The sequence below is a fragment of the Strix uralensis genome, chromosome 3, assembly GCF_047716275.1.
Source record: "Strix uralensis isolate ZFMK-TIS-50842 chromosome 3, bStrUra1, whole genome shotgun sequence".
NCBI lineage: Eukaryota > Metazoa > Chordata > Aves > Strigiformes > Strigidae > Strix > Strix uralensis.
Window position 1 is genome coordinate 81611226 of NC_133974.1, and position 70385 is coordinate 81681610.

Sequence of the window (70385 nt, forward strand, 5' to 3'; positions counted from 1 at the left end):
TATTAATAATATACCCCCGAACTCCGCCACAGCCCCCGGGACGGGGCGGGGGGGGGGGGGGGGGGCGATCACAGCCGCAGCCATTCGCCGGGCCGGGGGCAGGCCTGTCCTCTGGAGCGGGTCCCCTCCGAGAGCACCGCAAACGCCCCCGCCGCGGCGTCTAGCCCGGCCCTCCCAGCCCAGGGCTCCCCATCGACGCCCCAGGCGGGGGACGCGCAGGCCCAACGCCCTGTCGGGGGCCGCCACGGGCGGGCGACCCCCGGCGGGGAGACGGTACCGGCCGCCCCAGCGCCCGCCGCGGTGTGGGGCGTGTTCCGCGTTGCCGTGACGACGGCCCCGCCCCCGCCGCCAGCTCTCGCGATAGCAGGGGCGGGGCTGGCGGCCCGCGCCCCTCCCCGGGGCGGTGGGAGGGCTCGGTGGTGACGGCGGTGGGAGGTGCGCGCCGCGCGGCGCTGCGAGGGAGGCGGCGCGGAGGCCTCCCTGGCCCCCCCAGCACCCTCCTCCCCACCCGGCTGCTGCTGGGTCGGCTCGGCGCGGCGCCGCCGGTGCGCTCCTGGGGCGTGCAGGGGGAGCGGTGCGGCGCTCCGCTGTGCTCTGCAGGCTCCTGAGGGGCGGCCTCCGCGCCCGCCCGCCTCCCCTCGTCCGCCGCGCTGCCCCGGGGCCCGCCCGGGCCCGCCTCAGCCCGCCCCGGGGAGGGGCCTGTCCGCGGCGGCCCGGACGCGCTGCGCCGCCGCACGTCCGCGAAGCCCGCAGCTCTGCCTCGCCTCGGCCGCCGGAGCCCCGTGGCAGGTCGGAGGTGAGCCGCGCCCCGGCCCTCAGCCGGCGGGGTGACGCTGGGACCGCTGCCGTGCCGGGGGGGGCGGCCCGCCGCGCCGCCTGCTGTGCCGCCGGCGGGGCCCGGGGCGGGCGGCGGAGTCGCTCCGCGTCCCTCGGAGCGGCCGTTGCCTCCCGCCGCTGTCCCGCCCGCGGGGAGGGAGGGTGGGAGTAGCAGGGGCGGCTGAGGCGCTCGTGGCTCTGCCTGCCCGAGGTCTCCTGAAATCTCGCCCTCCGAGCGCTGTTCGGCGCCAGAACGCTTTCGTTTGTCCCCAGGTAACTTAACTGTTTTCTGCTCCGATGTGGAGCTCTTCCTGTTCCTCCGCTCGCGTATTTCATCACCTCTTCGATGTAAAAGTGGCAGAGGGTCAGGTCCCTGATACAGGGAGACAAAAGGCAGGAGACTGTTTTTTTCCGTCGCTGTTGAGGGTATTTTGTCAGTCTGGCAGGTTCTGTCAGTGTTGTGTTTCCTTCTTTTATGCTGTCTTTGCAGAATTGTGGCCTTGCAGTATAGAGGCCTCTGGGGCAGAAAACTTGGAACTACAGAAATGTTTGTACATTTTTTCCATAGAGCTGTTTAACTGTAAAACCTCTAAGGTTTAAGTGACATCTCAGTGGAAGTAACGCAGTTTGCTTTGATGCTAGCAGGGTACAAAACAACTTACTGGTAGCTTTTGTGTTTAAGGTAATTGTAGTGTCCTTATGGCAGGAATGAGGGGATGGAAATCTTCATCCAAAACATGAAAGTGTACGCTCGTGGCTCCTGTACTTGACTGTGATTTGCATGTCAAATTCAGTCAGCTGTATGCTTTGGAAGCCTTCGGCAAGGTTCGGAGCTTGCTGCTTTGTACGCACACACTTAAGTGCAACTGTTCAAATGACTAGAGTGCTGCAGGCACGCTCAGGCTGCCTGACTGGGAGCGGGAGGGTGTAAGAGCCTTCATCTTGCAGCAGTCCTTTCCATCTCCCCCTTGCCCCAGCAACTTCAGCCTTCTGTTTCGTAAGCAACTGTACGGTGAGAAAATCTTCAGGAAAGTAAATGAATTTTTTTCAGGGAAAATATGCCAAATTTAGTCCTAGAAACAATCCACACATCAGAATCATAAATTAATGTATTATCTCACTAGATAATTTGGTTTTATGTCAGAGTCCATTCCCAGTGCAAGTCAGAATGCATACTGCTTCACGCATTCATCCAGATGTGCGCATTGACTGTCCTCTGAAGTTGAGAGGAGGGAAGAACAAATAGGATGCTCTAAATACCTGATACAAAGTTAAGCTTCAGGCAGGCAAAAGCCTTCTTTTTAAACTGTTGTTTTAAACTGAGGCTAAAATTATTCTTGCGTTTTATCTCTTCAGGGTATCTGTCAAATCTGGTATGCATGCAGGTAGCACAAAACTAAAGGCTCTGTGTCAGTTCTGGATGAAAGAACACCCTCTTGGTTAATTTCTGTTTAACTTAAGAAATTCAAGCCATTTTAATCCTCCAGAGCTCTGAATCTTAGCAATGGTTTTTGTTACTATTAAAAATAAGAAAAGTTAATGAACGTACTTAATTGAAGTTGCTTAACTTTGCATGGACTTGAGGGCATTTATAAAAATTACCAAATTAAAAAAAAATCAATTCCTTCCAAGAAGGGAATATACTAAAATCTGAATTATGTTTTGTATTCACAAGGTAGTGCATGGGACACAGGAAGAGTCTGAATATAACTTAAGACCATGGCAGCACGCTGGAGAAGAATCCTGGTCATATTTGTGGCAGCTCAAGTACTATTTGTGGTAAATACCTTTGAGGAAGAGGAGGTACCCGAAGAATGGATTCTTCTTCATGTTGTTCAAGGTCAGATTGGAGCAGGAAACTACAGCTATTTGAGACTAAATCACGAGGGAAAGATAGTACTTCAGATGCAGAGTTTAAAAGGTGATGCGGACTTGTATGTATCTGACATGACGCTTCACCCCAGCTTTGACGAGTATGAGTTACAGTCTGTAACCTGCGGCCAAGATGTTGTCCACGTGCCTGCGCACTTCCGCCGCCCGGTGGGAATAGGGATTTACGGTCATCCCTCTCACCTGGAGAGTGAGTTTGAAATGAAAGTATACTACGATCGAACAGTTGTGCAGTATCCGTTTGGCGAGGCTTCCTACAACCCCGAGGAGATGGAGGCAAACCAGAAATACTCAGAGTCTGCAGAAGACGAATCTCAGGACAAGGAGTCTGTTTTCTGGACTATACTTATTGGAATCTTGAAATTAATACTTGAAATTCTTTTTTAAATTAATACACACTGGACTAAGTCACACTTCAGCCTGTGAAATTGAACATGGATGACTTGGTGTAATATTTAATACTCTTCGTTATGTTTCCTGAAGAAGTATTCAGGTTACTTTTCCTAAACCAGAAAGGAAGTGGGGGGAAAAAGCCATATTTAATTTTATAGTGTAAATCCTCCCTTATGTGTAAAATGAGCAGCGAGCACAGTATTTGCAGTGTTCTTCAAAGAACAGGGCTTAAAAATGAATGTACAGTTGGAATCTTGTTAAATTCACTTTAAGCAGGTGCTTAGGAAAATCAACTCCAATTCAGTATTTTCTATTGTTTTTTATAAAGAAAAGTGAAATCAACTGCTGCACTTCAGTGCCCCCTCTCAATTTAGAGCATACTTAAAAATAAAATCTACTTCTTTTCTGAGCAAGTATCTCCAGTAAACTAATTAGCAATGGGTTTGGAGTGTATTCAAGTTGAGGAGCCTAGGGTGAAGGAAGGAAAAACCGATCAATCACCTAAGGGGATAGACGATCTATATTTTGACTGCTTGTGCTCTATGTTATGTCAACCATCTGTCAAGCAGAGGGCTGTCCAGTCACTCATCACCTCTGCAGATCCATGACCTGAATCAAGTGCATGTTACTCCTTCGCTGCCACTGCAGGGAGAGTAAGCCTTCAGCTGTTGTTACTTGTCAGTATGACATTTTCATTCCTCATTAAAAGCAATGCAGCATATAATATCTTGAACTTGAGAGGTGTTTTCTTACACCTCCCTTTATAGCTTTTTGTGATTGATTTTTTTTTTTTTTTTAGTACATCTTTATGAATAAGTCATTAGCTTGCAAAGAAAACTTCTGCCGAAAGGAATTCACAGCATATTCTAAGAAGGTCAGGGCATGCCTACTCTTCCTTCAAAGTTAGTTTTTCCAGGAGTATTTTTTGCTTTGATTGAGACTTTCAAAATAACCAGCTGCTATGCAAATAGTGTATATTTAAATTGCTCTGTAATTTTCTTTTCACAGAGCTTACTGATGAGTGCACTGAAATAAACAAGTACATTACTATAATTTTATACAAATGGTGCATGTACAATTTAAATTTCATTACTGAAAGCCTTCTTGAGTGGGAATTTGGCTTCTCTATCTCTATCTAGACACCTGACAGGACATGATTAGTGACTTGTATCAGAAAAAAATCATTATATAGCCAAAATTAAAAGTTTATTTGGTAAAAAGGAAAAAAAAAAGTGGTATTGTTCATCTTAAGAGTGGTTGGTTAAATAGCACCAAAGTATCACTTTAATTTGTGCAGTTAAGTTTTGGACAGCAAGTTTTTTGGGGTTTTTAGCCCTCCTTGCTGTTTTTCCCCCTTCTTCCTCCTCTTCTGGGTACGGGAGGGTCTTTCTGACAACAATCACAAATCCAGCGACCTAAGAAAAGAAAGTTATCAATTATTGGGAAACTAACTTCGCTACTCACTCACCTAGTTAGGCAGCTTTCACCATTCTAATAGGTGCTCATCTATTTGCAGTACTTCCCTTAATGTAAACAACCAGTGCTCTTTAAAGTGTAAGCATCTTTTCTAAAAGGTATGGAAAGCAGCATATAAAATTCACCCTCTCTTGCAGACTCCTTACATGTAACAGCTGGCTACACTAACCCTTACGGACCTTAGGAAGTGCCAGCACTGCTAAGGAGGTGGTTATGGGAAGCGATGCTGGAGTTTGCAAGTTACATTTTCACGTGAATTATGACAGTTTGAGGTTATGGGCGGTTACTCGGAGCAGAAATGAACAGCTCTTCTGCCACAGGTGCAGGGTCCCGTTCCCCAGAGCAGTGTCCGTTATTTTGGTGCAGTCAGGCAGCACAGATTAAACTGCTGGCAGGGGTTCCATCACCAGACCTTTCACTAAAACTCATTTACTGAGGGAACAATAAAGAGTTGAGCAAAGAGGAGAAGCATTTAACTGCTTATATTACAACAGCTGGAATCATAAAGGCTTCTTTGGTAATTTAATAGGTTTGTAGGCATATAATCTATTTTGTTTAGATTCTGTCCTTAGGTCAGCCTGAAAGTTAAATCTGCCACAGAACCTGTACTAAAGTGACAGCTAGCACCAGCGCTTCCCCAAATGGGAATGAACAGTATCTCTGAAGTACTGTAATTAGAGGGAATACTGTCACTGCAGAACACGCAGCCTCTGAATACTTACTCATGAACTTGCTTAGCATGGATTTAGTATTACATGAAAAGCAACAGCACTACCAGTTATTTGCTTTACACTGCCATGAGTTGGCCAGGTGATACAAGTGACTAGGTAATTTAAAGGTGCAGGCTGCCTGACACTGAGGTACTTCACTTCCAGCTTTGACGTTTAAGAAAAAAATGGGAAGGTGTTTAAAAAGGTGTTTACAAATATTAAATTGAGCATACTTTTTAATTTAGAAACTGAAATAATAGCACAAACACTTTATTAATGTGAAAGCTATATTCCAGCAATATTCAGCAATACAGCCTCTTTACAAGTTTCTTTTATGAAAAGAGGTAATTATTCTCAGTATTCTATGGGTGTGGAAAAGAAAAACCACCTAGTTCTGAGTGAGCCTGTTCAGATTCTGTTGTAAAAGCCAATTATATTTCCTATACAGGAATTGCCAGGTTAAACTCTGCACAACCAAATACAGAGAAATAAAGCTTATTAAAAAAATGGGGTCCTACAGTGTGAATGCTTTCCTACTGTATTTCTTACTCCTACCCTTCACACTTGTTTTAAACTATTCTTTCAAAAGCAACGCATACATTAATTCTGACAGAGAAAGCCCAGGACTCAGAGGAGGTGGGAAGGGAACAATTAACTCTGATTTTATTACCTGAAGGGATAGCGTCAAGCCCCACACAAAAAGTGTGATAACCACGGTCACATACATCACAGAACATCATTTCTTCTTCATGGTGAGGCTGCCCACATATAATGCATGTTTTACACTCCATACATTGCCAAGGGTAAGTCTTAATCATAGCAACAAGCTCCGGGGTCATATCAAGGCAAGAAGGGTGGCCTAGATTAAAACCAATATTATTACTTTTATGTCTGAAATGAAGTTTAAAGTTAGACTGTTTGCTTTTACAGAAGCTGAAGCTTAGCTCACCTCCTGATGAGATCCCACAGTGCACTGAATGTGCTACTACATGTAACATTAAATAGAGATGGACTTAATGAAGGACAGAAAAGGCAACTGAGCTGTTGGTACACAAGTGTAGTACACTAAATATTTCCACAAAATGATCTGTCAGACAAACTCCCTTAGGAATCTGCCTAGTGTATGCAGATACTCACCACTGTTGTCACACTGGGAGCAACGTATAAGAGCTTCAGCTTTTCCTTTCTTGTTGGACTCCTTACCCTTCAGACAAATTCCACATATAGCATTTGGAATGACCTTTGGCTGGAAGGGTAGAAGAGGGCTATAAATTCATTCCAGAAGAATTTACAGGTTTAAAAGGAAATGGCATATATCTCCTTAACTCTTAAAATTAATGAACTATCTGTTTGTTATGATGTGTGAACCTTAAAACATATGACCATACCTGACAAGCAGCAGCACTGAAAGAAATTGTAGATTAACTGCATAAAATTTTGCATTTGACACATGTAGTGAGTTATACGTAAACCAAATTGGAGCAAAAGCGTGTATTTGCTTCTTCCTATGAGTTCATCACCTAATGTTCCCCTCAATGTAAATTAAATGTGACCCGACATTAAAAATGTCAGTATTTTTTCAATATACTTCTTTATGAATCTTCATGCAGATTTCCTGTTTATGTAAGAAATTAAATACAGTTTTCCATTTGCATGACATTTGTCCCTAATATAGAAAATCAATTACAAAAGCAAAAAACTTCATTTTTGTATCTTTAGTTTCAAAATATTTGGTTAGGTAGGCTGTACGTGGCTGTTTTACCATGCTTTCTTGTATCCAGTCACGATGGCTGTAAGAAATACATACCCTTGCATTTAACTACAGTTTTACATTCATCATCTTTCTAAGCGATCACCTGGAGTGTATCTGGGTCCATGAGATTCGTTTGAAAGGTAAGAGAGAAATAGCAGACTCTTACAGTGAGTAACATTTGTGTGTGTATGCTGTGTCCCAACCCAAGAGAGGCACCAACACAGTTTTATGCCAGCGAGGACCAAGGAAGAAGTAAGGCTTTAAGAACTTCAGAAACATATCAGTAGTTACATTGTTGAGCTTTGACCACTTCATAATGAAATTAGTGAGAAATGTGGTTTAAAATTAATATAGTACTCACTGATGTTAAATTGACCAGTGCAAGAGTTTTAAAAAAAATGTTGCTGCAAAGACGCAGCTAGTAACAGGAGTTCAAGGCATATCCTGTTTTCTAAGGAACTAAATGGCTTGTCAGGGAACAAGAAGAATCCCAATCAACTACCAACCCATGTGGCAAGAAGAATTAAGTTTAATTTTAAAAGTGAAAACAGAACTATATATATATATAAAAAAAAATTACCGAGACCTTGTGCAATACAACTTATCTTTAAGTTTGTCTACTTCCCCAGCCAGTTTTTTCTACCACCTAGCAAGATAATTAATAACTCATTTTTAGGGTAGTCAGGATGCATTGCTTAAAGTTTTCTCAAGTCTTCAATCTGCTTTTTAAGTTAAAATATGGCTACAGTCTGCTTCAAATTGTCTGGTCTAAAGAGTTTTATTTCAGAAAAGAAAACACCATACCGGATGTTTATAGGTAACTTCCTTCAAAAGATGACAGAGGCATTCATACAGACTTTTTTTTGCTTATTTATTTTAAAAAAGCAGAGTCAACCTGTTTTATACATAAATATAATAAAACAATAAGTCTAACATTCACAAACATCTCTACAAAATAATAAATATAATGAAAGCAAAACCACACATAAACTCTTTTACTGTTAACTATACTAGGTGTCCTACATGTATACCTTTATACCCTGCTCCTCCCAACAAAAGTGGCACATGCTTAAACCTCGTCAGTGTTGCAGCATTTACCCTTCCGTTGTTTAGGCTACATTCTAACCTTTTTTTTTTTTTTTATTGTGTTTTTATCTATTTCTAAGTAAACCAAGCCTTTCTAGAATAGCAAGTGCACTTTTCTAATCAGACTTCTAGTTTGTTATGGATTTGTGGTTTACTGCCTTTAATGTACAGCAGCATACTCCCTGGTCCTTCACCAAAACTAAAGTGAGCTGCTTCTCGGTGAGTGTATCTGCCTTAGGGTATGTGTGCGGTTAACACTCTGATACACATTAACTCTGAAGTTAGACATGGATATAGATGCATTTATTAACAATGCTTCCATCTAGTCTTATTTCACTAAATTGTGTTCATTAGAAATCGTGCATGCTGGGGGGATGAGAATCACAGCGTATTAATAATAAAGTTCCAACAGTATGGAAGTATTTTTACAAAAATGAAAAAAAAAAAAAAAAAAGAAAATGCAGGACTATTCACATTTCAAATCAGTTCAAGTTCTACCACCATAAATGGCTTTTAGAAATGCTATGAAAAAAGTCTATCAAATCCAAATGGGAAGTCACAATATCCCATCTGATTAGAGTAAATTTTGCTTTCTACATCCTCATCTTATTGGCATGAGGAATGGAGAGAAAATGAATGCAGGGTCAAAACGATGACTGCCTGCTCTGTAAGTCTGCACATCCATGCTGCTGTGCTGCAGCTCTCAAAGTAAGCATTCCAACTACACCATTTTTATCAGGTCCTATTCTGAATGCAAAGCAGCCCATTTCCATATAGTGATCTGAAACAGAAGTGTTGTAAAATATAGTTTCTCAATACATTTCAGTTTTATGTGCAAAAAAATCTCCTGTACTTTTAACAGTACCCTGTGTGTGCAACTGTAGTAGCCAGTCCTGCAGCAACAAAGAGTCGCTACTTGTAACATGACAAAGTGTAAAGCACGCTAACTGTTCTTTGTTAAAGAACTGACAATAAAAATGGCTCCATATAAAATACATTATTTCTTTTACTCAAAAATAACTCAGCGGAAATGTGTGAATCCTGTAATACTCATACTGTGGCTATAACTATACATTTGCATGTTGATGCCATAGCAATTATCCTTCAGTTTTAACTACATGTAACCAAAAGATTACTGTCCTACAAAAATAGTCAAATATTAGAGAACAATACAGAACAAAAGTATTACAAAGATTTGGAATTCACAGGGACAACATTTTAAATCAGTTAAGCCTTCAGCTCAAAGTGCCTTACCATTTAGGCACATATGGTATATCATTATCTGGTGTTTTTATAGACTAAAAACAAGAACCTTTCCATCTTACCAGTTAAAACCACTCGTGTTATTGGGTTTACTGAAAGCGTTTAAATGTTCCCACAAACAAGAAAGCCAATCCTCTCTCTCTCACCCTCCCAACACAACATCACCACCTGTGACTTATTAACGGCCTGATGGCTGATGCAGGCAGGGTACGCTGACATTGCAAAGATGTGGCACTGTAAGTTTACAGTAATACCTCGTAACTAACACAATCCATGATTTTGAACCAGTAAGTAATTGCTATGGGAATCCACTTTCAAAATGCAATGCTGTAGACTACCATTCTACAGTTAGAAGTTCAGAACTTTGCAGAAAGTTCTGCTCCATCAGTTCTCTCTCTATGCATTTCCAGGGCCATTCAATAGATTGGACTAAGCAAACACTCAGGCATCTCATAGCTAAGTTAAACTGTAAACCAGTGGCACACGATCTCTAAAGTCAAGTTAAACAAAGCTAAAAAAAAGATTTCAAGCTCCATCTTTGGATTTCATGTTCATGGGAATATTGGTATGCATTCTGTGCCTACAACAATTTGCAAAGTTACATATAAAAAAATATACATATGGTACCACAGTCTAAATCTCCATAGTTTGCATATTTCTTAGTAAGTTCCTGAAAACAGAAAATGCAACTGGAACCTGCTATCTGTTATGAACTTGTACAGATACTGTATGTAGAGAAAATTTATCAAAACTGTCCAATTCTTGCTGGAAATTAGCTTCTTAACATAAGTTATAGTTTATCTACTATTAACTTGGTAAATACAGGTAGTAAGTATTTATGAATATAAAATGCAAGCCATCAACAGCTCACTTTTGCTGAGACATTTTCTCAGTATGTACGATCTAGTCACTGACAAAAGTCTTCCTTTTTCCATAACCTCTCTTCACAAGCATTCCTGATTGCTAAATACTAAGCCCTATCTGAATGTAGTGTTTTCCCTCTTTATGGGTCTGCTCCTGCTCCCACGTAAGTCAATGTAAAATTCTCATTCTTTTCAGTGGAATGGGACTAGGCAATAATGTGCTTTAGAAGTGTACATTATATTCAGATCCTCTGTCAGTATGCAGAATAACACCACATAAATAATGCATGTCAATTCCCATTTCTTCTGAAATGTATTTTAATCTTAATCTTATTTTTACCTTAATTTTTGAAATTATTATACAGTAATACTGAAGATTTGGGTCTTCAGTTTGCCAATCACTGCTTGACTGCTGCAATGTCTTAACATCCTCACCAAGTTTTTAGCTTGAATAAAAGCATATTGCCCACAAACATTTCTACATAGTATGAACTACATAAAAAGCTTTTTTCCATATACTGTTAAAGTGGTTACGTAGTGTTGCCTGTACAACTGCAGTAAGCTTCTTGCCTTCCATCCTATACATCATAACATTTCAGGATGAAAGGCTGCATTTAAAATGAACGTCATAACAATATGTTCCGCCACACAGCTGTACTTTACAGCACTGATCTCTTGGTATGCTGCCATACTAAATAGTAGAAAAAAAATAATGGATTCTGAAAGCTAATTTTGAACTGGCAGTTCTGACTGCTATGTTAAGGCAGATAGAAAGATGTAGAGTTCCAGTGATAAATCCACAATGGATTTTTCTGGTGTTACTGCCTGGAAATCTGAGAAGTTAACAGAAACAGAGGCCACTGTATAGGCTAGGGTAAAGGAAAGCCCCACATGAAATAAAAGCAAAAAGGAAGTAAGGAAGCAAACAGATGGAGCACGCAACAGGAGAGCAGCTAGTGAAGTACAGCAAGCAGAAGTTCCATATTATTGAAAAACCAAGTATTTCAGGGAGAGGCTGGTCAGTAAAGTTCAGTCAGGGGCTTTTTTCTTCTACCTTGTACCCAGGAACTGATTTGGATAATACAGAACGTTTGGAAGCATCTTTTCTTGGAGTAGCACTTTTGTCTCTTGTTTTTTGTCTTCCCTGAAAAGAATCCTCCTGGTTGTCTGTGGCGCAATCACCTTCAGATACATTGCCAGATGAATTGTCCTATAATAAAAATACCATAGCTATATTTTTTATTTTTTGGATAGACAGACAAGTCTTTCCTATGCCCCTTAGAGCCAGCTAAGGTAAGAGAAGGATACATCCTTCCTCCTGCAAAAGCATGGGGTACATCACAATCTAGAACACCTTTGCTCATAACCTTCATTATCTTTTTTTTCTCATGCTAGGAGACTGGCATCAACAATTGCAGTCATGTTTTCCAGTTGGTCTTGATACCAGAGTGGGGAGCACAACAGCATAATTCTTTGAACCGTTTTCCTTTAAAAGTCAGCAAGAAATTCACTATATGCAACTATAAAGATGTTGTTTACAAAGTAGAGGGCCAGCAAAAAGTTAAAGTGCCCTTGCCACGCATTTAAAGTCTCCTACCAGATAGTACTGCCTTGAATTAAACATGTGAAGGTTTTTTTCTGCCACCCTCATCTACTGTTTTCACCAGGAGCAATCTAAATATTTAATTTGGATTGCAGCAGAATGCCATCAAAGGCAAAACACACTTCAATATTTAATACAGAACCAAGCAACAGAATTTATGCTGCAGTTAAAGTTGGGGGGGTTTTTTGACGAATGAGGAGGCAAGAAAGAGGGAAGAGGTTCAAAGAGGCTGAGAGATCAACATAAGCATAATTAAGAACAGCAGCACAAGATTTTCCTCAGGAAAGTGTTAATAAAGGCCTCCAGAAACTCCAGAAGAAAGCAATATGATTAATCACATTTATTACAATAAAAACCAAAAGGCCAAATAACAATGATGCCCTACAGTAAAAGGCACTCTGTACAAACATAACAGTAATCAGCCTACGGTCCAGAGCCTGAAATCAAAACAGACAAAACAAACAGGGCAAAGGGAGGAGTATAACACAAAAGCAAAGCAAACTATGCAGCAACAAGAAATGGTATGTTTCACCGCTATTTTAGGGGAAGGGTTATTTAGGACAGGCCCATTAAAACACTACAGAACAGGAAAACTGCTACCTGACTCCAACAATGGGGAGGGTGAAAAAGGAAAAAGCATAAAGCATATTGTAGGACTCACCAGGGAGATCTGACAAATGGTAGGTAGTCCAAAACTAAGGGAAAGAGGCCTGACAACTGTCCAACTCTGTGTTCAACAGTTATTTTTCCCCCAACAACATGCCCCAATGAGCAGCAAAGAATCCCTGCTCCCATAGCCAAACCCACTGCACAGGAATCTCATTTTAAATTTTCCCTACGCTTTTTCCAACACAATGACATTTTCCCTTCTGCATTCTGTCATCAAAGACTTCTGAACTTCTGTGAAAAATAAAAGGATAGTCTGCTTGGTCCAGTTACTTTACCATTACGGGGAATGGAAGTCAGTGGACTGGGAAGAAATGATTAAAAACCAACTGTAAAAAAGCTGGAGCGTGATTAAATGGAAACTGAGTTGACATTTAGCACACTAAATTTATATGATTTCTTTTTCTCCAAAAAAATGCAAGCAGAAAGGGTGTACTAACAGTTAATTCTCCCTTGTTAGCCTACAAGCTGACCCCGTCCTTTTGTCTTCAGTTATGAGTATCTTATGAATATTCAAACAAATGTTTAGGTGTCAAAATTTAGCATTACATATATCCACCATCTAGCATGTTTGTCAACTGAACTAGAAACTGTTAAATGCACCTGTGATTTTACATACTATTTCTCTTAAAATTAGGGTTAAATTTCTGGAAAGTGGTTGTCACCATACTAGCTACACCAATATACCAGTGGTTCAGTTGCACTCAGACAGCTCATCTGAAGCTCAGCTGCTCTTGAGCACTTAAAACACTATCAAGGTAGGTATGTGAAAGTTTCCCTTAACTTTCAGTAACAGTTAACTGTGTTTTCATAGAGTGAACATAACCATCTTTTTAAAGATGTATTGTAAAGCAAAAAAAACCCAGTGCTTTTTCCCTTCTCTTCAAATTGGAATAAAGTAACTGTTTCTGTATTGAATACTTCCTGTTCTATGTCACAAGAATAAAAAGTTATCAGGCTATCAATACCTTTGCTTTAGTGACAGATTCTGTGGGACTTAAATAGCAAAATATGCTGTGACCTGAACTACAATGTTCCTTCCCCTCAGAAATGCTAGCAACTTCCCCTTGGGGAAAAGGACATAATGAAGAGCTGTGGTTGGGAAGATTCTTCAAGATTTCTTTAAAAAGAAGGAAGAACAGGCCTGAAATTTCAAATATTTGATTGTTTTACTTTAAAAATGGATCAAAATGGAAAGCTGAAGAGCAGTGTTATAAAATTAAAGAGAAACACTAAAAAAGGGAGTACACTTTATGATTCTCCTTCATTTTGCAAATGTTAAAGATTCTCTTAAGAAACTACTGAAACTAACAAAAGTGAAGGGAAAGAATTTTTTTGTTGAAGAATATTTTCAATTTGTCTCACCGAATTGCCTTTGGTTTTCCGTTTTTCATCACCTCGCCCTTCATCTGCATCATCTGAATCTCCATCACTGTCTAACGCAGGCAGCTCTGGATCCAAAGGAGGTTCATAAAGAGCTGTGTTTAATGGCAAGTAACGAAGTTCATCTGGAGAGTATCTAAAGTTAACAAATAAATAAAATTAATTCGTATGTACTTTATGCATAAATATTAAGTCACACAGCATACAAGGACTTCAATGAGGAAAAAGCAAAAGCTCCCTTTTTTTCAGGCAGGCACATAAAAACATGCAGTTCTGAAAACATAGGAAACATATTTATTTCTCCTCCCAAATTTGATACCAGCTAGTAATTGTCTTCTTTGTATAGCAAGTATTTGTGGAACACAGGAGGAGTGTATTTGCAATGTTCCAAACCTACATCATCATAAAAGATACAGAACCCTGAAAAATTTTTAGCCAATCCACACTACTATGCGCAGCAGCCTATACGCTTTGTTTATAAATGTACAGTGCCCCACATAGCTTGTGCACAATAATTCTAACCCAGGGCACACAAACAGTTAAGAGTCCAAAGCAAAGTAAGTAAAGAATCTAGCTCTATGTCTGAGTTCCTTGATTACTGAAGGAGAACAAAAAATGCATATTAAAATATAATTTCAGAAGAATGTGAAGATCTAATCACATTGCTTATAGACAGATGCAGCTGAACATGTGAGATCTACCCTTTTTTTCCTAAACCTTAAATACTAAGAACAAAGTGAAAGTCCTCTTACTGTTAACGACAAGCATTGTAAGGAATAGAATATTACTTTGATGCATATTTGAAAGGTTGTGTCCTTCATTAAGAAGAATCAGCTTCACTTGCAGCTTATAAGTGCAAAATAAACAAGATATCTAGCATTTTAAATTCAATTAATGTAATAAAATTCAAGTCATTCAAGAACGTCCTGTAACATGCAAATTTGCGGTGGGCTGTATGCACACACACTGGAATGAGCAAGGCATATGCAGATAAAGGCCTTCTCTAAAGAAAACTGTGCATGTATAGGATGAGTACCATCTCTGTTGTACAGATGATAAGGCTTAGGCAACAATTTTCAAATCAGTATGTATTTGTCAAATGGGAGCATGTCACTGGTAATAAGTCTTAAATGCGTATAGACAGTCAAGTACACATTTTTCACGAAATATAAAGATCCAACTAGCAATATCTTTCTCACTTACAAATCCAACATTAAACTTAACCCACAAGACCAATCCATTTTTTTTTTTAAATTAAAAGCTTTCTAAAAATTTAACAAAGGACAGTTAGAATGTCACAGAGAAAACATGTGATCACAAGCCAGCATTACAACACTGTGATATAGCAACATTAATCTTAGCACACATGCAGAGGCAGATGATAAGTAAACACATGAGGGTGGCAGGAGTGGAATCAATGTCTCCTTTTACCACAGTAAATATCTGAGCAGGCCAAATCTCAGGCACAGCAGTACATCAGTAAAGACAATACTCTTGCAGCCAGTACTGTTTTGTTGACAAAAGCTGTCGTGCTATGCATCGATTAGACTAGCAAGTGTCTCAAACATAAAATGATTTCAAAATACACTGAAATGTTTTCCATCTGTTAGAAGCAGAAAAGTAGATCAGTGCAACAGAATCAGCAGTTGCGATGCTTTTAAAATACCTTTTGTAGTACTCCTGGAACTGGCCGGGTATGAGAGCCACTGGATAAGGACTAACCTTTGTTCTCTCTGTAGGTAAGATTTTGTATTTTCCTTGAGGCACCTGGATAATCTGTATTGTTTAATACAAAACAATGCCATTTTTGTTTCACGTACAAACTTTTGATCCTTCCTCACCATCTACCCTCCCAAATATTTTTTAACTAGCCAGTTTTATTAGGTTGGAACAGCCACCTGAGTTCTCCCCTGAGTAATCCAAATAATTAAGACAGTAAGAGATCCCACTCACAAAATAGTATTATCAATTAAGTCGAATCACTAAACATCCAGTGAACTGAATATTAGGTAAGACTACTTCTAACAGTATATTATGTAACATAATTGAAAAATTAAAACCTAACAATCGAAACAGTAAACGTTAACTTTTGTGACTGGCATCTTTAGCATGAATTATTATTGTTGGTTCATACTGGTGGAAGGTAGCAAGAACATGTCCATGTAATTCTGAAACCAGACTGAACTATAAAAAAATTCCCATTTAATAATACAAATATATGGAAAGGAGAAACTTGCACAGAAGCCCTCTTTCCCTTAGAAAGAAATAAAACTAATTATGTACTACCTTGACTCTAACATGCATCAATACCAGAAAAATGTAAACTCTCCACTCTATGACAAACTCTGTCATGTAATAATTTGCATAGAGAAAATTTTTGCTTTCCCGTCTTTGCACAAGCAGAACAGTCCTGCTCCAAAATGCCGGGGGGTTTTTTGCCTTTTTTTTTTTTTTAAAATCAGGCACAGAAACATGAAATATATCTAATACAAAAATAATGTAACACCTAACAAAAACAAGGGCACCACACTGACAGGCAGCACTCTTTTAGAGGATAATTTACTTTTTTACTCTAGTTACTGCTCACGCAAAATTTTGGAGGTATTCCAAAAGAGAATCAGGCATTTATGTGAACAGATACAACAGCAACAGAAGCTTCTTAACCTAAATCCCTCTTAGTTTTATGCTACTACCAGCAGATTAAAGACATTAGAATGAAGTAGCACTGCAATTTTTAAAGCTTCCTAAGACAAGTATTTTCAAGTTAAAATAAGTTTTCACATTAAAGATATTTGATATTATTATTTTTACCAGTATTACTCATTTAACAGCAAAACTGTTTAAGTCCCTACATGACTGAAACAAGACTAATCAAAACTCTTGACAATAAAATAGTTAAAATGGTACCAAAGCCAACTTTACTAAAACAAGCAAGGAGCTACCTATTGACATTGATAAGAAATTTAAATCTGCCTACATGTGTCTGTAGATCGAAATAGGCTCTTCTTTCTTCCATCCGCTCTCGGTTTAAATTGCTGTTGAATTCTGCAGCTTTCTTGGCAGCCTTTTTTATATATTCTGGAACTTTACTTGCTTCTACTTTTTGTGTGTTCTGCTGCTGCATTTGCTGGAACAAAAACAATTTTATTAATTCACATACATTTCACTATAGTTTGAGAACAGCCTTTTCTTATACTCCACAGAGTTACAGATCTCGTTCACTTATATGCTAGTTACTTACAGAGTACTCTTTATAATGATCTGTTATTCGCTGACGTTCTTTCTCTTGCAGTATAACGGAATACTCAGCATGTTTGGCAGGGTATTCTTTAATCATAAGATCAATTACTTCATCACTACGCAAAGCTGTTAGACCTAAAATAGATAAAAGCAATAATGATGCTATCTGGCAAAATTAACTGTAGGTTGTTTATATCCCACAATGATCAACTCAAGTTTTTGAGCAGCTAAAGACAACAACCTGCTGTGCACAATGCTTCTCTCTCAAGTAGAAGTGAACTTGTGCTGTTTAGCTTGCAAGGCTGATTAGGAGTTTGCTTCTACCCAAGGAGGCAAGGCTCATTTCTTCCTTACAGCTACAGACCCCTTCAAATTAACTCAGCCACCTACGAAACTCCCCTGTGAGGCAGAACCTTTGTTCTAAACGGGACCTGGTGAACCGTCGGTTTCAGTTTCCAATATTGGTGAAGTGTTAGTTTCATTAACTTGCAGAAACTTAACTGAAATTACGAAGTTTACATAGCCTCTCTATACAAATCAAGAAAGAATCACTGTGATGGCAATTCAGAGCAGCAAACTGCACACAGACTCCTGGCTCATAATTAAAGCATTTGAAGTTCAGAAGTCAGACTGCCTCTGTTTGCAGCTACAATGCAGAACTCCTCCTTTAAAGGTTTCAACACAACTAATCTCCAAACATTGACAAGAGAATGGAGGTTGATTTATGCTACTACCACTGATAATAAATATAACCTCAAAAAACAGCGATAGTTAACTCAGCACACATCTCTACTGGATATATGAAGCAGAATATAGCATTTTGCTTCTATTGATAAGAATTAGGTACTGTCCTCTCCCACATATTTAAGTTTAAAAAAAAATAATCAAGAGTGCTGACAGGTGAGAAATAAAAGTGGTATAAAAAATTGTTAGCATATAAAATGACATTACATTTGCACAGACCCACGATGTACAGAAAAAAATGCAACAGGAATCATTTAATCTCCAACATGTTCCAAGTCACATGTATTAGCAGAGGAAGAAAACAAATACTTCAAGCTCTTTCAATACAAGTCACATCAATGACATCATTCCATTTCAAGTACATTAAAGTGCTCTAGTACACACCCCTCTAACTTCTAAAACGTTAAACTGTGTCAGATACACTAACGTTTGCCGAGTTCCAACTAACTTGCACAACAAGACTGATGTACATTTTAATTTGAAAAATTATGTTCTCTTTTCTAGAGGAAGAAGGTTCTAAAAGTTAATTTACAACATAGAAGGGATTTTGCTAAGTAATTAGAAAAGATCAAAATTTTTTTTTTTTTAACAACAAATCTGGAATACTCATACCTCACCGTTAATTTACACAAATTAATAACAAACTGGTTTTCATTTCAGAACGTATGTTTTTAGTTGAGAGTGATGCAATTCTCTATCAAACTGAATCACATTTTCAGTGTGTCATATTTTTAATACTGTAACAAGGAATCTAACAATTTGTCTCCTTACCTAGTGTGCACTGAGTCTCTGTGATAACATTTAGTTCTCTGAGGTAGAGTTTCTCCTTGTGAGATAGATCTCGTCTTTCTAAATCTCCAAAGAAAACAAAAAAGAGCAATAAAAATGTGTGCAGTTACTCAAACTCCCCCATAAACAGTGTCAAAGTATTCTGACAATTTTATTTCCAGGTAGTGAGAGTCTGTATTATTTTACTATTCTTACAAACATGGTAATTTTATAAATTAATTTTAATATAGACTGTAGGGACATGGTCAGTTTTTCTGAGTATTCTGCCTGTAGTTATGATTTACAGAAATACTGAAGAAACTTGACATATGAGCTCAGATGCAGAAAGCACTATTAAGCACTTTTTTCTTTTAATATGCCTTTTAAAAATAAATTCTGTGACAGAAGAACCAGATTTGACAATTCTGAATAATGAAGGCTCAAATCCTAGAACCTCCCCAACTCATTTTTTAAAATTCTTCCACAGCGTAGAAATGTGGCCCCAATTCAGGGACAAAGAATATAGAAATATATCTATATAGTAAGAAATCACCAACAAAATACTTAAAAATAAAATTGAGGTCAATTTTCAAAAGGTACTTGCTGATCTAACCCCCAAATCAGACTTGTTTACAGATTTTCAGTAGCAATAACACAAAGTCTTAAGTTACTTTTAAAATCATAGGATACATTTTTAATACGCCAGTAACAAAAATAAAGTACAACATACATAATTCAGGCCTGCCTTTTCCAGAGTCTTTTTTTAATCAGTTGGCTCATGCTATAGTCAAAGAGACGCAGATTACATCCAAACTGTACGAAGACAAAGATTTTTAGAAGAAAAATTTTAAAAATAAATACCTGGATATTTTCTTTTAAAGGAAGTCACACCCAAATATTCACTGACTTGCTCCTGAAGCATATAGTACTCTCCTGTTTCATCCGGCGGCCACTTGTATTCTATCAAGTTTTCAGCAGGAAAATAGCTGTATCTAAGAACAATGTTAGAACAAATGAAAGAATCCCGAAGAGGGATACTTACATTTCTAGAAATTCAAATTCCTATTTATATGTCAATGAACAACATTTATGAAGTTGGACAAGCACTTTACAAGACTGCATCCTGTTAACCCATTTCAGAGTCACCTTGTTACACTCCACTTCACACATATTTCTTCAAACCAGCATTAATCAATATGAACATGAACATGAAGAAAGGGATATCCATGATAGCGGGCAGGACACCAGGAAAAGCAGGTACTACAGTGTCAGAATTAATTCAAACAATATGTAATGTTTTAAAAACATGTAAGCTGTGCTTCTGATTGTAAATTAGTTGCAGCACATTTTGTGTCATTTTAAAATAAAATGTCTTAAAATGTGCTGAGAGAAAATGACAGCTAGATACTCATGGGACATTGCCTCAATTTAGAAAGATACGTGAAGAATACACAAGCAAAGAAAAAAGACCTAATACTTAAGCATATCAAACAATACAGTAAGACTAGCAATGAGAAAGTGGGAACTGTAAAAAATGGTATTACCCAAGGTCTTGACTAGAAGTTTCACAGCTCCTAGAGCTGTCCCCTGAGCCCATACGTCGTCTTTTGGATGGCTGGCTGCCGTCATTGGAGTTTTCTTCTGTGTCATCCTGAAATGAAGATGAATGTTTTAAAAATTAAGAGTATTCAGCAGATAACATAAAACATCAAAAAATATTGCAAGGCAATCCACAATTTAAACGTACCTGAACTACTGAGCTATTTAATAACACTCTTCACAAAAACTCATAGGACAGTTTACGTAGCAAGTAACTCTTTGCTATAAACTAGCTGCATGACACACAGTGGCACAGGGCGCGAACTGGGTCATTTCTCACCTGTTGCATAGGTGGAGCACTGAACAGACAGAGCTGTGGCTCTGACCACCAAGTTCATCATTCTTGATGTAAACTACCTATGGCATCGGCAGGGCTAGACAGCTGCAGACACAGCAAACTTCCCTCACTGGTGACAGTCAGGGACAAGACTAATTCACTTAATCAGCCTAGCTCTCAAAAGCAAAAGCAAGGGCAGAGCAAAAACACCAAGCCCTTGCTGAGAGCTGATGCTTATAAAATCAAGGAAAGCATTACCAAAAGCAACACAGGAGTTTACAGACATAGTTAAAATAAAAGTAATGGTATACAGTTTACAAAAATATACAATTACAGCAAGTAAGAAAGACTTGTCTTTTGTGGGGAAAAAAATAATTAAAAGAAAAAAAAACTGAAGTTGTATTGCAACAGATACAGAAGAGAACAAAGCTATTACAAGGGAACATTTACAAGTTAATTGACAGGTGTCACTATTCAGATTTCGTGAGATGTATATAAAGAAAGGGAATAAAGGGTGAAGAGGAAGGAAAAAAAAACAGCGCCATAAAATCTAGCACACCAGCGATTCAGTTGGATTTTTGTGTTTTTCACTGCTTTGTTGTCCAGTAATGCTATACAACTCTTACCTACTCATGAACAACTCTCAAAGCAATTAGTGACCACCCTTGCATGATTATAGAGAAACAGAAGGCAGAAGTGTTCAAGTGAATCGCCTACTGTCACCAGTAGTAGAGCCAAGAATAAGACAGCTCTGTAAGTAATCGAAACTCTGGAGTAGTATGAAAGAATCGCGTTTCATAACTTTTGTGAAAAGTTTAAGAAAGAATAATTAACCTGTCAGAAATAAATGGATCAAGCCCAACTATATTTATTAAATAATTACAAGAACTACCTGAACTAATGCCTTTCATTCTAGTATGTTTTACATACCATATCACTTGAAATACCATTAAAAAAGATTCCAACAAATGAGAATACATTACTTGTGTTATATAACATTTCACAGCACTATAATCAAGACAGGCCACAGGGAAAAAGCATTTGTCTCCTGTATTTTTGGTTTATTTCATGTTTCTCACAATTCTCTACACTTTTTTTGTTCTTTCTTGTAGAGTCACAAGAACAATATCTATCATACAGTAACAAAAACTGAAGAGCAAATTTAATGAAACTGTGCTTTCTTAATGCAGCTATGCTTAAAGAATCAGGTAAAGCAGCATCTCCGCTAGCATTACTAGTAATACTACTTCCTAGTATTGCTGAGAATACCCTGTATAAACTCAATTAGATAAAACAAATAGCAGTCCCCAATCAAAACATCACACTATTTTGTAACACAACTATGTCTCATCACTACTTCATCCCTACTTCCCACACGGAACATTAATGCACTCCAAACCTTTTCAACTACTAGACAAAAACATAAACAGAGCCAAAGCCAAGCTACCGAGAGACTTCAAAACATTTTAAAAAGATAGATCTCAACCTGATAGTTAAGAGAGAAGTGCCTCACATCAGTTTCTCCTTTTGAGATTTTCTTTTATTATAAAAAAATCCAGTACTGTTAAAAAATATGAGCACCTATACCACAGCAGAAATGAATGTCCCCCATTTCCATCTTTGCGTTCTTATTTGCTGAAAACTTCAGCAAATTCAATCACAGAGGCTCACAGCCTAAAATGCTCCAGGAAATGAGAGCATGTTGCAGAGAGCTTTGCAGAAAAAAGTGAAAACATTTGCAGGGCAATTTAAGACATGCTGTAGTTCAACCACTGTTACTGTACCAAAAATGATAATCAGGGACAGTCTTGTGGCTTTCTTTACATGGAAAGTCAAACATTGCCAAAACCAGTCCCTTCTTCCCTTGAAAACGCACGTTTCTGTAAAACGCTTGCTAGTCCTTACAAAGTAAGGTTACATTACGAATTCCTGGTACGTCTATCAATTATAAGATCTACGTAACGATCCTTTATTATGTAATCGGAAAGCCTAAATTACCAAGATGTCTTTCAAAAAGTAACTGCCAATCTGCATCCGAGCGTGGGTGCCGAACCCGCAGCACGCACCCGGTGCCACCAGCCCGGGCAGCGCGGGGGACGCGCGGGCACAGCCCGGCCGGCCTTGGCGCAGCAGCCTGCCGCTCCCGCCAAACTTTGCCGGAACGAGCCGCCGCACCGCTCCCGGGAAGGCGCCTCACGACTTTCAGGAAGGAGGACGGCCCCCGGGCACCCAGCGGGGCCTCGCTCCCCCTCCTCTCCCAGCTCCGCACCCGAAGTTCGGCGCGGGGCGCCGGAGGGCGCCAACTCCCCGCCAAGAGGCCGCCCGCCGCCGCCCGGCTCCCCCGGGGGGGTGGGGTGGGGTCACGGCGCCCACGCCGGGGGGGGGGGGGGGGGCCGGGCGAGGCCTCCCGCTGAGGCGGCTGTTGCGCCGCAGCCCCAGGCCGCCGCGCTGGGCCCGCAGCCCCACGGCCGCCGCCCGCTCTCACCTTCAAGGATTGGGCGCCGGGCGTGGCCGGGTCGCTGTCGCAGAGGCGCGGGGACAGGACGGCCGCCATGACGGCCGCGGGGGCCGCCGCCGCCGGCTGGGCGAGGAGAAGCGCCGCCGCGCGACCCGGCCTCGCGCCGCGCCCGGCTCCGCCCCCCCTCCCCCTGCGGGGGGTGGCAACGGCCCCTACCGGCCAGCTCGCGCACGAGCGCGGCAGCTCGCGCAGCTCCTGCTCCGCCCCCCTCCGGGCAGCCCGCGGCGACCCCGGCCCGCGCCGCCGGACCGGCACCCGGCCCGCCCCGCCAACGCCGCCGCGCGGGCCCGGCGCCGGCGCCCCGCCGCCACCGCTGCTGCTGCTGCCGCCGCCGCCTCCGCCGCGCCCTCCTCCTCCTCCCCCTGCCGCCGCCGCTCGGGCGGCCGCGCGGCCCGGCCGCGAGCGCGGAGCCGAGCCGCCTCGGTAGCGCTTGGGCAGCAGCGCGGGGCGGAGGGGCAGCATCCCCCCGCGGAGGTTGGCGCCGAGCGCCGCCGCCGCCGCCCGGCGCGGGAGCTGGCACCCAGCAGGGCTGGGCTGCTCCGCCGCCAGGCTCCCGTCTCCGGGAACGTCAGCCGGGGACGAGCTACGTTTGTGAACCATCAGCCCCCGCAGGAGGGGGGTACGGGGGGCGGGGGGCGCACTCGGAGGAGCCGGCACGAGCGCGCTCGCCCCTCCGAGGAGGGCGCTGGAAGCCGGCCCCGCCGCTGCGCCGAAGCGCCCAGACCGCTGCGCGCCGGGAGCCGCCGCCGCCGCGTCCCGCTCGCTCCCGCCGCGTCCCGCTCCCGCCGTTAGGGCCGGGCGAAGGCGGAGCGCGGCCCTCCCCGCCAGGAGAGACCCTCGTCCCGCCGCCGCCGGGCCCGGGGCGGCGCGCGCGCCCGCACGCGCGCCGCCGGGCCCCACGGCCGCGCGCTGCCCCCGCGCCGGAGAACAAAGCGCGAAGCCGCGCCCCGGCGGGGGGGGGGGGGGGAAGGAGGAGGCCCGGCCGCCGCCCGGGCCGCGGGCTTTGCCCGGACGCGGCTCCCAACGGTCCGCGGACCGAGCAGCCGCCGGGGCGTTGGGTAGCAGCACCCACCCCACCGGCCGCGTGCTCGCACACGTTCATTGTCAGCTGTGAACAATACCGCGGGCGTGGCGAAGGCATCAGCGCTCCCTTCCCACACACGGCAGTTCCCACAGCAGATGTCCACGCGCTTCACGCCTCAGCCAGAGCCCTATTTTTCAAGATACACCATTGCTGTCCTTGCCTCAGTAGCCTCGTTACCGACCCCATCGTCCTCCTGCGTCAGAGGCCACCCGCCTGAAATGCTGACCCTCGCCCAAGGCCGGGCTTGGCCACCAGCTGGAATGCAGTTGGCATTTAACAGGAGTGTAAGGCCCAGGGAAGCTCATGACTGAACTCACACTTCAGTCAAGGCCCACGACTGGAAATTTGCAGAGATTCCTAAGAGCGCAAAGCACGGCTTCCCACCTGGCCAGGTTGCTACATGGACTGGCATTTTATCAAAGATACAACTAGGAAAAACCGAACACCACCTTTTCTTACAAAGCACGATACCTGCAATTTATTGTAAACATTCATTAACAACTCTAGGCATGCAACAGACAAGAACATTCAAAATTTTGCAAAGTTTGGCCTTACACCAGCTGCTTCAACTTCCACAGCAGAGCGTTACGACAGATGAAGCCCATATGTACTCAACCATACACATTTCAAAAGCGTTTTTTTGGGTTTGGGTTTTTTTTAACAGAGAAAAATGAGCAAAGTTATCTCAACTATACGTGCCAGGACAAAAATTAGTACTAAAATAATGACATTCTGAAAATTTTAAAATATACCACGTACTGTGATGCACAAAACCAGGTGTGGCTTTGAGAGTATTAATCGTAATAACAAGCCATTACCAAAGCCAGTGCAATAAATGTTTCAGTTTCGTATTTAGCTGAAACCCAAGTGTCTCTTTGAGCATCCCAGACCCATCTGCTGGCAACCTAAAGGAAAGAAAAGAAAAAGCCATTTGTGAATCTATAAACAACACAGTTTGTATAATTTTTCTTAAAAGAACACACAGCATTATATAAATACTGATATAATTGCACTACGAGAATTACAAGTAGTAACATCTGCAAAATTACAGTGAAAATGAACAAGCCGTGTTCAATGTTAAAATACGTGTTCTTGCTCCCGCCCCATCAGGTCCAAAACCTCAATTCTCTGTCATAGTCACTTGTTGGCACTTTAGCGTATTGTAACAGCACCCCTTCAAAAGCAAGGTGAATAGACATCACTTTGGGGAGGCAACTAAGTAGTCACGTCCCCTGCCCCTCCACCTCCAGCTTATTCCAGTCTACTTGTGAGCATTACCAGGCTCTCAGCTTTTTTGGTAAGACTGTTTTCAAAGATAAAATGTGTGAATTGACTGCTGGAATAAATGTACCTCAGGAGAAAAAAGTCCATTTCAGTCATCCATTCTAACCTACGGCCCCACAGCCAAAGTACAACCTCAGAGGCAGCGGACTGGGAGATAGCACGAGAAAAGCAGGTGGATGCAGGCCCCTCAGAGTGGCTTCATTTCTGAAGCCAACAACCTTCAAACACTGTTTCACATAACCCACTAAAAACAGGTATGGTTTCGTCAGGTTTTAAGAGCTGATGATCAACAGTCCTAAACAGAAGTGCTCTCTGACACTCGGCAAGATACCTAAAAGTGTTCTGAATGCCAACGGCAGGTTGCATTACATGTAAATTTATATACAACACAGGAAAGTCTAGAATACTTTTCTTTGGGATGTGACAAGTTCAGCTCACTAATGTTAATTTGTAGTCCCAGGAGCATGGTCGGTGGCAGCTACAGTTGAAACGGTTTCCATCCCTTTCCCTGCCACCCATTCCTTCCCATGTCACCCCACACTATAACTGCACAGTATTTAGCGCCAAATGTGACAACCCGACTGGAGATCAAAATACACTGGAAAAAGAAAATTCACTTCAGTGCACAGCACACAGTGGAAATAACTGGTTGACAGGGAAGAGCAGCATGGGCTGCTTACTCGTTATTGACCTCAAAAAGATGACAGCCTTCACAGGGTTAAGTAGAATCACAGCAGTACCTTAAACTGTCACCTGGCATTCTACTCCCCATAAAGAACCTAAAGGCTTCAAGACCACCTCAAAGTAGTTAAGCTGATGAATGCAGAGGAACGCCTTGGAGACAACATACAGTTCTAAAAATTATTTTCCATTTACAAAAGATATTATGAATAATTTGTTTGCTCACATTTATTGCCTGACCTGCCTTTTCCACAATTAGTACTGATACCACGTACTTATAACGGTCAAAGTCCAATTCCTTCACAGCCTTTAATATTTCTTCAGAGATTGAAGCACACAAGGAGGGACTGGAAACTCCATCATATTTGTCTTGCTGAAGTTTATTCTATCAAAAACAATTTTGAGAGATCTTAGTTTTCATCCTGGTAGTCTTTTGCCAAAAGTTAAACAGTCATTTTCATCACAAGAACATTAGAAGAACCAATGAGTAGAACAGTCAATATAGATGATGCTCTCAAACACCAAAGGCTGCTCTATTTTTACTCTAAAATGTTTTATCTGTATTTTGAAAGTGACAAACATGTCCAGCCAATCTCCATTTAACAAACAGGCGTGTATTCTCATTCATTTGGGCTCAGTTCACTGGAAAATAGTGCTACAAACACCTGCTCCAAATATCCAAGGCACGTCTTCCAGGCAGCAGAATTACAAGAGTTGGTTGTAACTATTCAAGGTATCACTAACGGCTACATATTATCTCAACAGATTATTTTCCTTCATTTTTGCCTAATTTTTGTATATGGCAGTCAGACTGTCAAGAACACCATGTATATTTTATGCAGGTTATGTGATGTTAGTAGAACTAACTGAAGGAGTACTTTGCGAAACAGAGCACACTCGCATTACATTTGTGCGCCAAAACCTGAAGTCTGCAAAAATTTATCATGTTTAGTTTATGCAACCTACCCTGTTCACTGTTCAATTAATAAAGTCTTTGCAAGACAAGCTACTTTTGCAATAAAATTAGACAATTAATTGTAAAAAATACTATACCATTAGTATCGCTTGAGCTCTGTCTCTTACTAAATAATCCCGAAATTTATTATGTGACTCTAGTCTGTATGTATTGGCATATCTTATCTTCGCCCTATTAGCTTTGAATGCCAGTTGCTTAGCTTTCACCGAATCAGTAAAATACTCTTCTTCCACTGGAGCCATACCTAAAGCTTCGTAATTTGATTGAGTCCTTTTTCCTTTCATCTGTGCAAAATAATAAAAAGTAGTTCAAATCGCAGGTCAGTATTTTAGCATTTAACAGTCTCTAAATAATACTTTAGAGCGTACAGTTAAGAGGAAAAAAACAATTAGTATAGGAACATGTTACGAAAAAAGCAGAAAAGCTAGAAAATCGGTATCTTTCCTTGCGGCTGTTTTGACACTACCGCTTTGACTGAAAAAGAGAACAGTTGTTAACTTCCACTCAATTTTAATTTCTTTTCCACCGAAATCCAAATGAAATGATTCTGTGATTCTATGATGATTCTAAGTTCGCATTCAAACTCAGTCAGACACACCATATTAGCACTCTGAATCCACTCCATTTTCCAAGTAAAAACACACCGATATTAACACATGCCCAAGATTGTTAACCACAACTTCAAGCTTTTCATTCAAACAGCCTACACAAACCCAAAATATATGCTTGGTTCATTTACTATGTAATTTTACTTGTCCCCATTCCTTGTGAAGCTACTAAACAAATGCCTTATGTATTAATGACTTAATTTGCTCGTTAATAAAAAAAGAAAAAATACGCTCCAATCTGCAAGCTTTGTACTTTTGCTTGGAACTTAAAAATAGGGTAGTAATTCTTATTGGTCATCAGAACTTCGAAGATCCAAGTTTTCTCCCCCTCCAGCTTGTGTGCTATCATTCTCTTCAACACACATCACAAAATTTGGCCCTCTGTGAATGCAAGCAGCAAGTCTGATGATGCACATAAAAATGTCACCTGCTGTCCTCCATAGCTGACTTACAATAGAACTGTAAAATGATAACGAAACAATATGGAAAAGCACATGGAACCCATGAGATCATAACAAATGCTACAGACAGTGGTCTTCCATTCCAGCTACCTCCTAACAAACCACTTTGAGGTTTTGCTGACTCTTCAGTCCCTTGCTCCGCTTCCTGACTACAGCTAGAACTTAGGTGAGAGAAAATCATCAGTTCCTTCTCAGAAGGGCACAAAGGTGATATAACACCACAGTGCAAGGCTTACACTAAAAAGTATAGAAAAAGATAATACACTTCAGAGATAATACAAAAGTCTAATGAGAATTATTTGGAAAGATGTGCCACTCAGGCACTCACAAATCTTTCAGTCAGAGGAGTTTGAGAATAAGGGAAGCAATGCAGTTTCTTCTCTATGAAATCACTTACATGTTGGCCCTGTCAACACTGCGGATGTTACCTGCACCTCTCCTCTGGTTCCTTACTGTTAGATAATTCTGTTAAAAAACAGGGATGTTGGTAGCCCTAGTGCAAGTTGGTAGCAGGTGTTTGCTGATACCATGTCAACAATGCAAACTCTAAATAATACTTAAACACACTGAAAACGCAAGGAGCAAACACATTTGCACTTAGGCTGTGGACACTCACTATCATCTAACTGAAACTCAGATCTATAACGACTATAGCCCCTACCTCCTCATCCCAGGTCTCCTAACAGAATAAAACCCACCTCAAGTCTGCCAGCTGAGCTGCTCAAATGAGCATCCCAGTCCATGTCTGTGGAAATGAACCTGTGAAAAATGTCACAATCCAGAGAGCAATTCTTTGCTAACACGGTTCAACGCGAGTCACAACACCTTCAGCCTGTACCATTACATATGGAAGAAAATTCACATCTATAGCATGACTTCTAACAATGCTATTACTTACAAGTTTAACTAGTGTTATTAGTGACAGAAGTTTTCATAATCATTTCCTCATGTGAAAGAAGCCATTTACTAACCTTACTGATATCTCTACACAAACAGCTAATAAATAAACCTACTTCGGTATTTCACAATACGAATACTGTGATTCCAAGTTTTAGCACAATGTTGCAATTATGTTTCTGTATAACATTTGCATCCTTTGTAAAAGAATCTCTCAAAAATTCAAGAGCTGACTTTGCATTTGACTATACAAAAGCCCGTTCTTATGTTACTGAACTCTACTACATTGGCTTAACCTTGGACACATGGAAGCAAGTATGCTGAGAGAAGAACACTTCAGCTATTTGGAAGAAACACTGTTTGTTAATACATTTGTTTTAACAGCCAATAGTTGCTTTAAAGAAACAGTTCTTGTTTATTTCTTCAAAAGAGGGCACACCTCCTAACTTAGAGGAGTTACAGTAGCACCTCAAGTTGGAAAGACTGCACCCCCAAAGGGAGGAGCACCCTTGCCTTCTTTTTACCTTCCCAAGGCTTTAACAACTTTGCCTCCCAGTGCCTAAGGTGGCACACCAGCCGCAAGGTGGATGTCAAAGTGACACCTGACCAAGTAGCAAGAGGACGAGCTGCCCCAAACCGGATGCAAAACAGATGGGAACAGCGTTTCCGATACATGTTTTCACAAGATGACACTCACCGTTTAATCACACACCGAGGCCCACGTCCTTCTGCACGCTACACTGCCCTCCCTAAGGACCTGAGCCCCATCGCTCCCTCCTTCCCCCACCAGCTGAAACGCTGCAGTCCCAGCCCGGCACCCCCTCAGCTCTCGGGTGAGGGCCACGCCCGTTGCCGCCGCCCTCACGCCCGTTGCCTCCCCGCGCCGCCGGCCCCGGCCGCCCAACCACCCCCGGGGCTGCCGTCCCGCCCAGGCGGCTGCTCACGGTCTCTTTATCACGCTTTCCTCCCTCCGGGGGGGCGGCGGCAGCGGGCTTCGACATCTTAGAGCGCCACTTTCCCCAAGGGCAGGGGCGGGCGCAGCCGCCTCTTCTCGTCTCTCCTCCCGCTCCCGGCGACAGGCCGCGGGGAGAAGCCGCCTTCGCGCTCGGCGGCGTGGAGCAGCCCCGTGCCAGGGCGGGGCTCTTCCCGCGCGAGCCAGGCGTGACGCCACACGCTAGCGCAGCGTCGTGACGTGAGCGGGCGGGCCCGGAGGTAACGGAGGTAACGGCCGCAGGGCGCCATGGCGGGGTGGGGCGGCGGCCTCCGTGAACGACAGCGGGGGATCGGGGGCTTTGGGCCGGGGCTTGCTGCCGCCCTCGCTTCCCGCGTGGTTGCGGGGCCCCGGGGAAATGCGGGTGCTGCGGCCGGAGGGCGGCGGGGCGGGGCTGCCGTGCCAGGGCGGCGCAGCGATGTCCCCCGGGGAAACCCAGGTCTTGGTCACGTTACAGTCCCGGAGAGCTCCAGCGACCTGCCCATGACCTGCCGGGTGTGCTTCAGGCGATAAGGGGCGGCTGTGGTAGTTCAAGGTCTGCACGGGCCTCCTATCTCTGACAGTGAAACGTGGGGGGCCTCAAAATAAGGTGAAGGACTGAATTATATGTTTAATGAGCATTTTAGATTTTTTTTTTTAATAGCAGATAGGATACTCCTGATGGCAGCTGATACCTGCTGTACCTGCTCTGTGCTGTTACCCATATAAAGATGTCTCTCCTCACAGCCCTGAATTCAGAAATTATGTACTGTATTCCACTACCTAATTAATGAGGAAAAAAACGTTTTTAATTTGAACTTTAATGGAATCTTTTTATAGTTGCTGTGATACTTCATTTTCAAACAGTTTGTCTGTCTTCTGTTTGATTAATGAGGAACCATGACTTTTTTTACTAAATCAGCAGCATTTTCCTTCTTGATAACATGAGCAGGTCTATCTTGGCAAATTCTTTAAGTTAAATGTGTGCTTCTGAATCAGTCCATCATTCTGTTTAGACTAATGTTCAAATAACATTTATGCTTAAATTGTTCTACCATTACTACCAGTTCATACAAAATTTACACGTGCCTTCCGCCTTCCCGCCTCCCCCGCTCTCCGCAATGATTTGCTGGTCATAAGGGCTGAAGCCCTTGGTTTCCCTTGAAGTAGCATCAGGTTCCCTGCAAACTCAGAGATTAGACAGAACAGTTACATATAAACTGGGATATTTTGCTTCAGTCTCTCTTGGCATCAGTTCAGTAGATATAACCATTCAGAAATATACCATCCTGGCATTATGCAACTAGAGCAATTCTTCCCCAAAGAAGTTGGGGAAGTTTTCCAGAAAGTGGTTCTGCTCTAGAGGGTTCCTTTCATAATATGCATAGATGAAAGTTGCATGGCAAACCTCACCAACTTCTTTACAGGTGCTGCATTCTATTTGTATATCTGTGCTTGTGGGTATGCTTTAATAATAATTTTCTTTGTTCTCATGTACTTTCTTAATGCAAGGACTCTTTTTTGTGTGTGTGTGTTCTAGATGGCGTTCTCACGCTCTGTCACTACTTGTCTTTCTCCACCTGTGCATTACGTGATTTGCAAACTTGGATTTGAGAAGAAAGACGCCTATGATATTAATAATATTTTATCTGAAAATGGTGAAGTATGTTGGCAAGCTCTTACAGAGCATGTGTGTTACCTTGAATCAGGTTGGTGTTTAACTCCTATAGTAGTGATACATTTAAGACTGATGCAGAATCTCAGTACAGTTCATAGCAAGTGCAACTTAGTTATAACATTTTATTACAATACAGCGTTAGCTTTGCTGCAGATTAGAGTATGTCCAGTTCATATGTGCAAGGAGCTTTAAATTTTTCATCTACGTTTGGTATTTGGTTATTGCTGGCTCCTATGATTCACGTAACTATGCTATATAAGTAGCTGCTCCTTTGCTTCCTCATTCATCTTGGTTCCCACCTTCTTGTGCCTGTACATATGGGGTTCAGTTCTGCTTCTCTCTTACCTCGTCATTGCTTTCTTCTATGTTGTTTATATCCCTTTTGCAGGAAATTTAAAACACTGGGGCTATCAGTATTCCTACTGTTGCTTCTGTTTTTGTTTCCCCAACTTTAGCACGTACAGAAGTACTGTTTGGTTTCCCTTCTGTATGTAGAACAGATTATAATTGTTTTTTAACCAAAACGAAGTATTTATGCCCAGATGAACTTGTTGAATCATCATGCAAGCTCTGTTATTAATTTCCAGAGATCTTAAAAATTATACATGTTTCTGCCTCAAGCAATATCTTTCAGTAAATGAGAAGAATTTATTTTCCTATAAAAGTGTTCCACCAAAGAGGAGCAGTGATACCACTCTGTAAGGTACCACATCCATCTGCATTCTTTAAAGGGTGTAAATTGTGCAGCTTGACTGATCCCTCTGAGCCTGCACTAACTGTTGCATTTAGGGTGAGAATAAATTTGGTAAGAGATAAATCCCCTTGTGTTCTAGCTGGTCCTCAGAGATTAGAGGGACTAGGGGCGGCTGGACTTATCCCTCAATAGGTATGCCAGTTGGGGCTGTAACTATCGGTCTGACCCGGACGCCCGAACAGCCCGTATGCTGTAGGTCCGGTTGCGTTCAAAACAAGCCGTCAGGTTCACAAATAGTGCGGATTAGTGGCCGTCACTATAGGCTTGACCCAGCCCAAACAGCCCATACACTGTAAGTCTGGTTACATTCAAGAGAAGCAGATTCATGAATAGTACAGTTTATTTTCATGCAACATCTACAGATTCTTTAAGATTACCTACGATACATGCACAAACTGCAGGTTGGCTATATAGCACTACACAAAAGAAAAAGGATTGCAATCACACACACGCAGTTCCTGGGTATACACTCGGTGTAGCTGAGGAAATCTTACCAAAAGGCGTCCCTTCTGGGGGGGGTGTGGGGGTGTGAGAGCCCAAACCCGTCAATCTGTCCCTCCGATTTGGCGTCGGATTATCGTCCCTCCAAGTTAGGTACAAACTTGGGGTACTATTTTTCTTAGTAGGTATGAGTGAGTGGGTGGGACTGTAGTCAAGTAATTATTTTTTGAGTAATGACATAATTCATTTTGTGGTGCCAAGGGGTACAGCTGGTTTTTGTGGGAAAAAAGAGGGAGGACGGGAAGCAAGGTCAACTTGGTGCGAGGGGTGCAGCTGGGTTGTGTGAGAAAAAAGGGAGGATGAGGCACAGCGTTGGAAGGTTGTACAAAAAATTATATTTTGAGAGAAACAAGTAGAACTTTCTTGAAGTGAAAGAATGGGACTGTGCGGCCTGCACCCTGCTTCGCATTCCTCCTTGGCGCCACATCAAACACAAATCACTGGACCTTCATCCCGTCCTGTGTTTATTCTGGGGACTCTATGTCAAGGAAAATGTATGTTTTTGCAGATTTCTCACTGTTTTGCCTTCCTCACACTTCCAACACCTAACACTAACTTCCAGCTTGATTATGTGGAATTTGCATACTCTAGTAGGTTCTTCCCATTTCAACAAACCCAGAACATAATAATCCTCTTGACTTCCATATTTTCTTGCATTAGAGTGTTGGCGGTTTTTTTATTTGGAGAAGGTACTTGATCTTATCTGGTTTCACACTGCACTTTTCTATATCTTATCTGTGTGGTCTTTTGGACAATAAACTGTAGTGTATTAGGTGTGCTAAAATAGTCTGGATAAAATTCTCTGTGCTAAATATGTACACAAGCTGTAGCAGGTTTTACTCCTTGTGAGTTTTAAAATATTGGACCTTCAGGAAGTTTGGTATTCTAATCACCTTCTGTTTTTTGGTTTAAGATCAAAGTGTGGATTATATCAAAAGCATACAATCATTAGGACCTGTGTGTGAATCTGTTAATTTGCACTTCAAATCTCTGACCAAGGAGAAATTTGTAATTCAGTATGCATTATGGTTCCACTGGACAAACTGCACAGAGGTATGGAAATGTCTGTTGACAATTTGTATTTTGGCACATGAACCCTTTGTGGAAGTTTAATGTAAGGACACACAAGAGATATCAATGAACCAAAATGCTTAGAATTTGTAACTAATTGTCCCTATCTGATACATAGTTGCTTCTAATTTTCCTGACTTTGTAATTAGACTTTATATAAGTTATCACAAAGAGAACATGAGGTGCTTTGGGCCTCTTCTGACCTAAGATGGTAGGATTTTGTTTTTCTAATACTCTGTGCTTAATATCAAGTAAGTTATTGTTGATAATTTTTATAGATATAAGGCCCTAGATACATTGCAACTAAAAATACAAGAGGTGCTCTAGGGCAGTTTCTTTCCAGGCATCTGGATGTCATGGTTTTCTTTCTACATTTGCATAGTGACCATCACAGAGGAATATTTAGGTTTCTCAGTGCTTTTGACAATTTGATTCTTCCTTCTGAATATTTAAGACAACATTCTTCCTCTTCCCCATCATACAGTTATTTCTTGAAGTATTTGATGTTCTACAACATACACAAACTACAGAAGTTGCTCTTGGCTTAATGAAACTAACGTCATGCTTGGAGCGAGCCTTGGGTGATGTAAGTGCCAGCATGAAGAGTCTATTGCAGATTTGGTTTTGTAAGATGGGAATGAGCTCTTGGATTTAATTACATGTTGTAAAAGTGAGATTACCCTGTAGTGTAGTAGTACACTAATAGCCCAGCTGCATTTTGAGTTGGACAGATGTTATCTTCTGGATCCAGCTGTGCAAATGGAACCATCATCTGGGGTTTCTTCACCTGTGCTGGTAGACTTGCTTGTGTGAGTGCTGTTACTAACCAGTTTCATTAAAAAAATAACAGTTTGCTTAATCAGTGTACATATAGTAGGTCGTTGTTACTCTGATTTATTTAACTGAAACATGGAGCAGCATACCTTCCACAGAAGATCTGATGAGGTAGCGTCTGTGAGGAGAGGCAGGAGCATACAGCTGGAAATGCGTGACTAGATAACTTCTTTCCTCAGAGCTGTTTGCAGAGTGTACATCTGTTTAAATGCTTCGACACAAGTCTTGTGCTGCAAAAACATCTAGAAGTCAGCTTAAATTCTTGACCTAACTGATCAGCTGGATAGATCTGGCATCCATATTGTGGTCCTGAACATTTGTCTTGTTAACATATTCCCTCTTTCCTTTACCCTATAGTAGTTAGTAAAGGTATGCACTCTTGGTCGGTTTAAAGAGTAATACTGCAGGAGTTCCATGACCATCATGAGGCAAGGATATGAGATATGACTTAGACTTAGGAATGCTGACTGTATTAAGGAACTTGTATTTTGGATCCTTTTTGATGGAATGTGAATTAAGCTATGGTTCAACATTTGGTGATGGCACTGTATAAGTTTATTCAATCAATCTTCACAGCCGTGTTTGCTGGTGTTCTATATGTTATGTGAGTGCAAATATTTGAAGGTCTAGTAGCAAGCCAGATTGATGAACTGGTCCAGGTACCTTTCCACCTTTTACCCCTACCCCCATTTTTGTTTTTCATCTGGATCAGTTCCTTGATCTGCTTCACTGCATGACTACACAAACAGGTGCCACCACTACTTATGGGTATGTGCAGGTTAGGGGGAAGGGAGCAACAGCTGTTTTAAGAGGCTTTGCTGCTGGGGTATATTGTCCACAGATAAGATAAAATAGGTGGGTGTTAAATCTCTATGAGGAGCACTGGAGAAGGAAATGCCAGAGAAAGAACAACGGGCTAATTCACACATAGACAAACCAGTTTACCCAAGTATGGGGGGTGGTAAATTCTGAAGTAATGAAAAATTACCAAAACTGGAAAAAACCCGACAGGGAGGATACAAAGAATGGAAGGCTTCATAGTGGTGGAGAGTAAAGATGCTGAGATTGCCCAACTAGGATATAATCTAGTTTAAGGAACAGCCAGAATCAGAAGACAAACCACAAGTCTCCTTCCTTTGACAATGACAGGCCCTATAGACTTCTAGGGTAAGAATGAAGTATGGTGTCCTGCGTAGAGTTTATTCCCTTAATTATGAGTTCTTGTTGTGCTTTACTTTTTTTTTTTCTTCCTTTTTTGAAAAGAAGAGCAGTAAGTGTACAGACAATGTGAAAAGCTTAACTATGGGAACATTAAGTAGGATATCCACTCTTTCCTGATCTGTGCCATAAATTTTAATTTGTCGTGAAATTATGGAATTTAAAGCCTTTTTAAGGATTTGGTGGGTTTTGTTCGATTAGTGTTTTTACAATAATGAAAATGCTTACTGGATGAAATAGTCAAGTTGTATGTTTGAAATAGAAAGAAGTATACTGAATTACTTATGTTATCCGGTTTGCTTTTTTTTAATAGGTATATTTACTGATCGGTAAAGATTGCCCTTTCCTTTTAAGAGACTTGCTTGCTTCTGAGCAGCTTGCAGTTATCTTTGGACAAGCTGTAGTAAGTGCATAGTTTTGAAATAAGTAACAAATACTGAGCTGGTTTTCTTCTTACTAAATGGCACGTTTCCAAGCGTAGCCTTTGCTTGCACTGGAGAAGAGTTTGCAAATTTTGTAATATATTGGAAAAACTTTCATTTTATACACGTTACAGTCTGGGGGATATATGCCAAAACCAGTGAATATTGTAAATGGAAATATATTTAAAGGCAAGCTCATAAGTTCTTGTTTGCTTTTCTACATGAAAAACCTACATACGTAAAATTCCACATATCTGTCAAGGGGGTGAGCAAGCTGCAGACTTGTCTGCTTCTTTCTGAATTGTACTACTTGAAAATAGACATCCTGCACTGGCTGTTTCTGATGAGCTGTCTTCCCCTTCACCACCACTGTAGTAAGATGTTTTATAATGTTACCAACACTAGAATTTTTCAAAACAGAGGAAACTAATTCATTCATCCCCATGTGCAAAAGAATAATAATAACAAAATTCTGATGACATTTACACTCTTGTGTAAACAAAGTAGGTGGTCTTTCTCATACAGTTTTACAAACATAAATTCTTTGTTAGGACAGAATATTGGATGTGAACTGTAGAAGCTTGTATTGTTAGCCAGTCCAGTAGTGTTATAAGGATTATTTCTTGAATTTTGATGGCATGTGGAATACTTCAGTTCTTACAGTTAAAAAATAAAAACAAAGTTTCCCTTTTTGTGGGATAGTGATCTGGAAATACAGCTTTGAATACCAATTCTGTATTTTATGTTAATTTCTATTAAATTATGGTGGATTTATACTAAAAGAAGTAAGAGCTAAGCTTGATCTCATTTGTTTGCCTGTCATAGTTTTGTTCTTCCCATATTATGCTCTATAGCATGTACAAGTAAACTGAAAGCTTTCCTTTCAGAGAATACTGGGAATTGCAAATAATGAGTTACTGTTACTGTGACAAGCTGTGGCCAGTCATCTTGACAGTTAGACGTTGTAGTTTCTGAATAACTTCTGAAATTTTCTTAGGGAAAGATTCAAGGTAATAAATAATAGATTTTTTCATGCAGTAATCACTTTATTTATTAATTAGATGGATGTACTGAGGGTATTCATTGGATCTCCGTATGGTCTGAATCTTCGTAATGTGTTGTGGCATGGGTTTGCATCCCCACAAGAAATTCCTGCAAAGTAAGTTACCAAAAAGAATCTCATTTTCTTACCAGTCAGACTTGAGAGTGCTTGAAAAGCCATTAGTAAAACTTACAGCTCTTATTGAAAAAAATTTAAAAAAAAAAATGTCCAAAGGTCTCTGGCATTATCCTGACAGTTTTCCTCTGCTGCTGCTTCTTTTGGAAAGGGATTTCCATAGAATACTTGAGCCACTATAAAAGTCATCAGTTTTAGGACCAGTGCATTTTTTAGTAGCAGGAAAAGCAAGAAAGCTTATTGTTTTGAAACCTGGTTCCTTGTCTGTCAGGGCAGTCAGGAATTACACGTAACAAAAGGCAGAGGAATGGGGTAGAGGAGGGGCAACAGCAGCCAGTGTAGAATACACTGACACTTTTTTCCTAATTCTGCATTGTTTTTTCATGTTTGTGAGTGCAATTAATTATGAAGTGCCCCTATTCAAAAGAGATGGGGAGCGTAGGTTTTGGATGTTCTTTGAAAGAGCAAAAAAGCCCTTTGTCCCCAACCCACAGAAGTTGATTCTTTGCAAAAGATTTAGTTGTATAAGCTTTTCTAATATATGTTGGTATTCTCCCTAGATATTGTGCTATGCTGCTTTTTTTAACTGCAGGATTGGGTCAGTTGTTACAGATGTATCTTCTGCAAACTAAATGCATTTTAGTACATCGACCTTATGTGATCTTCGTTAGCTCTGAGGAGCTTGATGTATTTCCAGGCAAGTATTAGCAAGTTTTTATTATGCTATATTTGCTATTGTTTCATTGTCCAGAAGTGCTGTTGAAAATAATGCATTTTCCACAGTTCTAACATTGAATCATAACTAAGGTACCTGTATACGCTGTCATTAGATGAATCAGTCATGCTTATAGGGCAACTTTTTAATATGTAGGCAGTTCCACTGTCTATTGAACCTAAAAATACTGCATTCTAAAATAATTGTAACATTGAAACATCTAACATTACTGCTTCTAAAAGACTGCAACTGTATGTCCCAGTTTTTTGATGATGAGAGTTCATTTAATGCAACAGTCATCTTGTTTTCCTTTAGAAAATCTAATTCTTTCCAGAATCAGTGGGTTCCAGCTGTAAGTGTCCCAGCAGAAGTGCCCTGCATCTTGAAACAGTGAAGGATGGTGACACATCTTCAGTATACTGATGCTTTTCTCAGGGAAGGACCTGAAGTGTCAGATTAAAATTTTCTAATCTCCCTGGCTACAGACCTCATTTGGTTTATTCCTACTATTTTTAAAGCAAAAACAGCATATGGGGAATCTTGGTGTCAGTGGTGGTCGTGGTCAGTTTGTGCTATGTGATCAGTTTGCTGGTGGAACATCTGTGCACGGAACTGAGACAGGGCTTTTGGGAAACAACTCAAGCTGATAGCATTCCAGTCATGTAGTGTAAACCCTATAGCTGTTGATTTGCTTAGAAAAAACACCTACTGCAATCAAGTTGCACTTGCCATTTTAAGCCTGGGTAAGATATTTATAATGTGAATTCATAAGTGTGAGTTTCATTATATGGTAGCATTGAAGTATGAAGTGTTAATTTATTATGCTAAATGTCAGTGTGGAAAATTGATAAATAAGAACAATGTGCTTATGTTCAAGTGTTCATACTGCCGCACTGATTCTTACTGAATTAAAATGATTAATATACATTACGCTGTTTTAAAGTATTTGAAGTAGGTGGAGAACAACTCAACAGAGAAGCTGGGTCCAGTTGCTGTGTAGGCTTTTAGTCTCAGTAAAAAGCAGCCATGACTTTTAAACTGGTTTTACTGTGTAATTTTATATTATCACTAAAATCGCATTCTTACAAACTCAATTTCTGATCTTACATATGACTACCATTGTATTTGCATAGTTAAAATAAATTGGATAACTTTTAAGTCTCCCTTTACAAATGCTGAAATAATCTTATATTTTCAGTGAAATATTAAGAATGATTTAGTAAATTGTAGATTGTATGTAGTTTATCAATGGGTTTTTTTGCTAACTTGCAGATCTTAGTCATGAAACACTTGCCATAGCTGAAGAGCTAGTAAAACTGTCCAGTTTTGTATTACAAACAATGATACCATTTTGGATGGCTGCTTTAACAGCATTCAAGCAAAGCAGGTAACTGTTGATCATTTTTTAATTGTTTTTTTTAATAGAATATAAAAAGAATATATTCTATATTTATAGAATAATAGCAGCATTTGTAGATTCCAAAGCTTTTTGCTATATCTGTTGCTTAGCAACATATAGTTATGCATTGTTATGGTGGTCTCTCAGAAAGTTTGTGGACTTACTACTTTATTTTGTGCCAACTAGGATTATAAACTATGTTTTGAAACCTAAAAGAGCTATTGCAGATGTAGCCAAAATGGAGAGTTTTACAAAGCAAGTGGAAACAAATCTTCAGATGTTAACATTTTTAGTTTAAAAAAAGTACAGTGTTTTGTTTTCCTCTCCCATGCTCCACCTTTTTGTATGTTATTCTCATCTCTAAGCTGGTTTGAATTCTGTGATCAGCTTCTGTTGGGCACAGGTAGTCACTTATTTTTTGTTTATAAAGTGCATTACAAAAGAATTTTGGTCTGGGTTGTTTAGCCAGAGAGTGTAACTCTGAGATGGCTCGAATTTCCATCTGAATTATATTTATAAGGGGAGAAAACCCCTTTGGATATCTTTGTTATTTTTTCAGGTATGCTGACTGTGTGATTCTCTTACTTCCTCAGCTGGAAGTTGGACTTAGATTGCTCTTCACTACAACTAATAAATGTCCAAATCGATTGCTAACAGCTGAGGTAAAATTTCTGTCTAAAGTCAGTTATGATTTACTGCTAACAATATTTGTAGAATAGTTATTCTAGAAGCATAGTTTCTAAACATTTACGGATTATCCCCCAAAATTTTCGATCAATTGTAGAACATTGTTTACAAATCTCCAGTAGAGTTTCATGAATGCCTTATTTTTTTTGTAAAGAAGTCTGCCAGTAAAAGAGGTCTGAAAGTACTTGAACATTAGTGTTCAGGAACAGTAGTTTAGGATGGAAAGTAGATCATGTTATATTTATTTTAAAAAACTTGAGACAAAATGCCAAAGTTCCTTTTTTCATTTATAAGGGTTTGTGGTTATTTTGCTATTCATGCACCTCTAGTATGTCATGCAAATGAATAAATACAAATTTGGTATGTGTCTAGTTAATTGTTTTAATTTGAAAATCAAATAATATTGTCCTTTGTTCTAGCCTTCTGCTCTCTACACCACTTTTGATGAGGTACTTGTGATCTTTTTATTTTTTTTAAATATATATCAATGTCAGAATTTAAACACATGCATGTTTCCCATCACTAGAGACCAGAAAGCGCTTTCTTGTGTTGGGTAAGACATTGTTTCTAATTTTTTTCCAAATAGAAGATGATGAACAGTAAACATTTTAAATTTGGAATCCCCCATAAAATATAAAAATTAATACAAATTTTAATAAACAGACTTTAATTTATTTGAAATGTTTTTATCTTGAAATTCTTCATCTCACAGAAACATTCTGTCATTTTCCTAGATTCAGTTATTCAAAATAAATACAAATAAACATTGTAGACAGAAATCCTCAATTTTTGCAACTCTCTTCTTAATCTGAATTAACTCAAATTGTCTGTCAGTAATAATTAGGCACCTTGATTCTTGAGTGGCAGAAGTAATTGCTTAAAGTTAGGGAAACTAATTACTTCTGTTGGTATTTTGTCTTTGATTGTTTGACTTTCAATAATAAGTTTCCATTCAAGTTACTTTTTTCTAGATGCTAGCAAAACATTTGGATAATGAAGAAGTCAACCAGCTTCCTGCAGTCCTTGAGGAACCTGCAATGGTAAGTGTTTTGTGGGGTTTTTTTCCTTGTTTTTGCTTTGTTTTCTTTTGTTTGTTTTTAAATTTAGTAATATATTTATGATCATGCCTAATACTCACTTATTTCACATAGTTTATCTCCAGCAGCTGTGAAACTTGAACCAGAAGCTTGTTACCCTTTTTCATTTTGAAGGATACAAAGCAGTACCTGACAAGTTATATTGGGTTAGGATATAAGACTGTCTTTCTTTCTGAAATACAGAAGTCTCAGGGATATTTGTCTTCAGACTTCTGAAGATCAGCTGAGTGGAGCAAAAGAAAAACTGATGCCTCAGACAGGGAAAATTAAAACTTATTTCTGATAACTTCTGGGATGCATCTTATACTACCTGAGCAGATGGCACAAAAACATAGCTGCAAACCTACCAACAGCACGTCCTGCATCTTGCCACCCAAACAGATAATGAACAGGAAAACTGGAGGTGTTGAATTTAGAGGCCTTTTGAGACTGTAGGGGACACCTGAGTTGATTATCCTGTTGCCAGAGGCAGTGGGGCTGTGGACAACTTGGGACACAAAGCTGAAGGAAATCTGTTGTTACCTCTCACAAAATAGCACGTATGTTAGTTTTTCGTTTCCTCAGAAGGTACCAAGATGGATGAGTTGCCCTTTTTTTTTTTTGCTATGAACATAGTTTGCATTGTTTTTTCTGACCATGTAAATGCCCCTTTCCTATAGACATGATCACATACTTATCTTTCAGAAGTATTCTATACACTGAATATATTCTATTCTATGTGAATACATATTGCTTCTACTCTATGTGAATACACACAGAATTCTATACACTTGGTGTATGTTTCCACAGGAATTTCTTTGGGATTTCTTGAACCACCAGGAGGGTCCACGTATAAGAGATCGTTTAAGCCATGGAGAGATCAATCTAGAAGCATTTCCTAGAGAAGTAGCTAATCCGATAGTTGCATTTGCAATTACTCTTCTCTGCAGATTCTCAGATGAGGACGTGTTTGCTTTTAAGGTAGGGATCAATATTATGCTCTCAGAAGATTTTTTCAGTTGTTTTGGATGCTAAATCTGATTTTAGAGAGTCTTATGACTGAATCTTTTTTGACAGCAGATTTTTGTGGAAATGAAGTATTCCTCCAAGTAAAAAATTGTGAAAGTATTTTTCTTCTAGTTTTGTAGTGAATAAGTGAAATTAATTTTATTTGTCAAATTGTGTCGATACCTAGCCTGTTTATCTGCTGAATTATCTGAAAGGTATGTAGAACAGCTGTAGCTCAGCCACTGAGGTATGTAATATTTGAGATTTTCTTTCTCTGAGACACTATAAATAATGTTGGCTCACTAATGGAGGTGTGATTTGTGTCTGCACTCTACACTGTAAATTTGTGAACACTTTCTGTCTAGCAATACATGTTTATAATTAGCAATTATTATATTTGCTGCCCCCAATTTCCTGTTAATATTTGGGATTACTTCTTTCAGTATCATACAGCAACCTGTGAGATAAATCTTCCATTTTTTAGTTGCAGCTCTTTTTAATTTCTCAAGATACATTGCATGCTGCTGCATTAAGAGAATACTTGGTTGCTTTTCTGTCAGCTGCTGTCAGGTTTCATAGTTAAAATGTGTCAAAGAAATTAAGCTTTAAACACTCACTGTGCTGATTACTGCTTTCAGCCCTCAGACATTTGGAAATCTTTATTGACTTCAGTACTATAGGTGGCTTGCATAAAATTAAGTCTAGGTCTGCATATGATTAGGACAGTTTAAAGAAACTGTTGTGTATTGTCTATGATTTTGTAAATCAGGAACACATGGTCATAAAACCACTGATGAACTGTGCAAGTTGCTACCGTTCTCAATTTCATCCAATTTCCCGACTCAAGAAACAGGTAGGTACTTCCAGCTGTGAAAGCATTTTGGTCCTTAAAATTGTGAATCCTTAAAATTGGGCTAATTGTTGTCTTCATGCTTCAACTGTCCTAAAAAGTTAAAATCTGACATATTTTAATGAGCTTTTTAGTTTTATCTTTCAGAATTTACTGGAATTTACAGATGATAAAATGAAATGTAATTAAGCACACTTCTGTTGATGCAGTTGGTGCTGTGTTTGTGCTCTAGATCACTGAATAGCCTTATCCTTACCTGGATGTTTGCTGTTCTGTAGTTTTCTTAATCTCCTTGTGCTTTCTTATGTCAGGAACACTCTGGTCATGTTTCTAGGAATCTTAGATTAGGCTATAACTAAGGTTTTTATTGTATGAAAGCCAGCTGATTAAGATTCCATCGTTGTAGCAAAATCTGCTTTCAAGTGTTGTGGTAGTTCTCTGACGATCAGTTTATGAATTACTGAACTGCTTGAAGATGTTCCTCGATTGATTTGAGATTGCAGTAGACATACTTAGTACTTTCATTTTCAACAGCATTCAAACCATATGTTACAAAAGTCATGTTAGTTATTTTTCATATCAAAAAAAATGGAAGAAAGAATAGTAGATTAGTTTACTCAGATGATGTTTTAGCATGTACATCAGGAATTTTTGCCCTGACAGACCTTAACAATTGATGTCAACTTACATAATTATGACTACTGAACAAGGAACTTCTCACTCATTGCAGTTTTTTCTAAAATAGCTACTAAGAAGAGTAAAATATGTTGTCCTGTCCAAAAGCTACACTTTACATAACATTTTTCATGATACATTTTTGAGGTGCTGGAATGTATGAAGAGCATTCACTTATGGCCTGAATTGCCAGTAGTGCCTGAGGAACACGTTCAAACGAATAAAGGGTATGTATATGCTATTAAAAAAAGATAGTTCTCAAAATAGTTATGAAGAATGGAATTTGAGATGGTGAAATGTCTCTTCAAATACATTACTAGTAAGATGATAGACACCAGAGGGGTTGTGACAAGACCCGTTTGTTCTTTTTAGCTTAATCTGTGCTGTACACATCAGTACAGATACTATAAAAACTATAAACAGTGCACTAACTTGAAGGGAATGAGAAGACAACTGAAACTTACAGAGGTGTTAGTGACTCCATGTTCTGTTTCTGAAGAGATGCTGAAGGGCTTGAGTCCGTTACAATTTAAAAAAAAAAAAAAAAAAGATGGCTCACCAGATGTAAAACAAAATAATTACTTATTCTGAAAAGGGCTTGGTGACCAAATCAGTGGAAGACTTTACATGAGATATTACTTAGAAAAAGAATGTAACATTCTCTTGTTATTTGAGAAGGAGGAAGTCATTATTAATATCATTGGAAGAGATTGTACTTGTTTAGATCTGAGAGCTGAAAATTCAATGCATCTAGCACATACTCAGTGTGCTGCAGAATTTTGACGAATGGAGGGTTAAGGGGGTTCAGAAGACTGTTGAGACTGAGAGAAGGTTGACTTTAGTTGGAGAAAGAAAATCATGCTTATAAGGTGGAGGAAAAAGAACCATGATGTCAGAGAGTGAGACTGGACATTGAAGACAGTGTTATCCAAAAAGTCTGCATCTTGATCTATGCCATTTGAGAAAGAACAAGTGCTACACAGTTTTACCATCTCAAATCTTTTTTTTTTCTTTTGTTTTTAAGGTTGGAAGGAGATACTGAAGCTAGTACTTTAATTTTGGTGATATCTGAAATTGTATCGCAGTTGCAGCAATATATGCCCCAGAACCGCTATAGTTCAGATGATCCAATCAATAGTGTCCTAACAGAGAGGTGAGTTTGATATCCTCCGAGTTCCTGCTCTCAGCTTCTACATGCAGCCCAACACAAGAACTCTCAAACCTAAGTTACTAATTTCCCTGGTTTTAGAACAGTGCTTGAAATGTTTAATGCACTTTTCTAATGCTGCTGCTGATTTAATCTAAAAATCTGAAGAATGCAGCTGAACATCACTTTCAAAATGAAGATGAGACATTGTAGATGTGGGACATTATTACAGTAGAGATTTTACTTGGAAAGTAGTATGAAAAAAACATTTTTCTTTCAGACTGGGGAAGCAAAATGTTTTAAATATTTATGTACTGACTAGATTAAGTTGACTTTAATCTGGTTTGTGTGCTAAAACTGCATCAGATTTTTGTTTTAATGGGCTTGGTGTCACAGCTGTGCATGGCATTTAAATAGTAATATGCTGCTACATAGTTCTGTTCTTACATGCTTACATGCAGAATAGAAGGTATCTTGTTATATTTGTTGTCAGACTTGGAGGTATGTTAGTTCCAATTATACCTGACTTGGAATAATGATCAAAACATGACATGCTAATTGACTTTCATTTAGCACTCTTATAGCAGTCTTAAGAGTCCCATGACTGAATGGTTTGGAACAAAACTCTCCTAATCAAACCCAGTCATCATGGGCAAGAGAGTGCAAGTGGATTTTACCTGTTGCTTTAGTTATGTAGGCTGTGTGCCTTCTGTTTTCTACCCGCCAATCTGCACTTTTCTCATTTATGAAAAAGAAGCCTGATTACTAAAGTGTTAAACCATTTTTAGAGTTTTCTGCCTGTATCACTTTTAGTCATTAATTTTTTGCTGTCTCAGAGATAATTTGAGCATGGGGGAGATTAGAAAACATTTTTATAAGAACAGTGTGTTAAAGTGATAACACATTAGGTTACCAGATTATAATATAACAGGGAGTGTAGTGATAGAACAAGGGGTAACGGTTTTAAACTGAAAGAGGACAGATTTAGATTAGATATAAGGAAGAAATTCTTTCCTGTGAGGGTGGTGCGACACTGGCACAAGTTGCCCAGAGAAGTTGTGGCTGCCCCCCCCCAGGAAGTGTTCAAGGCCAGGTTGGACGGGGCTTTGAGCAACCTGGTCTAGTGGAAGCTGTCCCTGCCAATGGCAGGGGGGTTGGAACTAGATGGTCTTTAAGGTCCCTTCCAACCCAAACCAGTCTATGATTTTATGACAGCAGAAAGGTATTTGGGTGCTTTAACAAATCATGATCTGGTGTGGTGGTGATTAAAACACTGGCCTCACCACCTGCCTTTTATGAAATGTTAAGTCTGCTTGTTGTTCTGCCAGGAAGAAAGACCACACACTAATGGGAGTGCTAATTAATACCATTTGTTTGAGTGAGTTTTATTATGGTGCATGTTAATTCATTATGAATTGAACTATGGTGGGAAGGCTTCAACCACAACCCTGCTGTGATTTGATGTGTTCAGTGTATCATTTCAGCCAGGCAGTTTTGATTATTGTGGTTGTATTTCTTTGATCTGAAATGGGAAACGTATTCATCACCAGCAGTTTTGCATTTATATTCAGTTAAGTCATAGAGAACACCGTCACTACCCCTACTATATAGATCCTTGCTTTTCTTCAGTCATGAGGTCAGGGTAATCTGTTTCCAGGTTTTCTGAGTTAAAACATTGTGAATCAAAGCACACCAAACATGAAATGTATCTCATGTCAAATCCAGCTAACAAAAGATTGAAGTTAACAGTTCCTTCCTGGTTTGCAGGCTGTTGATTGAACTTTGTGATACGCACGTGTGCACGCTTTATTCTCCCAGGCCTGTTCTGGAAATACTGGTGGTACTCCGTAAAATAAGCGCACAGTGCCATCAAGTGTCTGAACAAGTTATTGCCAGCACTGAGTTGAGATACAAACAGTGGATGAACAGGACTCTACGTTCTCGCCAGAGGCATAACTATCTACGGATGTTGAACAGGTTGGCTGGTGGTTTTTCTTTACTTTGTGGTTAGGTTTATGAGAAAGTGGCTGCATGCTGCTGTTGCTAGTTTTCAGTGGTTTGTCTAAGACGTTTAAAGTCAACAGTGTTCTAGTGTTCTTGTTAACCATTTCAGAGTTGCCAACCCAGATTTCTATTATGTAGTAATATTGAAATAGCAAGCAAATCTCAAATTGGAGAATAATTTAATGAGTATTTTTAGCATTGCTACATTACTTCACTGTAAATTATAAGATTTCAAATAAAATTCTCATTTAAATGTTACATTGTATTTTTTAGTTGCTAGCTTTTCCTATTTAAGCATATAAATGCTATTCAAGTTTTATCTGAATGCAATAGGTTAAACTGATTTCAAGACTCTACCCACTTTAGTTCTGCTGCTTTTTATCGTTATACTGGGTCAGCATCTTTATAGATAGAAGAGAGATTGTTTAGTATTCCATTAATTTTGTTCCTGTTCAGAAGTGCTTTCCAGGGATTTGTGATATACTTTAAAAACTAGGAAAACTGTAAATATTGTCTTCTCGGCCAGGTTATGTTCCTAAAAATGTTAACGATGTTATTTCAGAAACATAGCTTAAACTGACAACTGATGATACATATTTGCAATTCAGTTGAACAGTACTTTATGGAATAACGGATGCTGGTGAGGTTTCCTTTGGAAGCTTAACTATATATGTTTCTCTTTTTTTCTTCATTTTGAGGTTTCATAATTTATAGTCTTTGTTTATAGTTTTGATATTTGTTCTGCTCTTTGCTGAAGGACATTTCATAGTCTTCGGCCACACACCCTATGCAATATCCAGCTATTTAGGATGGATGCAGAAGTCTGAAGAATTTTTTATATTAATGATTTTTATTTACTTTTGTTATAGTTTGTGTATTTTAAAATATTTTTGCTTATTTCTAGCATTAAATTTTTGTCTCCGGTGTTGCGGCTCATCTTAGTGTTGATTACTCTAGAACTAGTCAATGTTCATTTGGTTTGTAAGAAGAATCAGTTTGATTATCAGCAGTATCTAAAGTGAGTATATAAGATTTACTTTATGAAAATAGGAAGTTGTACATATTCTTTTTTGATCTGTAACAAATCCTGTAGAGAAAAAAATAAAAAGGAACAGCATGACTTTTAGTACATTGTCATCCTTCTTTCAATCATTATAGTCATAATTATATCTCAGACATTGTTCACTCAGTTGAAAATATACGGTCCAGTTATTCACATTTTTAATTTTTATTAGACTCTTCCTTAGTATAGATAGAGAACAATCACACCCTCAAAAATACTAATACATAAAAGCTGTATTTAATATGTTAGTAATTTTACTCCTTGTGTGTCAATTAACAGCTGGCTGGATATCATAGACATTGTGAAACATTTGACTGAGGAAGGAAAGGAAGCCATTTGGGGAAAATTCTATCACACATTTTATCACCATGTTCTTTCTGTGGCATGTTTAATTGTAGTTCTGAGAATCATCACTTCTCACTGTGAGAATGAGGGAGTGGTTCTCTTCCAGAAGTAGAAGAAACCTTAACGCATTGATCATCTTGAGGCAGATTTGGAAATTTGGAGACAGTAGCATCTTTACATCAGGCATTGAGATATTTTTCTTTATTTCTTTTTTTTAAAAAAATCCTTTAATGAGTTTTTCTTTTTTGGTTTTATTTTTCATAGGTTTTTGAAGTCAGTTTTGCAGTATACGGAGAACTTGGTGACATACACAAGCCTCGAGAAAAACAAATGGGATGAAACCACGGAGCTGACAAACAAGGCTTTGATAAAAATAAGGAAAATCAGTGACAGAAAGCTAATGTTAATGCAACTAGCTACATAAATTAAATGGGTTTAAGATTATTTGGACATTGGTATATTTTAAGAGTTCTGGAGTCCTCAGATTTAACAAATCTAATTCAAAGACAAACTTCATCAGTCACTGTCAAATTTTGGATACAAAATTTACTCTTTTTATTAGACAGTGGCTGTTGAGACTGGAGTTGAATGATCAAGCTTCCAAAGAATGGACTGTTTGCCAAATCCAGTGAAAAAGATTTACTGTGAGCTAAACCAGGATGATGCAAGTTCTACTTTAAGTGTATTATGTGTTTTGTAGCTTGATTTTATTTTGTTTGTAGTTTTCTATTTACTGAAAATATCAAAGAAAAGAATGTGAATAAAAGCTCTGGAAAATTTTAAATCCCAAAAATATACTGGAAATAATGTCAGACACTGTGATCAACAGATGAAGAAATTATGAACATTTAGCATAAAGTAGTGCTCATTGGCAGCTGTGGTTGTTGTTATTAGTTAAAACAGAGTCAGATCTTGCACTGAAGTAGAGCTGATAACACAGTAACCAGTTGTTTATATACCAGGATTTAAAACAGACGGTGGAATAACTTTTACACAATATGTGAGGTTTTTTGTTTAATTTCATCTGCTCATTCCCAATACATATCTAGTTAGTGAGTTAATTTCATGCAGATTAAATATGAGCACTCATATTGAAGTGCTAAGGCTTGGACAACAGGCCCAAGCCAGAGTTGACCTGTAGATGAATCCTGTATATTTTATAGCTGATAACCATTGTGCTAGTAGGTATTGTACTAAGTTATAACAACCCACTTATGCTGATGTAAAAAGTGCTAAAGCATTGAAATACTGAAGCCTGAACAACAAGCCCCAAGCCGAAGCTGCTAACTCAGTATGTAATCATTAACAGAGTATGTAAGCTCACTAGTGAAAGATACAGCTTAGAATATAATCAGTAGTGAGGACAAAATGCTGAGAGAGTGTATCCTGCTTCACTTGTTTAGCCTTGTTTAAGGCTGAGAACCCACATATTTGGCCTTGTTAGAAACTCCCTTGGTTTCCCCCCCCCGAGCCCTGGCCAGGCTTTGGGTGGAATCCAACAGGAGAATGAAACCAGAAATTTTCCGCTCAAAACAAAGGTGCCAGGTGTTCTGGCTTGCCGATCTCTAGTATATAAGGCTGGACCCGCTCACAGCAACTTTGGAAGCCTCACCTACGGATGGACGCATCGCGTAGAACTTCCCACTTGCCAGGACAGGCTCTCCAAATCCTCGCTGTAACCGGGGCTCCCCAGCACCTTTGGATCTGGATGATGGTAGCATATGCAAGTAGTGATGTATCTTTCTTAATCACTATTCTCTCTCTCAGGTAGTAATGATTTGATGCATTACCCAGTATTTTCCTATTTGTTGCTTTAGGTGCATTATTCTGCCTTTTCTTACTGCATGTTTTCTGTATTACTCTGTTACATTATTTGGTTATCACTAGTGAAATACACCTACTCTTTTCACTCTGGTGTCCGAGTTTAACTGGTATCCTTAATCAGCAAAACACATATGCACACACTCACAGACACATATTTATTGTAGTTCAAAAAGTTATCCTCTTGTTGCATACAACATTAATTTGCATAATTTATTTTTTCCAAATAAATTCTCCCCTTTTCTCATCCCCAAAGAATAGAATTTCAAAGGAATTCATCAGTTGAAGAACAGATTCACAGAAGGCCACCAATCTCTATCCATTTGCCTTCTCCTATGGAGTGTAAAATCAGAGGGTAATGTCTGGAGAATGTTTGGCTCTACAAAGGATTAGAGATTCAAGTTACACTTTAATAAGATTCTTTGCCATGTTTCTTGACTGGAAATCACAGTGAGAGAATGACTAGTTTGGTTTATGTGGTGTGGGGGATGGATATAAACTAAGATCATATTGCTTCCTTTATGCTACTCTAGCAATATGTTGTGTGTGTTTGAAATTTAACTATGACACTTTTCAAGGGTTTTTTGTTACTATGGAACTAAATGATGTGACAAGGTGTGAACTAGATAAAAAAGGTTAAAACTAGAAATAGAGAATAATGTATCAAATGTAGTGTATGAGCCACAGTCTGAAATGTCAGCACTTTCTAACACCTGAGTTGGCAAATCCTAATTATATTTTTGAAGGCTTATGTTGTACCCATTGACTTTGCTCAGACATGTTAACTTCTGCTAAGGGTAGCTTGGTAGTGACATTTATGATGACTCTTGATTTGATGGTGATAAATATTGTAAGGGGGTGCTTGATTTGATGGTGATAAATATTGTAAGGGGGTGAGTGATAAGTATTGTAAGGCAAAAAATTATTTAAGCTTTACATATTTATTGTAGGAAAGAGATGAAGAAATTAAAACACAATCATGGTTTAAAAGTACATGCTTTCTCGTTTTGAAAGTATATTCATGCACTGAAAAGCACCTTACAGACCACAGATGTATGTTTTCAACAACATAAGTTCTCCTTTTGTTCCTGTATTTAAACTTTGCTAAAATTATCTTGCATGCTATTCTTTTCATATTCTTTTACCTAAGATGGAGCACACTGACAGTTTCTCCTGGAATTAGTGCCATAGATGTGATTTGCTGCTTTAAATCTACAGTAAGAAACATGATAGGCTTCTGGCAATATTGTCAAAGATACTTTTCCAGTTTGTTTTCCTACATCTGAAGCTCTTTGGTGGGAATGCTGCTACCATCTATTGTTAAACAAATCTAGAACAGACTGGGAAAATCCAATTTATTCTGACTTAATGCTGTCATTTACCAGTAGAGCTGCATGCGGGGCTTATGGTTTCTTCCTGCTGTTAAAGGACTTGCAGAACAGAGCCACAGAATAAGCGTGTATTCTACAATACACATTGAAGAGCAAATGGCAAGAGACATGGTAAAGATCATGGGGTTTGTGCTTTATCAGTTACTTGAAATGACTTCTCCACTGCAGTTGTTCATCTTTGCCATCTGTTTGGAGTCACTGATTTTTAAGATATTAGAAAAAATCTTGACTCTGAAAACTCAGTGTTCCTGAGAGCAAAAGAAGCTTGGAATAACCAAAGACACCCAGTGGGTACACACATGAGTAATGCTGACAAAACACATAATGTTTAGATGCAAGTGTTCTGATTTCTGTTGTCCTAAAGGGAATTCATTCTGAAGCTGAGCTGTCCAAAACTGCATAGTCATCCATTAGACATGCAATTCGTTGTTCAGTCTTGTTTCAGAATTCTTTCATTCTTGAAATTTCAAATATCTAGAATTGTACCCAGAGAATGTTTTCTTGTAAGTGTGGTATTTCATCCAAGCATTACTTTGCATCTGTTTTAATTGTTGGCATTACTCCCTGAGTTCTGCATTTAGCTAGTATTCTTTCAATGAATCTATACAGACATAGATGTGGAATCTGCAGCATCCTCTCCGGAAGGTGGTTGAAATATTTTGTTTACCAGGATAATGCTGATGGGGAAATGATGATTCTTCAGTCAGTTCTTCTGAGTTCGGTGATTAATTGATTAAATTTATATGTGTGTGTGCATATATGTTAATTAAAAACAGCTGAGAATTTGTTGCTAATACTTCCTGATCTTACAAGTTAACGTTAGGCATTCCAGCTCAAAGAATTTATGACAAAAGTTTTGAAAGCATGGAAGAAAATCAGGTATCCATCTTTTTTGCTAAGTCATTGGAATTCCTTCGCATCTTCTTGAATATCCCATCTAAATGAGAAGAGCATCTCTAATCATTTTACCCTTTTAGTAATGAGATGCAGTTATTCTGCTTGCCTTCCACCTCAAGGGGAGTCTTCAGGTGAGAGATTGTATTAAATAATAAGAAATTAAATGGTCTTAATTCAAATTGGAATGGATAGTTTTCAAGTAAGAGTAGAGATCCTTTGCTGCTTACATTAGAACTAGTAAAAATTAATGTAGGAAGTCCTCTGAATCCATTGCCTCTATTATTTGTCAATCTCTGAAATAATTCGTTTGTAGTTCTGTGGACATTTGTGGGTCTTGGTACATTCTAGGGACCATCAAGATGAACTAGAAGTTTACTGAGGTGGTACTGCACAAACACAATGAAATATGAATTATGGTAGGCATCTGTGTGTGGAAACAAAGCTTGTCCATTATTTTCTCTCTGTCATTCTTTAGTGCTCTCCACAATGATGGTAGGAGGGGTTAGAAACAGAACCATGTGTTCTTATACAAATGTAACACAAGTGTCTAAAAAAACTTAAAATCTTTTTGGGGTTGTCATCACTATTGCATTATACAAAAACATTTTAGACAAGAGAGCAACAAATTTGATTTACTTTATCTTTTAATACTTATAATCTAGCTGTTTTCAAGCAGCCTGATAGTCTTTGAAGTGAACACATGGTGGCAATGTTTGGTAATTCAAAATAGCATTGCATCCTGACATTTACTTTCTTATCTCTTTTCTTAGAATGTATATAAAGAAATCAAGTTTTCTTCTGATTTCATCAGCTTTGTTATCTGTGCCTTTAACTGTGTCGCTTCTGGTGAAACTTCTCTCATTTGTTTCAGATCGCTTTTGGAGAGATTGAACACCTCTGAAAAAATGTTTTGCAAACAGCATTTTAATTATTAGATAGAGGTTCATCACATTCACCACATTACTTGCTGAGGACTTTTCAGATTTTCTAGAAGTTCACAGCTCCCCCTCTCCTCAGGTAGTTTAAGAGAATTAGTTATTTGAACTTAATTAGTTTATTTTAATGTTATTGTTTATTACAAACGTAAGAGGATATCGACATTCCTAAAAGAAAAAATTCCAGATTGTCCTTTGTTAATTGCTGTGATATCACAAAAGATCTTATCTCAAAAGCAAAATATATCTTTTGAACAAAAATCATGATTGTCAAGGAATGTGTTTATTGAGAAAATTGCTCTGAGGTCTCAGCCTTATTTCTGTGGTAATGATTTTTCAGTCTGTTAAAACTGAAATGTGCTATTCATATGCCACCCTGTGAAGAAGATATAGTTGAGCATTGCTTGTTGGGTGGCCTTTGAAAACCTTGTCCACAGTAGCACTTTCAAACCATGCAGTGTGGTTGCAGTTAAAAAAGATTTTCATTCACATGAAGTAATTTTTGTACACTGTGAAATCTTGTGTAGAAATGTTGGAACATCCCCAGCAGAGCTTGTTTTTGCCTTATACTACATTAGTGCATCTGGTCCATGTATGGTGTATCACCTTTTTTTCATAAATTGGTCTGCAGATGCAGAGCAGATTCCTGGCTGGCATAAACTGTTCCTGTCCCATCTACTTCAGTGCAGATCCTTTACTCCACTAAGGATCTGCCCCATGCTGTTTGGGTTTCCCTTGAAGTGGATTGGTTCCTATCTGTGCTTCTTTTTCAGGCTTGTGTATTTTCAGGGGGCTGGAAAAGAGAGCTATGTATTTCAGATAAAATTGCTGTGTAGCAAAGCCTAATTAATTTAGTGGTTTACTTCACAGGGAAGTGAGGATCATGTGTGGGACTTCCCATCTATACACCGAATTCTTAATTCTTTAATATTTTTGTGTTTCAGAACTTCATCTAGAATAGAAATCAGTTTTCTTTTTGAGGCTTTTTTAGGGGCAATGCTATAGGTCAGATCACCTGATTTTTGCTTTTTTAAAATTTTTAAAGGATAAATGCAGATCTTTTACTTAAGTCTTTTAAGCCATATAGATTTTCAGCTACAAATTGACTGAAAGGAAAATGTCTGTTGTTTGCCTTCCCTGGGCCTCAGGCAATAGGATGTAAATATGGGTAGTGAAAACCGTGTGAGATCAAACTGGCATTTTTTCTAAAGGTGAGAATCCAAGACAATATATACAATTAAAGCCAACAGCCTTGCCTACGAAAAGGAGTCCATGCCTTCTGGCATTCTCCACTGAATACCTCCTCTGTTCCTCTCCCATGTATATGCATCTCACAGTTTCTCTACAAAAAAAAAAAAAAAAAAGCGTAGTAGAACCAGCCAGTGCCAGTTTGTTTTCCATGTTTTCTTTTCTCTGTAAGGGATTAGTTGTAGTAACAGATTTCATGTGCCAGAAAGTGGGTGAACATTAACTATTTTGTCAGGCACTGATCCTTCCCACAGCCCTGCAAAATTTGAAATGCAGGCATGGTTATTCATTAACATTTCTTTGTGTCTACAGGAAGTACATTTACTATGTAAACATGTTTTATATAGAACATACAGCTGTTTTGAACGAGCACTCAATGAAACATAAGAGTACAGTGCCTACACTGCCACTTCAGAAACTCTGAGATACCACAGCATCGTTTTGGAAGAACAAACACACAAAGACTTTGCCTGGAAAAATTAATGGTGGAAGTTTCTTTAAAAAAAAATCTTTAATTTGTTTGATTGTTTTGTATCTGAAATGCCTGGACACTGAACTATTGACATGCAGTTAATATTTAGAAGTGGAGTGGATGGGGGTGTGTTTCTGAAGTTCCTTATGTTGATCTTAGTAGAGATCCCACTAGAGAATGAAAATTCAAGCACCATCAGATAGTCCACTTTTAATAGACTATGAAGTATATTGCCACTGGAAGAAAACTTATGGTGTGGAGAAAATGTGCTTAGAATAGCTAAAAGAATCAGGGGCCTTTTGTCCTGAGAATGTCAATCTCAAATCTGGGAGGAGCTTTACTAGTAATGCTACTTCCTTGTGCAATAGGTGGAATTGTGTCTGATACACCTCTCTGCAAGCAGCTCCACTAGCTAAATTCCACCGTACGTGCATTTTGTGGAGTGGGATGTTTTTTGAAAAGGTGAGGAATGTTTCTGCTTCCCAGAAACAGCAGTCAAATAGAGTGCTTTGGCTGGGGCTGTTTCCTCTTGGTGACTGAAGCTGTTTTGCCTCTTCAGAGCTGTAGGTGCGTTTACCAAGGTACTTCTCAAACAGGCTGTACACTGTAGGCCCCCCCATGTAAAGTTTACTGTTCCTAAGGACAACAGGACCAAGTAGCGTAGGTGTGCTGTGGAGAGGGTTTATGTACAGGGTTACATACAGCATACATAACCCTTGGACTGCTCTCCACTGCACAAGGGGGCAGATACTGAGGTACTGAGTTAGCCAGCATTTGGACCATGGGCTGGTATGCTGTGGGTTTGTGTTTGACCTTTAGCTGAGATAATCGTTGCTCAGAAAAGCCCCAGATGAGAGAAGGGGGTCTTGGTTGTCTAACCAGTCCTACGTGCACCTTCTAGGTGTAACTTCTATTAAACATTAAGGAAGGGGGAGGGTTTCTAGTTGTTTTAATGGGAAAATAATAATACTTTTAAACCGGCAAGATAGTACAATGATAGGAGATGACAATTAGATGAGCTCATAAATTTTGGACCAATGGCATCTGTGCAAAAATGGAAGCTTAATTCTACACAGTTGGTAAAGAAAAAGTAACCAAAAAATAAAAGCTGCAGTTGACCCTTCAGGATATAATGCACTTGTGTCAACATGGACTCTGCCCAAACATTGTTCTGCTGTGGAAGCAGCTGGATGCCCTGCCCTCTGGTTTACATAGCGCCAAAGGGAAGGGATAAGGAGAGATGAGGTGAGGGAAGAGGGAGGGGAAAAAGAGGCTGGAGGAAAGATAAACACAGCTCACCTCTTCAACACTGTGCTCTGAACTGAAAATGTCCTGCGGCTGACCCTCTCAGCACTTATTTCTTGATATTTAGGGACCTACATCAGCAGAGAAAGAGTGTCTACCTCAAAGCCACAGACGTTGTTACAAAGAAGCAATTTTTCTGCTTCCTTTACAACTATTTTTCTTTGGGAGAAAGGTGGAGGTGGGAAAAGTGGGGCAGGGGAGAGAGTCATAGCTATTTCTGTCTGGCCTGTTGTATTCGAGGTCTAATTTATAGTATTCCATGTAGCATGATGGTGTCATTTTAATGGTGTATTAACACCGAAGTCTGGAATATTTATTTGGTTGAAAAATGCATCTGATACTAAATACATCTCTGGGGAGATGTCTGTGGGATGATTACAGAACTGATGCCCATCAAATTGATAGCATTTCTCTGTCCTCCTGAGTCTTTTGCTGTAAAAGTGGGACAGGGCGTTTTCTGGTTAAGAATAATGGTCTCTGTGCTATCCTCAGGGGCAGATGTGGCCCAGCACCTGCGCTCTGGATCCAGGATAGACAGAGCTGCTACACAATTATCTTCCAGTTTGCTGTTAATTTCTATTCAGATTAATCAGTAGTTGTTTGACATGAGGAATCACATTGTGAGCTTTAAAGCTTTACCACACATCATCATTGTTTATTTATTTACAGTGTGTTATTCATGCTAGAAATACTGGCCAATTTAACCTGATTTGTAATCTTCCTTCCTTTTTTTTTTTTTTTTTTGGCTGGAGTCTCCCATGTGATTTGCATATGTATAAAGCCAGGGAGGTTTATTGTTGAGCGTTTTTTTTTTCAGTTGACTATCTGTACCAGGTAATATGAGATAGTGCCCAACAGAGATCCATAGTATCCCTTACCTTAAACCAGGTTAATGTACTGAAGCAAGAGAGACATTACTGATCTCAGGAAAGGGACCTTTCCTGAGCATTACAACGGCATTTTGTTTATTATTTGCACAGTGACTGTGACTGGATATCCTAAGTGAGAACTAGATTTCTCAGTTTCATTGTGTGATGCTATGTACAGATCAGGAGTTAGCAACCACCTCTGCAAATACATGTACTTGATTCATGGAGATTAATATAAAATGTCAAACCTATGCTGTGGATATTTTGATAGTTTGTTTTCATTAACATTCAAGCAAGGTGCAGTCCTGTCTGTGGGAAAGACAGGATGCGTGATGGAGGGAGCCCTGCATCCCTGCATCTGCAGCATGATGATCTATAGCTGTGGCTTCTGCAGGCTCACAGCAAACGGGGCGTGAGCGTGAGTGCACTGGTCATGTACGTCGGTGGGTCTGTGACGCTGGGGATTCACTTGCCAACACCCTTGGTGGATGGCAGGGATTGCAGCTGTTAGCAGTCAAGAGGAAGCTATCATTTCCTTTTGACTTTTACAAACTGGCCTAATATAAGTTCTATTTATTCAGGTGTTTTTATACAAATTTTCCGAAGATCCTGAGTTTGACCTTTGTATATGTAGTTTCCCCTCCAATTAGTGAAAAGTATTTAGAAATGTCAAGGATGTCAAGGATGGGATAGAAGGGGCTCCTAGGTGCTGTATGCTGCAGTTACAGCCAACCAGATTGCACACTATCTTTTTCAGCTGTATCAAATATCAGAAATAATTTTTGTCTCCCACTCTTCTGTTTGCTGTACTGCAGTATTAGAACCTTGTTCAGGTTGCTTAGAAACCCTCCAATTTTTTTCACGGCCCATTCATATTCATTTGTTCTTTGTGCCAGTATTGTCCCGTAGTTGGGTAGCTCTTCTCTCTATCTAATGTTTACATATCACTTTGATGTATTTATAATAAGGAACCATATCCGTTCTCAGTCTTCATATTTTTAGGCTAAACAAGCCCAGCTTTTTTATAGTGTCCACTCATAAAATAGGTTTGTTATTTCCTGGATATATCCAGTAGCCTTTCCCTGCACCTGTTCTGGTTTCAGTTCCTCATCTGTGGGACCAGCCTTGCACAACCCTCCCAGTCTTGCAGAGGAGGTAGCACCACCATCTAGTATAACAGCAGAAATATCTGCCAGCCTGCACTGGCTTTACTTCACATGTTACACACTAAGACCACATCTGCCTTTGCAACATCTTGTTGATGGGTCCTGGTCATTCTATGACCACCTAAAAAATAAAGATCTTTTTCCTCTTGGTCTTCCTTAAGAAGGCATGCAGGTTTTTTTTTTTTCTCTGGAACAATGCCATGCACTTATTAGATCTCCCTTGCCCCTTCCTCACTTGAAATATTTGTTAAAAATATCACCACTGATCTTACAGCTTCCCATGATGCTTTTTTTTTTTTCCCCAGGCTCCTACTCAGTCCCTTTCTTAGTGTACAGCTTTTTAGGATGTGGTGGCTTCCATCCCCACAGCCTCCTTCCCATTAGCTATCCTACCTTTGCTTCTGTTTTTTACATCACCCTCCTTCACAAGACCTGGTGGTGAAGCCTTCATCTAGATTTCAGGTCAGGCTAGAAGACATTTGTGATGTCTTTAACTTCAGAAAAGCCTCAAGTTCTGTGGTTTTCATTATATTTAATGCCTGATTTTTTTTTTTTACTTTGTTTTGTTGGGTAAAGTCAAGGTCATATCAGCTGGAATAATTTCAATTTTGGGGGCACACTTTGTCATCTCTAATGTGACTTCTTCAGAGCCCAATCCCAATTTCCAGTATTTATGTGATCTTTGCTCAATTTGATATACTTTTTAAGGTGATCATTCAACCACATGGCTTTGATGCCATCCTTACAGAGTTGTCTCTTTGGCCAGAGGTTTGGCATTTCACATAAATTTTACCTTGACGGCATTCCAGGTTTCTTCTGAAATCCAGGTCAATGAGATTTTCAACCCAGTTCACTACACTAATGCATCCCATTAAATTCATAAATTTAATTCTCATCACTTTATCCCATAGGGCAGAAGCACAAACAAGAAGTTCATGTTGCTTCTGTAAAAGCCTATAGAGCATCTTTGATTTTAGTCCAGCACTTTTCTCGTGGGTAATGAGAATGGGTAACAGAGCTTGGCTGCTGCCGCCATGCGCTGGTGCCCCGAGCTGGGGCAGGTGTTCCTGCGCAAGTGAGGATGTGCAGATGCGGGGCCGGGTGCTCACTCAAAGAGGGATGGACACCCACCCTCGGCTCCGTCGCGCTCCTGCAGTGGCATGTTTGAACAAGAAACAATAACACACTCAGTAATGGCGCGAGTAAAGTTTTACAAGGAGAGCAGGTGTGCCTGCTTGAAAGATAAACTCTTCCCCCATGCGACGATAAGATAAATGATCCGAATCTTGTGATTTAGTTAATGTTTCAGTCTTTAGCCTGCTGTGTACACAGCACCCTGCTGGATAAGCTGCCCAGAACTGTGTGCCTCTGTATGCACAGAGCTATAATAGTCAGCAATATCATTCTCTCACCTGGTGTCCTTAACTAAACAGCCTTTAATCATTATACATCGTTAATATGTGTTCCTTATTGTACATGCAGCATTAAAAAAAGACCAGTGCCAATATTAAATAACATCATTGGCTATGACTGGAGGATCTTGTTTCACTGCTATTTCAGGCTGTCGCATTTCTCTGGAGCAGTATTTAAATTATGCCTGAATTTAGGCAAATGTTTTTTGTTCAGTTGCCTTGAGAATTAGAGTTAATCCATCTTTCTCACCAAGGGAAAATTCCTCCAGAGGCATCTTGCTCTTGTTTCACTGCTTATTGATTATCACTCCCAGTTTGCACGTTACTGGCTGCAGCGTTCCAGCTGCATTTGAATGAGCAAAAGAAAAGCCAGCTGGTGCTCTGTTGTTCTGATTTTTATATCAGCATTTTGGTTTCAAAGACATTTATCTAATCTTATTAACTGGCTTTACCAAGAGGATTTCCTCACAGACTTAACTGGGAGAAAACAAATAGGCAGTGAGGAGGGGTGGTGGAGGATATCTTCTGTTACTCTGCACAGAAGCACATTCTTACCTACTGGGAGAAAAAATAAATCAGGTTTGCTATTGACTCAAATGTTGGCACGTCCTGAGTAAGGCAAAGCTCCTGAATTTCCTTTATGTGAATGGCCTGTAAGAAGGCAAGATGATGGGCATTTTCCTTTCATGCAGGTGCAAAGAAAAGGCCAGAAAGCACGACCTGCTGCAGAGGGAAAGGCAGGCAGCGGGCCCATGCCCGCACTTGGGGAAATGCGGCCAGGGGGCTGGGGGCTGCAGCCGTATGCCTAGCACCTCCCGTGCTCCCTTTCTAGTGAGAGCTCGCTTGTTATGTGTGGAGCTTTTTGCATGTGACTAAGAGCCACATGTACACTCCGAGTGCAAAAATAGAACAGAGTTGGGGAAATTAGTTCAAATGGTGCCTACACATTTGTGATCGCTAAGGTTGCGGCTTGCAAGCATGCAGCCTAAGGTCCAGATTCCCAATGAGACATGTGCACAGGTCATGGTATTAATAAACTCAGAGTCTTTTTTGACCTAAATTAAAATACAGTAACATGAATATACAAGCATACATATTTTGTTAAAGGGTTCCTTAAAAGTAGTTGCTGCTAAAACAGGATTTCTACTATGAACAAAGAATCGTATCTTTAGTCAGTCCTTTGTTAATTTAGCGACTCTCAACTTCACCAAACAGGGCCTGTATGTCCAGGAATTCCTCTGACAAATGGCACCCCAGAATCTGGAACATTATCCAATTACAATTTAAAGAAACTTACCGCAAGGATGACTGACTAAAGAGAGAAGTCTCTGAGAGCATTAAGAAAAGAGAGAGTATGTGAGTGAAAGAGCTTCACTTTCTCATGAATAAAGTGAGGAGAATGGTACCTGTCCTTATGTTTTGTGATGGGTGTCGTCAAGGTCCCTGGTGTTGGGTATGGACTTGCTTGCTTTCCTTCCCTTCTTCTTCTCCTTCTCTCTCCCTCTTTTGCTGTATACAGACCCCATACTTACATGAAAAACTTACCCTGATTCTTAAGGAATCTTTTTTAGATTTACGTGTGTTAGCAATGAGGGGCTCTTAACTTAAAAGCTCTGTTTTGGGTAGCACTGGCAGAGAATAAAGGATGGCTGTTAGTCCTGGGCTGAGTCAGGGGAGTGGTAGATGGCTTCTCCTGGGAACAAAAAGGAGGCTCCAGGGGGCCATTGCCTTGGAAATCCTACCCAGAGCAAGATTATCAATAGCTACTGGTTCTTCCTAGCTCTTTCTAGGTGCTGGGAATTACCCACAGAGGAGACTCCGTTATCATGTCTGGAGGGAGAGGTGTGTGATGATGCGTTGTGATTCCATGCCCATCACAGGTATTGCCATCCCCAAGCAGGCATAAGAGTGACTAGAGTGTGTCCAATTGATTCAGAAGTATTTGACTGCAGATCAAGCCCATTCACTTCTCCTCGCTGCTAACAGCACATGCCCCAACACCCTTCGGCATGGCTGGGCAAATCCTGCTGCAGCTTCCAATCTGCTCCAGCTACCTTCTGCTTCACCCAGCATGGCTGTGAGGCAGTGGATTGCCCAGGCATAAGCTGGGAGCTCTGTATTACACATTGTAGCCCCTCCAGGGGCTGAAGGATGGCACACTGGAGTGTGCCCACCTCCTTCCAGTCTGCAGAGCCATCCTGTCTTGGGAGTCACTCCACCTCATGCTTAGGTGTTTTTGTAGAATGACCTAAAGGGAGGAGAAGTCCTGAGGACCGATGGAAACAACACACTTATTACTGAGGGCACATCTGTTAAAATTACATCCGTAAGAGAGCAAAATACAGGACATAGTGCATCTATCATAATGGAAAGCTACATGTTTTTCCCCAGAAAATGTATCTCCCGTAGCACACACGTTTCTGTAGGCTCAGCACCATGTGGAGGCTATTGCAAAATAAGTGAGTGTGTGTGAGGGGGTGAATTTAAAACAATGCTCTGAATCAGCTCCTTAAACAGATGCCTTTACTTGTCACAAAGAATGCCTTTCAGTCACTCCACTTAACCCACCTTCAGAACTGGCTAAATGTAGGCAGCACTCAGGAGAAAATGAGCATGTCCAAGCTGGATATTAATACAGAGCAGCCACTCTGGGCTATTTCCCTACTGCAGCCATGTTCTGAGATGAGAACATCTTCTTGGTTCTCCAAGTCTTGTGTTGTGTACCCAAAGTGGAAGATTTATTTATTGTGTAAACAGATTTGTTTCCTTCTCTATTCTAATTTAAAACACATTCAGTCAAGCAGGGGCCCTTTGAAAATCAGGATGTGCAGCACAGTGATGGCTTTTGATTTTAAGATCTGAGTCACTGTTTCCCAAGTCCCCATGGCCTGAACCTAGGCTATCAAAAAGACCTTAACTATACAGGATGAGTAACGCAGCCAGTGGTCGTCTTACTCCTGGTAAAACTGAGTTGCCTGGAATAAGAATAAAGCTTACATGTCCAGTAAGCAAAGCTATGTTGGGGCATCCTCTGAGGATATGATAAAGACCATGTGAAACTTTTACTTCACCACTGAGTAAGAAGCAAAGTTTCCTACCTGTGAGAAACTTGTGTGTTTGAGATTTAACGTCAGTCCAAAATGAGCCAAAATTTCCTCTGATCATAATTTTCTCATAATGGGATCTCACAGCCCAGTGGCTCTGGGATCTCAGGAAGGGGTTTTGCCTTTGCACTGTGAGCTGCAGACTGCCAACTACTCCACACCCAGCCCTTTCCAAAGCTGCATCCTTAGGGGTACTCTGGGGCTGCAAACAGAGCCTGTATGAGCATACAGAGGCACAGACAGGCTTTTCACCAACCTAGTGTTACAAACTACTTAGAAGAACATGAGAGAGAAAGATCTGAAGAAATAATAAGCATATTTATATATCTTTGTTCTATTTTTATTTCTCATCCTTCTGAAGAGTTGGAAAAGGGTGAGGCTCTCTAAATTATTCAACTTCGTTTTCCAGTTGGTAGTTTTCCTACAGAATCATGTCTAGGTAGACTTGTTCAATCTGTCCTTAGAGGGTTCCCTGGTTCAACTGAAATTCCTGCAAGAAAGTGTGCCTGTATTTCCTCTTTTTCATCTGAAGCTTATTATTTAATCACTTTTAAAGCAGTTTTGCATCCTTCTCCTTACCAACAGCAGGCTTCTTAGCTTTACTTAGCTTTACTGCTATTAATTTGCCTCTGTATAGCTGTACCCTGTTGAACTATTTCCTTGCCTAAACAACCTCTAAATTGGATCAGTGTACAGTTAGTAAGTGACTGACTCTCCAGCAAAGAAACGCTTCGGTTTCCACAGTAAAAGAGGGATTCCAGTACATCACAATATTTTATGGCTTAACAGGGCCATCTGAACTGCCTAACTTCTACCATAATTCTTAAATTGAACGTAGATAAATAGAAGGGTGTTATCTTGTGAAACCTGCAATGTTAAAACTCATTTTTCCCCACTGATAAAAATAGATATAAATATACATTATATGTATAAAAGTCACACACACTTACTGGAGATTGACGCCCATGGTAAAGATTTCCCATTTCAAATTGCACTTCAAGAACTATCAGTTAACTTTTAATAAATTTAGTCTAAGAGCTTTTATCTTGTAGTGTCCTACTTTCTTAATTAAAATGCCATATGGTACCAGGTGAAATGCTTTGTGGAAGAAATCTAAATCTCCTGTGTCATTATTTTGCCCTTATTAACCAAATGTGTGGTGCAATACTTTTGTGGTACAATACTTTTTCTACCTTTCATCAGGGCAAAGTGCCCTCTTTCAGGCTTGAAATAACTACAGGATTCAGAATTTAGAAGGAGTCTTCTAGGTTTGTACACAAGACCTATTTCTGTTCTGACTTCTTGTGTATGTTTAATCAATTTTGTGCAAGTGTCAGGCAGGGTGGGTGTCATCCATTTGTAGAGAATTCATTCAAAGTTTGCCAGTCACTTGGGAAACAGCTGCAAGATGACTCCACTATCAACATTTGGTAGGGGTCTGTGTAGTAATTTGGAAGAAGCACAAGTTCATGACTTTATTTTTTTCCTGTGAAATATCGTACAAAATTATGACCTGGTGTAGATGAATGCTTATGCACACCTCCACAGCTAAGATGTGAGCCACCCATTTAATGAATTGTTTTAATTAATCAGGTTCTGTGGATTTGACTGTACATCTAGACCACATGTTTCATCTCATCTAACAAAGAAGTCATGCCAGAATTCAGGTCCAACTTCACTTTCATAGAAATCTACCTTCAGTTCCAACTTAAATATTAAGTGTTAACTGCCTGCTGAAGTTGGCTACTTCTATGAGTTTCTCTCTAGGCTGTGGATATTTAGAGCGCCTTTCCTTTTCCTGAATACCTGTGTCTTAGAAAGACTCAAAGCCACCCTAGTTTTCCAGGCATGAATTCCCTCTCTTTTTCTTCCCAACCCTTCTGCCAAGCAGATACCCTGGGAGCATGGGCTGTGGTCTTCACTGGAGGGAGATGGAGCATGACCTGGCTCCCACCCCACAGCAGCATCGTCTCTCCCCTGGGGCTGGGCTGGTGGAACAAGCCCTTCATCCCACCGCCCATGCTTCCTTCAAAAATTTGGTTATTGAACTTGTGGGGAAGACAAAACCTGAAAACCAGCTGGACAAAGAACATATGATATTGGATCAAATATTAATGAATAAGTACAGTAAGTCTTCCCAGAATTTTTCTTGGCTGTATCTCCCATTGCTTCTCTTCTCTGTATCTCCATAGAGATTTGCTTCATCATTTAGCCTATTTTTTGATGCTGTGTCAATCATTGTCCTGTCTCCTTCAGTTACTCCTTTGAAGTGCTATTTTGTTGTGAGAGTCTAAGGACAACCATTTGCCATAGGGTAAGATGAGAGCCATTGCATATGTGTGAGTTAAAAGGAACTTAGTCAATACCTGCCCTTGAGATAGTACCATATTTTCTCAGGTTATAAAATCTTTCAGCTGTAAAGAAGCAGCTGCAATTTTAAGGTGTTTGTTGCAGCCAGTTTATCCAGCTGCCCATGGGTGACGATTTTATACTAAAAGAGAAGTGGATGTTGACTATTATTTCTCCATGCAACTCTTGTCCATCATCACTGTGATGTCTAAGCATGATTACCACCCTGCATGAGCACTGAGAAATATTAGTAAATTATTTTTACTAAATAAATAAATTACTAAATAAATAAATAAATTAAAAGTGTTACTTTAGTAAAGTATTTGCCTTCTGCTCTGTATTCCCCAGCAGGTGGAAAACTACAGATTCAGCTTTCTTGGAGAAAACATGCAACAACAAGCAGTGGAGTTTTGCATACTAAGGGTCCATAATTTCTGCAAATGACTGGTCACCTGAACTTGGCTCTACAGGTCACTAAATAATGATACAAGGTTTATGTGCAAGGACCCTCGTGAAGCACAAGTGCATTGTGGATGTATCTGTTTTCTGATTTTGACTATGGTGGTGGATTTGTAGCCTTCTGTGAAGAAAAAGAAGGAAACTGCATCTGTTTACATATGAGCACTCATAATTTGTAATAAACCCAGATGTTAAAACACTTGCATATCCCTGCACAAATAAATAGCAAATAAGGACAAGGTTTCGGAATTTAGGATGCCTTTTTAGTGCATGCTCTCGAAGGATTTTTCTTTTCCGAGTATAAAGTGCAGTTTCTTTTGAAAAAAGAAAATCAACATGCACCATAAATGACAACTTGTTATGGATGTAAATATTAATTATACATTGAAATTCTGGAACTGTTTTTACTAGAAGCTTGTTAGCTTGTTAATTATCATAATTATCATACAAGGGGAAAGGGAAGAGAGAGGGAGACTGATTAGCGTTGGTAATTTGCCTCGTCCTTTCTGTGCTGTTGCCTTTTTTTTTCATTTTGGGAAAATTAATTCTGTGAAATTATCACTTAGGGTGCTGTGCGCTCCAGGACACGTTTGTACGATGTGGCATTGTTCTGGCAGAATGCAGACGTAATTCATGCTTGGCACTTTTCCTGTCCCTCTCCTCCTTGCCATGTTTGAGTCTGCCACTCTTGGGCAATGCCATATCATGCACTGTTCTTCCCTCAAAATAAAACAGAAGTAAAAATAGGGACAGACACACAGTGCTCCTGAAACCTCAGGCAAATATGGGCTGACAGAGGAATAAAGGAAAATAGTGGTGTTTTAATTACAATAGAATAGAGAGAAATTATACCCTAGGAGGCATAGGGCTGTTAGTGGATACCAGTGGGAACCACAGCCACCCTTAGTGTTTTGGAGTGGTCTCGGGGCAAGGTTCCTCCTCTTGCTGACCTTAATGGACTCTTGTTTTCTCTGCTTGCACCTATATGGGTGGGACAGCCCTGGGTACTGAGAGAGGGGGGAAAAAATAAAGGAAACAAAAAGTCCCATGTAACTTCTACTCATAGAAGAGTTTAAATTAACTCTGAGATAGGAAACAAAAAGTGGGTTTAAACATCTGTTTCATCATGGCAAAAATTTACCTTTCAGGTTATTTAAGGTTCCATACTTCCTCCTGGGTTGCTCAGGATTTTTAGAAAAGATCTGGAAAAAGGTGCCTGTGAATCCACCAAATCTGCAAAGAATACAGAATCAGTCAAATTCTGAAAAGGCTGTGAGAAACTTCAGAAGCACCTAATCCGACTAGATGAATGGGTGACATGGTGTCAGACAAAGTTCAGCTCTGTTCAGACAAAGTGTTGCACACTGAAGGGGAGAAAAAAAATGGATGTACTCATATGCCTTACAGGGCTCTCAATCACCTGCAGTGGCTTGGGAAGGGCAGCTGAGTGTCACTGTGGATGCCTCAGCGATCATTTGGATGCAGAGCACAGCTCTAATTTATTGGTCAGGCAAGATGTTAGCCTGCAAAAGGAAGAGGATAGAGAATAATGTGTGAAATACAAGCAATTAATAATGTAAGTCGATGATGCATTCACATTTGGAATAACACAAGCAAGACTGGTCACCCAATACTCCCAAGTTTCACAAGAAGCCTGCACCAAAGCAAGAGAGAGTTCAGAGAAAGGTGACAGGAATGGAAAAGGACATGTGAAATTTCCCACGTGAGAAGAGACTGAAAAGACTGGATAGTTTACCTTTAAAAAAAGGTGAAAAAGAGGTGATATGGTATAAATATTGTCAATGTAGGTTATGATACACAGCTAGCAAATAGAAAGCCTATTTGGCCTGTGCTACAGTTCAGGAGCAAGAAAGGAGTGAGTGAATTGAAAAAGTAGCAATTTCAGAACTGATTAAGAACAGAAAATGTTTTACACATATATCATTGGCCTTGATGCCATCAGGCATCAGTTGCTAAATGTGTAGGAGCAAGTGGTTTGTCATGATAGGAGTGGGTTTGTGGAGTGAATGACTGGTGCTGGGGACCCACCACCCATGCTATGTGCCTTTGAGGCTTTTACAACAGACTAGACCTACTCTGATCCCACAGACCAAACATTCATCAGCACCAACTCATCAGTCACGCTTCTTGGGTGTGTACAGTGGTTTATTTTTCACTGACTGGAAAAGCACCAGATAGAAATGAACACTCCACGCTCTGATCCAAAGTGTGGTACATGGGGACCATGGGGAGTAATGATTCAAAAGCACACCTTAGATCCAAACTCAAATGTTAATGTAGATGTATCTTTTGAGCCCAAGAACATACTAAGGCTCAAAGTAAGACTTGACATTTATACTGTAAAAATAATGTCAGAATTATACTAAAAAAACTTGGAAGCTAATAACTTTTATTTTATTTTTATGCTTTTTTTTCCTTCTTTTCAATAAGTGACAGTGAGGATGTAACATTTTGGGGTAAGGACCAAGGAAGACAGAAGTCTCTGATGTCTCTTCATAGCCAGTCAGTTATGGCATGAAATGAAATATTCAAGTGTGTTTAATACAAACTATTTGATAAATGTGTGCATGCTTAACATGCGTTTATTTAGATAAATTTCTAGGGTGTTTCTTGTGCTGCTGTTTCTTTATGGTTCTTGTTCACAGTGCAGACTCTGGAGTAGCCCTTGAAGTGAAAGCATCATATATTACACCAAATCCAATAGATGAATTTTTTTAAAAATTATTTTGCTGTTTTCAGGTTGTCAGAGGTATTCACATCTTTCACAGAACAGCCAGATCCAGGCTGAGGAGACCTTACAGAACGAGCTGCAGGGGGGGGAGTAGGACAGTGAAGTGGACTATATGTACACATGGAGTTTGAGATGATTGCTGCCACTTGATCTAGTCCATCCACACACACATTAGGATTGCTCTTGCAAATGTCGCTAGAGTGGGAGTACAACAGGCACCTCGGTATCTGCACCGTAGGTGGCTCTCTAACACATTTGAAAAGAGGTTTGTGTTTTGAGGAGAACTGGTTGCATTTCAGTTAACCTCACAAGCTCATGCAGTGACAGGTCTCCCTACCTTAGACTTATTTAACTGGAGGTAGGCTTTGTTATTAAGGTAAATGATATCTATTTGTTTCTTCTTTAGGTTTTGCCTAAATAATACTCTGAAACTATCTACCAGCTATCAGCTATCAACCATTAAATGGGACCAGGAGAGACAAGAGGTGTCTCAGCTCTGATAGCCAAACCAGCACAATAATTCAGGTGACAAGACGTCTTGTTGAGGAGTTTAGACCTGGGTTAGGACTCTGCCAGGAAATGAGAGGTTTCTGCTTTCTGAGGAGGGCCTGGGACCTCCTGTGCTGGGTTCAGCTGGGCAGTGCCGTGGGGACAGGGGACAGAGGTGGGAGATAGCTGTGCCCAAGCTGCTGGACGGTAGCCAGCCTGCCAGCATTTGTGTGACAGCAGGGGGGGACACATTTTCCTTCATGCATCTGCCCCCACACAAGCACTGAACGTGCCTGTAGGGGTGTGTGACTCTCTATTACCAGTATAGATAACAGAAAGCAACTCAGTCCAGTTAGCTGCAAGGTCAGGGAGGGCAAGTGAAGACCACTGGGCTGTTTGGTCTCTGATAGGTCTCACTGATTCCCTCGCAGCCCCTTCCTGCAGCCAGCGCATCCCAACAAAAGGTCTCAGGAAATTTCCCTGTGCAGACCGTGGTGTGACATCTGGAAGATGCACCTATCTCTGGAGGAGAGTAGTTTTGCTATAATTATTCATGTCTGCTAATTAACCAGGATGTAATTAGATATAATCACCCTGACAACAGTGTGCACCTTTTTCAACAGACAAGGAGGAGGCCTTGTTGTCCACCTGTGTCTTATCAAAAGGGATAATAGAGGAGCAAGCCATTAGCGTGCACATGGTAAGAGAGCTGGGCCAGTGCTCCCATTGAAGGCCTGATAAGTGATACAGTTGAGCATGGGAGAAAATAATTAATTCATGATATTTTTTTAAACTGTCTTTGCCACCATGATCTCAGTTGTCAGTAGCCAACCTGTTTGAATAATGCTGCATTAAGAAAAAAAAAGAAAAAAGGCCAGGGGAGCTAAAAGAGAAGAGAAACATTTTCTACACTATCATCAGCAGGGTTCAGTGAAATTATCGTGTCCTTTTGTTGCAGCAAACAACAAGGGAACAGCTGAAATGTTTTGTATCCATCTGTGCATGGCACCTACCCAAAACCTGCTTAAACACAAATGCACCAAGGCCCATGACAAGGGCCCTGTCCTCTGCTCATCCAGAAGG

General features: G+C 40.0%; 4 protein-coding genes across 15 annotated transcripts; 2 read left to right on the plus strand and 2 right to left on the minus strand.

Moving 5' to 3' along the window:
• Positions 1–435: 435 nt before the first annotated feature.
• C3H6orf120 (chromosome 3 C6orf120 homolog) lies at positions 436–3508 on the plus strand. Of its 3 annotated transcripts, none has more exons than XM_074863059.1 (2): positions 436–789; positions 2492–3508. In XM_074863059.1, exon 2 carries the CDS (start codon positions 2536–2538, stop codon positions 3091–3093), a length of 558 nt encoding a protein of 185 aa, XP_074719160.1. In that variant the 5' UTR covers positions 436–789; positions 2492–2535; the 3' UTR covers positions 3094–3508. The 3 variants fall into 3 exon arrangements, with proteins under 3 accessions (XP_074719160.1, XP_074719158.1, XP_074719159.1); XM_074863057.1 differs by having other exon boundaries at positions 437–796; XM_074863058.1 differs by lacking the exon at positions 436–789 and adding an exon at positions 881–1089.
• A 775-nt stretch (positions 3509–4283) lies between these two features.
• Positions 4284–23648, minus strand: PHF10 (PHD finger protein 10). 3 transcript variants are annotated; one of them, XM_074863056.1, is made up of 12 exons: positions 23016–23161; positions 20199–20305; positions 19516–19646; positions 18658–18735; positions 17144–17277; positions 16880–17029; positions 15569–15678; positions 13885–14038; positions 11305–11460; positions 6423–6531; positions 5956–6144; positions 4284–4514 (listed from the first exon to the last, which is right to left on the minus strand). In XM_074863056.1, the coding sequence occupies exons 1-12, from the start codon at positions 23082–23084 to the stop codon at positions 4429–4431; spliced, it is 1473 nt and encodes a 490-aa protein (XP_074719157.1). In that variant the 5' UTR covers positions 23085–23161; the 3' UTR covers positions 4284–4428. The 3 variants fall into 3 exon arrangements, with proteins under 3 accessions (XP_074719157.1, XP_074719156.1, XP_074719155.1); XM_074863055.1 differs by having other exon boundaries at positions 18658–18741; XM_074863054.1 differs by lacking the exon at positions 11305–11460 and having other exon boundaries at positions 18658–18741; positions 23016–23648.
• Positions 23649–24582: 934 nt separating this feature from the next.
• On the minus strand, positions 24583–30157 carry DYNLT2 (dynein light chain Tctex-type 2). Of its 4 annotated transcripts, none has more exons than XR_012628434.1 (4): positions 29984–29999; positions 27318–27357; positions 26373–26482; positions 24583–25037 (listed from the first exon to the last, which is right to left on the minus strand). XR_012628434.1 is itself a non-coding variant. In XM_074864813.1 (4 exons), the coding sequence occupies exons 1-4, from the start codon at positions 30038–30040 to the stop codon at positions 24947–24949; spliced, it is 465 nt and encodes a 154-aa protein (XP_074720914.1). In that variant the 5' UTR covers positions 30041–30157; the 3' UTR covers positions 24583–24946. The 4 variants fall into 4 exon arrangements, 3 of the variants coding, with proteins under 3 accessions (XP_074720914.1, XP_074720912.1, XP_074720913.1); XM_074864813.1 differs by having other exon boundaries at positions 27151–27357; positions 29984–30157; XM_074864811.1 differs by having other exon boundaries at positions 26324–26482; positions 27151–27357; positions 29984–30157.
• A 59-nt stretch (positions 30158–30216) lies between these two features.
• Positions 30217–50542, plus strand: ERMARD (ER membrane associated RNA degradation). Of its 5 annotated transcripts, none has more exons than XM_074863062.1 (18): positions 30217–30251; positions 31550–31718; positions 33856–33995; positions 34498–34599; positions 36379–36468; positions 37549–37646; positions 38225–38361; positions 39652–39766; positions 40338–40440; positions 40885–40914; positions 41437–41505; positions 42352–42522; positions 43319–43402; positions 44222–44301; positions 45099–45227; positions 46989–47198; positions 48130–48243; positions 48898–50542. In XM_074863062.1, the coding sequence occupies exons 2-18, from the start codon at positions 31550–31552 to the stop codon at positions 49055–49057; spliced, it is 2001 nt and encodes a 666-aa protein (XP_074719163.1). In that variant the 5' UTR covers positions 30217–30251; the 3' UTR covers positions 49058–50542. The 5 variants fall into 5 exon arrangements, with proteins under 5 accessions (XP_074719163.1, XP_074719162.1, XP_074719161.1 ...); XM_074863061.1 differs by having other exon boundaries at positions 30243–30260; XM_074863060.1 differs by lacking the exon at positions 30217–30251 and adding an exon at positions 30282–30619.
• The last annotated feature ends 19843 nt before the right edge of the window (positions 50543–70385 follow it).

What these genes read in the sequence shown, in the direction of transcription:
- C3H6orf120 (XM_074863059.1), top strand. Translation starts at nt 2,536, where the DNA reads ATGGCAGCACGCTGGAGAAGAATCCTGGTCATATTTGTGGCAGCTCAA.
- DYNLT2 (XM_074864811.1), bottom strand. Translation starts at nt 30,040, where the DNA reads ATGTCGAAGCCCGCTGCCGCCGCCCCCCCGGAGGGAGGAAAGCGTGAT. An exon ending in GAAAGCGTGATAAAGAGACC is followed by an intron (nt 27,358 to 29,983) that starts GTGAGCAGCCGC and finishes TATTTTGCACAG; the next exon opens with ATGAAAGGAAAAAGGACTCA. An exon ending in AGGCAGGTCAGGCAATAAAT is followed by an intron (nt 25,038 to 26,323) that starts GTGAGCAAACAA and finishes TCTTTCCTTTAG; the next exon opens with GTTGCCAGCAGATGGGTCTG.
- PHF10 (XM_074863054.1), bottom strand. Translation starts at nt 23,648, where the DNA reads ATGGTTCACAAACGTAGCTCGTCCCCGGCTGACGTTCCCGGAGACGGG. An exon ending in CCGGCGCCCAATCCTTGAAG is followed by an intron (nt 20,306 to 23,015) that starts GTGAGAGCGGGC and finishes TCTTCATTTCAG; the next exon opens with GATGACACAGAAGAAAACTC. An exon ending in ATTTCGATCTACAGACACAT is followed by an intron (nt 15,679 to 16,879) that starts GTAGGCAGATTT and finishes TAAACAATACAG; the next exon opens with ATTATCCAGGTGCCTCAAGG.
- ERMARD (XM_074863062.1), top strand. Translation starts at nt 31,550, where the DNA reads ATGGCGTTCTCACGCTCTGTCACTACTTGTCTTTCTCCACCTGTGCAT. An exon ending in ACTGGACAAACTGCACAGAG is followed by an intron (nt 33,996 to 34,497) that starts GTATGGAAATGT and finishes CCCATCATACAG; the next exon opens with TTATTTCTTGAAGTATTTGA. An exon ending in CACGTTCAAACGAATAAAGG is followed by an intron (nt 44,302 to 45,098) that starts GTATGTATATGC and finishes TTTGTTTTTAAG; the next exon opens with GTTGGAAGGAGATACTGAAG.